Source organism: Leucoraja erinacea, chromosome 11 (assembly GCF_028641065.1).
Source record: "Leucoraja erinacea ecotype New England chromosome 11, Leri_hhj_1, whole genome shotgun sequence".
Lineage (NCBI taxonomy): Eukaryota > Metazoa > Chordata > Chondrichthyes > Rajiformes > Rajidae > Leucoraja > Leucoraja erinaceus.
In genome coordinates, this window is record NC_073387.1 from 42,415,976 (window position 1) to 42,488,064 (window position 72,089).

Below are 72,089 nucleotides of genomic sequence, written 5' to 3' on the forward strand. Positions count from 1 at the left end.
CTGCACCTGCGCACTGGGCCGCGTCCCCTCGACATGTCGCGAGACCGCGCAGACAATCGAACCGAATCACTCACCGGTAACGATCCGCCGCTCACTTCCTTTCCGGAGACGGAGAGTCCCCACACTAACCCCACACTAACCCCCTACACAACACTAACCCCCCAATAACCCCCTACAACCCCCTACACCACACTAACCCCCCAACTACATTCTCAACGCCTGCATCTTGATAATTAAAAAAAACTATCACAAACAATAACAAAACTCAGCCGCACAGATCAAACAAAAAAAAAGGGGAGAGGGAGGAGGGTGCGATTGAGGAAGTGGCTGCATTGAGCAGCAGGGGATAGACACGAAATGCTGGCGTAACTCAGCGGGACAGGCAGCATCTCTGGAGAGGTGTGGATTCGGGTTTACATCCAGCAGCATCTGCAGCCGCTTCGCTTCCCACACACCGGGTGGGTACCCGGGCAGGGGGTTTACTTTCTCTCCCCCCTCCTCCCTGCGACGGGCGGAGCGCTACACGGGGACTACTTTCGGTCGGCCGGTCCCTTCCATTTTCTCGGCTTCTCCGAGCGGACTCGGCGGCTTTTCCGGGTTCGCCTTCAACCCTGTTATTGTGTGTGTGAGAGAGGGGGAGAAACCCGCAGCCACCAGCCCTGAACCCCGCACACACCATAAACACACACCACAACATGGCTCTGAAAAGAATCCACAAGGTAAGCGGCGCCTGGCCCAGCCACGCCCGGCCTGCCTGCCTGCCTGCCTTGTCTTGCATGCCCGCTCGCTCGCTCGCTCTCGCCTTTTCTCTCTTGTTTCCTCTTTCTTTTCCCAAAGCGCCCCGGTCTTCCCGGCGTAATTGTCACTCGATCCGTCCGCCATGGGCGACATTTGCTGCTGGGAGTGGGATATAGGGCCTCGGGCCTGCCAGCCAGTCGGCTGGCCTTCACCTTCCCTCCCAACCTACTTCCTTCCCCCCCTCCCTCCCTCCTCCCCCCTCCCTCTCTCCTCCCCCCCCTCTCTCCCTCCTCCCTCCTCCTCTCCCTCCTCCCCTCTCCCTCTCTCTCCACCTCCCTCTCTCCCTCTCCCCCCCCTCCCTCCTCCCTCCTCCCTCCCTCTCTCCCCCCCCCCCTCTCTCTCCTCCTCCCCTCCTCCCTCATCCCCTCTCTTCTCCCTCCTCCTCCCTCTCGCCTCCCTCTCTCCCTCCTCCCTCCTTTCCCCATCCCTCCTTTCCCCCCCACCCTCCTTTCCCTCCTTCCACCCTTTCCTCCCTCCCTCCTTCACTCCCTTCATTCCCTTCATCTTTCCCTTCCTTCTCCCTCCCTCACCTCTCTCCCTTCCTTCCCTCTCCCTCCATTCCAACCCCCTTCTCCAGCCCAGTAGTGGGAATGCTTAGGGAGGGCAAGTAATTTTATTAACAATTAATACTAACCCCCTTTCCTCCACCTCGTTCAACATACCTCCACCCCACCCCATGGTCGGGTCTGCCAGCCCGCCTTCTTTGTCTCCCACTTCTCCAGCCCTACTGTGGTAGTGGAGTCAGGGAGGATGAGTGATTAAAAAAACAAACTAACTCCATTCCTCTTCATCCTCCTCATTCAGCAGATCCTTCACACCACCCCATGGTTGGCTGGTGGGTGGGTCGCAGTGGGGTAATGGGAACAGCTGTGCCTCTGCTCCTTGATGGGAGGAAGGAGGATGTCCCAGGCCCAGCACCATTGGCAAATGTCACGGTGCTGTCCGGAGCCGTTGACCTAGGCCTTGGTGCCTGTGGGAGATGACTGGGCCTTGGCGAATAGCTGCGAACCGGAGAGAGGGGACCTGTCCGTGCCCCTCTCGGACTCACGGTTGGTGTAACACTCATAGATACATAGAAAATAGGTGTAGGAGTAGGCTGTTCGGCCCTTCGAGCCAACACTGCCATTCAATGTGATCATGCCTTCTCCCCATATCCCTTGATTCCACTAGCCCTAAGAGCTCTAACTCTTTTGAATGTGTCTAGTGAATTGGCCAGAGAACACTCGCTGTGGGAGTTTCCATATGCGGGGATTGTTTCTCTCCAAATCTGTCAGTTTCAAACAAATTCAAAATCGATCTACATTCTTCCTGTCTCACTGGCGAGTGAGACCTGGAGAAAATGTGTCATCCTTTAAAGTTTTTTTTTAAATGCGACGTTGGATAATGATTCCTTCAATTGTTGATTTCGGTGGAGATCTAGACAACCGGCTTGAATTGCAAGTCAAATCCAGGCTTTAATGTTTGCGTTCTTATCATTGGAAGAATTGAAAAAACAGTGACCCATTTCATGTTGTAAGTTTATTTTTATTCTGCATTTTAACCAGCATGTTTCCATTGGAATATTGTCTGCCAGATAGTTCAGATGGTAACCATGGCCTGATAAAAGGCCTTGGATTGGATTGTGCTTGAACCTAACATTTGGAAATTACTTGAGGGTTTTTTTTTAATGTAATGGCAGAAATTTCAATTATTTTTGACAAAAGAAAGTACATGTATATTAAGATGGTAGAGAAAAATGCTGGAGAAACTCAGCAGGTGAGGCAGCATCTTTGGAGCGAAGGAAGGAAATGGGCGACGTTTAGGGTTGAGACCCTTCTTGAGACTAATTAAGATGATCTGTCTTGGTTTGAGTTATTAAGTTTGTTTCAAGCAACATTTTTTCATTATAACTTACTCCTGCCTCTTGATCTGCTTATCATTTGCTTGGACATTTTGTTTGATAATATTTGGGAATGACTTGCATTAATGTCGGAATGAAAATTTAAAATGCCTGTTTTATGTTACCTTTTTCCCCTACTGGTTAAATGCTTTGCCTGGGATTTTGAGTCTTGATTTTGTTCCCTTTTCAAGATGGATTAAAACTGGTTGATCCAGGCAAATTGATGAACTGTTGTTTTTGTCGTGATACTTGTCACTTGATAACCAAGATCCATTGAACTAATGCTTTTTTCCCCTTTCATCTAATCCTCCAATGGTTTGCCCTCCATGTTCTTTACTACTGCTTTTGCAATAACCAGATTTCTCTTAATCTCTTTTTCATCCTTCATTTGGTGGTTATTCTATCAGTTGACAAGGAACCCTGAAATTTCCTCCAGAGGTGCTCTACCTCTCCTCCTCAGAAAGCTTTTATTTCCACTGATTGCAAGGTCAAATATTAATATTTTTAGAACATTTAAAGTGTGAATTCCAGTCTTTCCTGGCTTGTTATTTGGCAAGAGCAGGCAAATTTGAACAGTCATGCAGAAGTCTTATACCTTCCTCACTTTAGAATAAACTGCACCAGCTAATTTGATGCAGTTGGAATTGTGTGTACAATTTCCATCACCCATGAGGAGGCAGACATAATTTTGAAAAGGTGTGGTGAAAGGCAGCGGGGATCCGTTTAGACATCCAGGTGTCCATGAAATATATACTTTAATACTTGATGTGAACTATTCACGGTGGTAAATATACGGATATCGCTGTCAACTGAGATAGTGGACTGTTTTTATACCAGTTGAATAAGTGTCAGAAAATGTAGGGGTTATCGTTCCCAACCACCAAACTAAACAAATCACTCTGGTCTTTTCTAATTCCAATCATTCTAGCTCTCTCAACTTAATTATTTTAGTGAGTACCCATAATTCAGAAAATGCAGGAATTATAAGTGCAGGTTTTAAAATGATGAAATGTCATTAATTTAGGTTTGCTGTCATATTTTGTTTCCCAGTTTTGTTTTGGACCTAAAATTCTCATCCTTTTTGATCTGCATTTTGTTGTATCCATAAGGTCATTTACACCTCCAAAACATCCTTGCTCTTTAAAAAAAAAACCCCAAAAACACCCTTAATGCCAGTGTATTGCAGAACTTGGCTGCACTAGGCTCCAAGTTTCGCAATATTGGTTCAATTATTTTCTGTTTCTGTGGAGGGTAGTAAATGTATGGAGTGGTCTACCAAGTAATGTCTTTCTTGCACTCTTACCATCTTCTCCTCTTTATTGATCAATTGGACTTCTTCCCTCAGTCAACTTTTGAATGGATGCGACTGATGTGTTTTGGGCGAAGGCTAACATGTTTATCAGTATTTCTCTGTAGCCTTTGGGATGTTGTTTTGAACAGATGCCGTATTTTTAATTGCTGCAGTATTAGATTAAATACCTTTGTATTGCAAATCAATCAAATAATTCATATTTTTTGCCGGACAATCATAGAGCAATATGAGTGCATATAGTTTTCAGAACATTCTGCAAAGTTGCCAATATTGCATCCTTGGATTGCTCCTTTCAACTTTTATGAACACTAAGATATGGTGCATATTCTACTCGATACTAATCTATGTCCTTGTAAGTGAATTATAGAACTTCTGACACGGAAGGAATCTCTGATGCAATATTTCAGTGGATTTGGTGTAGTTGACGTAGGAATGGATATTTCCTTGCCAAAAAAATTAATGAGCCTTGAATTTGAAAATGTATCTACTTTGAGGATCTTGTACCAGCTACGGTAGCAATGAAGTTGGCCATATATCTATCACAATTCAATTCATACTTTCCCCTTGCTTCCCCACTTGTGACAGACTTTCAAGTATATAGATTTTCAATTTGAGATGATCTCTTCATTCCAGCCAGTCTTGTCCTTTTGTAATGTTTGTGCTCAATTCTGACATAGTTTTTAATACAAAAAAACAAATCCTTTCTATCCACTATTAAGCCTCACGACCTGATTGGGTTTGGGTCTGTTGTACGCACTGATTAGAAAGATGAGTTTGGGTCAATACCTTCTGTGGTGGCCGAACTCAGCACCACAATAAGATCAGGACGATCTGCTTGGACGTCAGCTGCATCCTTGCATAATATTTTGTTAAAATATTTATTATCAAACAAAATTGATAACATTTCAGATGTATGGCAGTGGTCATGTGTGGGAAATTATATGTATTCAGGCTGGGTTTGGATCAGCCCTAGTTGGATTTTAATTTTCTTCCTAAGCAGACCACTATTGTGGAGTTGTGTACATTCCAAGGAATGTTTACAAATTCAAATTGTATCAAGCAAATGAGGCTTGTTAGTTTCTGCTGGAATGTGCTTATTGTCTATTGTAGAAAGATGACTTCAATTTAAGGGATTATTCCATGTATGTTTTTTAAATACATTTTTCAAACATAATTGTTTCGCTTTCACTCTATTGGTCTTTTAATATTTTGGATTTGGTCCTGAAAGAAGGGGAAAGTGATCAAGCTTTCTTTCAATGAATGGTAAACATCAAGAAGTGTGGAAATACTATTAGTCTTGGTGTAACCAAAATTAACAACTTTCAATGCTTCCTGCTCGGGGCTTGAGTATCATGCTGAAGGAGGCATCAGAGGGCAAAAGCCATTTGTGACACAGTAACCGAACCCAATTCATTGGGTAAGAGTTCATATTGACTTCTAATTTCTCCAATGATATTTAAGGTGATTTTGTTAACCAAAATGGTCAGGAGGAGAACATGGGGGTTGTCATAAATTTAATGATATTGGCCTGTCGTTCAGCTTTCAATTTCTATTGGGCATCAATCGTGGGCCACAGCCATCAAACAGGCTGTGCATCTTGAGGAATTTCCAGATAGACAACCAGGAAATATACCACTAAATCAGTGAAATACATATTACGTATATTTTTTTCCATTTTGAAAAAGCAGTTGAACTTGCGTTCTGTGTTTGGTTGGAAGGAATGTTCCACAAGGTTATCAGGACATGAGACAAGAACGTTTCACTGGAATAATTGTGTAAATTTACGGTTTTACAGTCTCACTTATATCCTGTGCTACCCGAGTCCATGTTGTGTCTTTGAATTGCCTCTTAAGTTAACTGTCCCCAACAGCAGTGTGGTTGAAGGGCTGGTGGAAAGGGGGTGGGGTCGTGGGTGGAGAAATATGGCAAAACAGTTTAAGATCACCTGCTGTCGCTTTGTCATGAGCATTGTGAATAATAACAAATGCCATACCTGTGTGTTCATAAAAAATTAGGTCAGACATAATGTGTAAATGGTGACCCACTACTGAAAATTGCAAGAATGGTCACCTGAGAGGGAGCAGGCAGTCACTGATGGCAGCCTCTGGACTTCATTGAACAACACAGTTCCAGGAGCTGATAGCGTCCATGCCATAGCCTAAAGAAAACAACATTCTACCCGCAGTTAAGATCATTTTAACAACCCGTTTCTTTTAACTTAGAGTGTGTTTAAACTCAAAATGAAGAACAAAAAGTTAAAAATAAAATTTAACTAAACACATCAATTAATAAGCATAATGCTGAGAATCACTGGACTCCATTGTCAAAGCAAACTGAAAGCATATCCTGCATTTCATTGCGCACACGTAAATCTCACATGGACTTCATTTTCTTCACGTGGACAAGGTGCTGGTAAATGTAGATGCTGGATTGTTTCATCTACACTGGGAATGGGTCATCTGCAGGGTTCATGCTCTTTGCCTGGAATCTTTCCTGTGAGCTATGGCTCAAAATTGACATCAAACACAGACTTGACTTGCATGAGTTCAACCCTTATTTGAGTAGTCTGAGATAACTTTTTTTGTTTGAGATGTACCAGGCACATGAATATTAACAGCTGGTAGGGAGGTTGTTGTGGCAGTAACGTTCAGTTTTCTTGAATTGCTGTACAATTGGGGCTTTAATTTTCCTCTTTGGAAGAAATGGATATTGTGGTTAATTGCCAACTATGTTTAGTTTTGAACTTCCAGTCAAATTGGTAATGGCAGCAAATGATGCCTGAAAAATGGTCTTTTGGCCAGAATTATTTAACTTGCCAATTTATCTTAAAATTGCCCATTCACCACTGATACATATCATGTCCAAAGTGAGCAGTCCCTATCCATAAGCCTCATTCCGATGTCCACTTTTTTAAAAGCAAAATACTTGCTTACTAACACTGGCAATTATTTTGTTTTAAATGAGAAACAAATTGTTCACATTTTGTTTTTATTAATTAGAGTTCAAGGTTCGCATACAAGATGTATGGCAGTATGACGATGTGGAATTTTTTAATACTTCATGGGATGAGTAAATCATGCATTTGCCTGATATCTGAAATGCTAGTAAATAGTAATTCTACCCATGTATAATTGTTACATACATACATTTGAGCTATTTAGTAATTTAGCTTTATAATTGTACTATTTCTAATAATCAACTTTGGCAATAGAAAACAAACATTTTAGATTCATTGTTTAAGAAAGAACTGCAGATGCTGGAAAAATCAAAGGTAGACAAAAATGCTGGAGAAACTCAGCAGGTGAGGCAGCATCGATGGAGCAAAGGAATAGGTGACGTTTCGGGTCGAGATCCTTCTTCAGACTGATGTGAGGGGGGGGGGGGACAGGAAGAAGAAAGGAAGAGGCAAAGGCTGTGGGAGAGCTGGGGAGGGGAAAGAGGGAGAAAGCAAGTACCTGAAATTGGAGAAGTCAGTGTTCATACCGCTGGGGTGTAAACTACCCAAGTGAAATATGAGGTGCTGCTCCTCCAATTTGCAGTGGGACTCGCTCTGGCCATGGAAGAGGCCCAGGACAGAAAGGTTGGATTCGGAATGGGAGACGGAGTTGAAGTTGGATCCATTGTTTAACTTTGTTACACAAGTATGTAGGGTTGCCATTAAATCCTGTAATATTTGCACCCTTGCTGAAAGTCTAATCCTCCATGGTCTGTACTAGAGTTTTAATACCACAGTACCAATGTGGCAGGAGATTGTGTCCAATAATTACTGCAATAAGACCATAAGTAATAGGAACCAGAACAGTTCCTTCAGACTCCCAAACTATCTGCCCATAAGTAGAATCGTGGCTTACTGTAATTCTTCAGAATCCTTAATCTGAAATGATATCATAGGGCATGTTTCTGCGCTGTATAACTTTGTCACAACTCATCCATACCAACCAAGATACCCATTTAATATAGTTTCACTTGCCCCTTTACTCGTGCCTTTAAAGCTTCGATTCTGGCCTCTCTCATAAGAAGTATCCCCTCAGCATTTAAATGCCAACTCTCTAAATCTTTTGTTCCAGGAAAAATTAAACATACTTCCAAACTTTAATGAATGGCGTCGGAACTTGTTTAACCTTGTGGGGCGATCCTTCCATATCTGAGGGCGTCCAAGTTAAATTTCATTGGAGACAGTGAAGATACCTTTCCATTAATAGGAAGATCACAGTTCGCGCTATTCTAGATGTGAGATCACTAGTTTCTTTACAGTTGCAGCAAGCATTTGCCGATTTTATACTTCTGCCCCCTTAAAATAATAGCAACGTTTCCTTGTTACCTGCAGTACGTGCACCTTTTTATGTGTTTCATGCACAAGAAGCCCAAAATCACTTGTGGAATGCAAATTTCTGAAATTTTTAATCTAAATAATATTTGATTCTTTTGTACTTCCAAAATGAACTTCATATTTTTCCACATTTTGCTTCATTGCTCCAATGTCACTCTGTAAAGTGTTTGTTTCAGGGCACCTTGGTGTGCCGCCCAATTTTCTGTCATCCTGTTCCCCAAAACTTTTTTCCCCGCCCTCATTGTTAAAAGCGGATGTTCACTTGGATCTCTGAAAGGAACGTATATTCCAATACAATACAATATTTATTGGCATTTGAGCCTCAGTGAGGCTCAAGCAAAATTCCGTTTCCACAGCCATACAAACAAAGACAATTTCCTACAGACATACACATAATTTAATTCACACAAACATCCATCACAGTGAACCCACTGTGATGGAAGGCAAAGTCTTTTCTCTCCCCTGTTCTCCATGTCCCTCCTGATGTCCAAGCCCCAGGCGGGCGATGATAAGTCCCACGGCCATTTTAAGCCATGCCAGGTGATTTACGGCTCCGCTCCCGGTCTAAAAGTCACAATGTTGGGGGCCCCGGCAGGTGCTGGAATGTCCCACGGCCATGAAGCAGCGCCGGGCAATGTACGGCCCCGCTCCGGGTCGTTCCAACCTCGCGACACGGGCTGGAGAAGTTGCGTTACGGGAGCTCCGGGAAGCGGTCTCCTCAACCGGACCCGCGAGCTCCCGATGTCCCGACAGTCCACCGGACCTGCGGCTGCGTTGCTGGAGCCTCTGAGCCCCAGTAGTCGAGTCGCAGCAGCGAATCACCACCGCTCCCCACGCTCCGAGGCCGGCCAGCCCCACGATGGTGAGTAGTCCTCAGCTCCGCAGTCTCCCGAGCCCCTGGGTCATTCAGGTTGGAGGCCGCTCCACGGTGCTAGGCCCCAACGACAACGGAGACCCGACAGGGAAAAGGTTGGGTCTCCCGGACAGGGAAGAGATTTTAAACGGTTTCCCCCTTTCCCCCGCCCCCCATATATACACATTTAAAACCAGTATTAAAAAACACCAACGCTACATTTAACTAGACACAAAATTAAAAAAAGACAGACAGGCTGTAGGGGTCGCTGCAACTTGTGAGTCGCGCCGTTTCTGTTTAAGAAGGAACTGCAGATGCTGGAAAATCGAAGGTAGACAAAAGTGCTGGAGAAACTCAGCGGGTGCAGCAGCATCTATGGAGCGATGGAAATGGGCAACGTTTCGGGCCGAAACCCTACTTCAGACCGATGTAGGGTGGGGAAAAGAAAGAAAAAAGGAAGAGGAGGAGCCCAAGGGCTGAGGGAGAGCTGAGAAGGGGAGGAGACGGCAAGGGCTACTGGAAATTGGAGAATTCAATGTTTGTGCCGCTAGGGTGCAGACTGCCCAAGCGGAATATGAGGTGCTGCTTCTCCAATATCCGGTGGTGCTCTCTCTGGCCATGGAGGAGGCCCAGGACAGAGAGGTCGGATTCGGAATGGGAGGGGGAGTTGAAGTGCTGAGCCACCGGGAGATCAGGTTGGTTAATGAGGACCGAGGCAAGGTGTTCGGCAAAACGAGTGCCAAGCCTGCGCTTGGTCTCACCGATGTAGATCAGCTGACATCTAGAGCAGCGGTTGCAATATATGAGGTTGGAGGAGATGCAGGTGAACCTCTGTCGCACCTGGAATGACTGCTTGGGTCCTTGAATGTAGTCGAGGGGGGAGGTAAAGCGACAAGTGTAGCATCTATTGTGGTTGCAAGGGATAGTGCCCGGGGAGGGGGTGGTGCGGGAGGGAAGGAAGAATTGACCAGGGAGTTACGGAGGGAGCGGTCTTTGCGGAAAGCAGACGGGGGAGATGTGAAGATGTGGCGAGTGGTGGGGTCACGTTGGAGATGGCGAAAATGACGGAGAACTATTTGTTGTATGTGACGGTTAGTGGGGTGAAAGGTAAGGACTAGGACTCTGCCCTTGTTACGAGTGGGGGGGATGGGGAGAGAGAGCAGCGTTACAGGGTATTGAAGAGACCCTGATGGGAGCCTCATCTATAGTAGGGGAGGGGAACCCCCGTTCCCTGAAGAATGAGGACATTTCCGATGCCCTGGTGTGAAACGCCTCATCCTGGGAGCAGATGCGGCGTAGACGGAGGAATTGGGAGTAGGGGATGGAGATCTTACAGGAAGCAGGGTGGGAAGAAGAGTAGTCAAGATATCCATGGGAGTCAGTGGGTTTATAGTGGATGTCGGTCAGAAGTCTATCACCTGCGATGGAGATAGTGAGGTCAAGAAATGGTAGGGAAGTGTCGGAAATGGTCCAGGTGTATTTGAGTGCCGGATGGAAGTTAGTGGTGAAGCGGATGAAGTCAGTCAGTTGTGTGTGGATGCAGGAGGTAGCACCAAAGTAATCGTCGATGTAGCGGAGGTAGAGGTCGGGGATGGGGTCCTGGTACGCCTCGAACAAGGATTGTTCGATGTACCCGACAGAGGCAGGCATAGCTGGGGCCCATGCGCGTGCCCATAGCTATGCCTTGTATTTGGAGGAAATGGGAAGAGTCAAGCGAGGTTATTGAGGGTAAGGACCAACTCCGCTAGAGTATCAGTGGACGGGTATAGGTTGCTTCTCCGGCCAAGGAAGAACCGGTGGGCTTTGAGACCATCCTGGTGGGGGGGATGGAGGTGTAGAGTGACTGGACGTCCATGGTGAAGATGAGGGGATGGGGGCCTAGAGAATGGAATGCCCGGAGACGGCGGAGAGTGTCTGAGGTGTCTTGAACATAGGTTAGGAGGGATTTAACCAGGGGGGATAGGATGGAGTCATGGTATGTGGAAATATGTTCGGTAGGGCACGAACAGGCAGAGACAGTGGGTCTACCAGGACAGTCGGGTTTGTGGATTTTGGGGAGAAGGTAAAATCGGGCCGTGCGGGGCTGGGGAACGATGAGTTTGGAGGCTCGGGGGGGGAGGGGGGAGGGGGGAGGAGGCCGGCAGGAGGCCGGGAGCCGGAGTGGATGAAGTCAGTGATGGTGCTAGAGATAGTGGCCTTCCTTTCTATTTTGCCGTTAGTTGATTTTCTTGATTTTCTTTTGCCCTTTGCGATACATTCAGAATCCAACAGTCTTCAGATCCACCAACAGCTCTGTCTCTTCCAACTTAAATATTCTTGAACTTCCTTGGTTCCATTGTTGATTCGTCCATCTCTTCGGAACCTTTCCACACTAGGATACGTTTTTGCTAAGTGCAATGAATTATCTCCTTAAATGTCTGCCACTGCTTACCTGACATTTTTTGTGCCAATCTTTTGATTCATTTCAAGTTCATCTATGATCACTGCTACGTAGGAGGTCCACTGATGTAATTTATTAAACCTCTCCTTCCCTATTACTTTGAAATTAGCTTGTTTTCTCGGTCTAGCCACAGGATATTGCTTTAAGAAGCTATCTGTAGAGCACTGAATTTGTTCTCATAGTTTCCCTTTCCAATGTAATTATCTAATCATGACGTTCAGTCTCATAATTATTGCACTGTTCTTGCATTTTTGTTGATTCTTGCATTTCCTACATTTCTTGGATGTCTACGCACTACTCTTACCAGGGCTGCATTTCCTTTACTGTTTTTAACTTCATCCAAGTGACGATTGTGTCTCTTGCAAATATATCTTTTTCTTTTAAGACTTACCTTGTTTCCCGTTCCTTAAAGTCAATATTAAGTTCCTAGTTTTAATCCCTTGTAACCATGTCTTAATTATTATCAGATCGTACCCATGCACTTCTATTTATGCTTCAGTCATCTACCTTATTGCAAATGCTTTGTGCATTAATTTCTATATTACCACATTGATCATCTAGTTGTCATCTTGGTGTTGTTTATGGGAGCTTTCTGTGTAAATTGGCTGTTTCCTACTGACATAATTACAGGCTTCAATTTTTGTTTTAAAAAAAAAGACTTGGATCATCTGAAGTTGTGAAGTGCCGTATAAATCAACTTTCCAATTTTGCTCTAATGACAGTGCAGCTAAGAATCTTTGTTTCTGACCCTGTGTCTCGAAATGTGGCCTCTATCTCAGTAATATTTAATGCTGTTGGTTTGGATCTCATTGACCTTTGGGATGTTAAATGATTTTTATGTAATATAGGTTACCAGCAATTTGACTAGTTTGGGTGACTAGTTCATGAATGTTCTTTGTTAAATGGCATATAGTATGTTCTTTTTAGGTGAGTGTTATATTAGGTGCAACTTTTACCATGAATCAGCACTTTGTTTGTGCTTTCCAAAATAGTCTGGGACCCTTCTAATTGTCATTTTAGTTGATCCTGCACATTTGTCTTGCTCTGGAACTAGCCAAGCTGAGCTGTTTCAAAACAGTTGCAATTATGTCATCAACATGACTATTAGCTATTTCTTGGGTATATTCTATCCACAAAAAGCAAGACATCTGGCAAATTACTGCCTAATCAGTCGATTGTTTTTTATCAAAAGATATGGAAGGTATTGTTGATAATTGTGTCTCGTGGCACTTGCATGTATCCCGTTTGGGAATACCAGGACTACGTGATTCCTGATCCCAAGCATGGAATGAAAAGCTGTTAAATTTATGAAATGAGAAACTGCTCTTGGCATTACGGAAACATTTGATTGAGTGTGGCACCAAGGAATCGTGAAGGATTTTAAGTCATACGTCAGGGAGAAATACATTCCAGTCAGTGGAATCAAAACTTGCACACATTGGGATTTGTTAATTACCCACCCTTGGGACATTATTGCAAGAAGTTCTTCTGAGCAATGTTTTGGGCCCAATCTGCTGTGTTAACGATGCCCAAGTTTCCTGCCATCACATGGTCAGAATGGGATATTTTCTGAATGTCAGTTTTTGATTTTGGTAACCCATCCATAGTAAATGTAGTTCATGCCTTCTTGACCCAGCAAGACCCAGAAAATCTGCAGGCACAGGTTATAAAGTGGCAATTGGTGTTTATTCAACCAACTTTCTTCCCTCCCCTAACCTGATCTCATAAGGGTGGCCCAATGGTGCAGTAGTTAGTGTGTGGTGCGACACACCATAGAAACACGTCTTTGAGTTTAGACGTTTTTTTTTATTATCAGTTTCCTCCAAATGCTCTTGTTTCCTCTTGCTGTTTGATAATTTGCCTATATATCTTCCTTGGGAAGGCAAGAGGGGAGTTGGGGGGAAATATTTGAATTGGGGAAGCAGACTGATGGAGTACTCTGAGATCCAGCCCAGACTTGATGGGCCAAATGGCTGCCTAGGTTGTTATTGCTCAGAGGTCAGTGCAGCCAGCCACTAATATTTGGTAACAGAAGCAGGATAGAAGTCAGGTGCACTTGGAGAAGTAGTGTGTTGGGATATGGTCATTGGATGAATGCAGCTACAGTTGCATTCAAGCCTTGAGACCATTCAAAGGAAAACAACCCATTGGATTAGTGCTTCATCCACTGCCCTAAACATATATTCTTTCTATATATCATTGGCAATGTGGTTGCAAAATGCAGTCCCTTGCCTGGCAACTCTGACAGCATCTCCTAAATCTTTGACCTCTATCATCAAGTAAGAGCAGCAGACACATGAGAGGAACACCACTGGCTGCAAATTGTCAAAGCTGCCTGCAATTATGAGTTGGAAAGGTAAAATTCCTTTGTTTTGTAGTCAGCAGAACACATTAAATTATGCAATTTCTGATCACTTTTTGTTTAAATGTTTGAGCGGCACTGTGACGCAGTGGTGGAGTTGCTGCCTTACCGCGTCAGAGACCTACGTCCAATCCTGACCTTGGATGCTGCCTGTATGCAGTTTGTACATTCTCACTGTGAACGTATGGGGTTTTCTCCGGGTGTTCAGGTTTCCTCCCACATTTCAAAGACATGCAGGTGTGTAGGTTAATTGGCTTCCTTAAATCAGTGTACGGGTGATCGCTGTTGACATTGATTAGATGGTTCTGGATCTGGTTCCATGCTGTATCTAAACTAAACCGGCTATTTTTTGCCTGTCATCCTTTTTTTTTCTCTCTTCGATTGCCCTGCCTGACTAGCCCACATAGGGGACAGGCAATACATGGACTGCCATGTCACCACCTCCTCAACTGCAATAAGTACCAATGATGCCAACATAGATGGAAATAAATACAATTTGTACAGTAGCTAATGTGGGATAATACAGGTTGGCAGGAGACCGGTATATAGAATTGACCAAGTCCAATTGTCCCACAAAGTTTGTGAATTAATTTACAGGAGGAGAACTTCAAAAGCTATTAAATAGTATATAATTTGTCACTTGTTTTTGATGTTTTGCAGTTAAGCAATTATAAATGATAGAATCTGAAATCTAATAGAACATTGAACAAGTGTTGTGTGCGTATATCACATACCGAGCTATTTGCAGTGCATGGTCAACAGAGATTGTGTCATCTGAACTCTAAAGTTTCTCAAAACCCTGCATGTACAACTGAAGTCCCTTGCGTTCAGTGTTTGATATCAGCTCTTTAATGTCTCGAGATTAAAGATTGCCTACAGAGGAACTCTTTCAACTGAAGGAGATCTTAAGGCATATGCAAAGCAGAGAGTGATTGTGCGAAATGAAGGGAAACAATCTGCAGAAAAGCTGCTCGCACGTGAAAGCCAGATGACAATCGTTACGAAAATATCTCGCTACTTCCTGACATGTTTGTTTTTAAATTGTAACTGCTGTGGAGGTAGAAGGAAGCTGTTCAGCTAACAAGTAGAACCCTTTTAAAATACTGCAAATTTCAGTAATTGCATTTTTGCTGAATTTCTTTAGAAAAATAAATGCCTCTGTCTTTAGAAAATGGGATGTGGGGATGAAATAGCTGTACGTCCAGACATAATTTACAGCAAATCCAACCAACTTGCAGTGTGGGAAGGAACTACAGATGCTGGTTTACACCGAAGATAGACACAAAATGTTGGAATAACTTACGAGGGACAGGCAACATCTCTGGAGAAAGGAATGGGTGACTTCTTCAGACTGAAGAAGGGTCTCGACCCAAAAGTCACCCATTCCTGCTCTCCAGAGATGCTGCCTGTCCTGCTGAGTTACTCTAGCATTTTGTGTCTTATCAACTTGCAGCGAATCTCTTAATCTAGCAAGCTCGAAACTTTAATGCTAGAACAGAGTAGAGAATGGTGGCATTCAAATAACTGCATACAACCAATGTTTTTATGAGTGGCAGCTTCTTCCAGCTTGCCCCTGGGTGTAGTTTCCTGAAAGCAACCAAGCCTTCATCAAATGATCTTAGACTGTCACTTAGTAGATACTCTCCTAAAAGACTTCGGCAGCAGGAGAGTCCCCACCCCCAGATTTGTCAGCTGTTAGATAAACTGTTTTTCAGATTGCAGCTGCTGTGCCGCACAACTCCTAATGGGGAAACTGAGTGTGGAATGGTTCAGTTCACTGTCCTGGACTTGGCATGAAGCTTCTCCAAACCCAGTAATACCAAGTGAACATTTCTCCTCCTTTGTGGCTTTAAATCAAAATGAAATTAAATAATTTTACCTACCTTTTTGGTAGTATGAAGGCTAACAGCTTCATAGAAATACCCAGGGGACTATTATTGTTGCAAAATGCTAGGTACAAATATCTTGGCATAAGTGTAATAAAATCCGGTTCATCGGTGACTAAGATGAAACTATTTGCTGTGATTATCACTAATATGACATGTCTTAAAAAAAATTCAGGTCAGTTTCATAAAACCTGTCGTTGGTGTTCACCCAACAATTTGTCCTTAAGTTGACTTTATCTAAATTCATCTCTAGGATGCGTGCAGCAAATAAATATTGTGCCTTCCATCATTTGGCTGTCCAAGTACACTAAACTATATCACCTCCTGTTTTCTTTATGACTAGAAAAGCCTATGACTATTATCATTTATGAAAGTAACAGACAGCCACAGGATATGGTTCCAAGGTATTTACCGATGTGTAGTCACCATGTTTGACAGGAGATATATATCTCTACTTTTAGCAAGTGGAAACTGTGTCACTGTTTGCCACTTGGAAGGTTTTGACCTTCGTTTATCTAACTTTTCAAACATTCTTGTCACACCTGAACTCTGGTTTTGAACATTTCCTATTTGTTTAGTGGAGCAAAAGAAAGACTGGCCTAAGATATAATGCTAATTAATTTTGAGCACAAACAGCAACTCTGAAATTTCATTATTCAAGCCATTTTAATTTTCAATTGTCTTTTGGGGCAAGAAAAAAACAAAATTAGAATTGTGCAAGTACTATGTATGGTATACCCATCTGTACTGTTTAAATGTGAACAGGTTGGGGCAGTCGTGGCCAGATTTAAAAGTGCAATGCAGGAACAAATAACTAAAATGGAATTTGCTGTTGAGAACTCAGTTCAAATCCATAGTTTCTCAAATAATTGTTCTCATAGCATGTGATAGAAATGCTGTGATTTTAATTGGGGGGAAATATGGCCTTATTTAATCATATGTAGAAAAGAAAACTTCACAAACAAAGATTAAGTGGAAGTGTAATAGAAATGTTCAAATTTTTAAACTTATCAAAATCCTTCAACGCAATTTGGATAGATTTGAGGTATTTTTCTGAACGAAGGAAGGGTTAAAAAATGTTAATCCTGCAAGTTTCTGCAATGCTAGTATCGGAGACAACTTGACATGTTCGTGATTATTGTTCTGTAAAGAAGATTGCAAAGGAGGTGGGTGAATCCTGCTCTTGAATACATTAAAATTAAAAACAATGATAAAACATTCAGCATAGCAGCCAATCTTTGATGAGAGATAGTTAATGTAAGGAGTTACTAACTGTTCATGTGCATTTTTTTCTAACTTCATATTTGAGTGTATCCAGGTAACGCGAGTTCTCGAATGCAAGTGTCCCCATTTCAACAGCATTGATCCCTCCCAGGCCGTGTACCAGCTAGATTGAGGAGACTGCCCTTTATTTCATCTAAATGTCAGCTGTTCTGCAGTTTTTTTTTCTTGTTATACAGGCGAATCCCATTTTGTTGTATTAAGGATGTTTGTGCTGTAGTGTTAATTAGTGGAGAGACCAAGTTTATTCGCATTACACATTTCACTATGCCAATTGGTGTATGTGACTAATAAAGAACCTTTGAACCTTTGACGTGGAATCATTGAGTTCAACTTCCTACTGATAGCCTGAGCCGTAGTTGATAAATGCCACTGACAGCATAGCCAAACTTGCAACCATGGTGTCAACAATACTGCATATAATATAATGTGTGAATCTGGCATACTTTGTTCAAAAGCTTTCTGGTTCAGTTTTGAACATGGAAACTGTTTAAATAGAAACATAGAAAATAGGTGCAGGAGTAGGCCATTCGGCCCTTTGAGCCTGCACCGCCATTCAATATGATCATAGCTGATCGTACAACTCGGTATCCTGTACCTGCCTTCTCTCCATACCCCCTGATCCCTTTAGCCACAAGCGCCACATCTAACTCCCTCTTAAATATAGCCAATGAACCGGCCTCAACTACCTTCTGTGGCAGAGAATTCCCCAGATTCACCACTCTCTGTGTGAAAAATGTTTTCCTCATCTCGGTCCTAAAAGATTTCCCCCTTATCCTTAAATTGTGACCCCGTGTTCTGGACTTCCCCAACATCGGTAACAATCTTCCTGCATCTAGCCTGTCCAACCCCTTAAGAATTTTGTAAGTTTCTATAAGAAACCCCCCTCGCTCTTCTAAATTCTAGCGAGTACAAACCGAGTCTATCCAGTCTTTCTTCATATGAAAGTCCTGACATCCCAGGAATCAGTCTGGTGAACCTTCTCTGTACTCCCTCTATGGCAAGAATGCCTTTCCTCAGATTATGAGACCAAAACTGTACGCAATACTCCAGGTGTGGTCTCACCAAGACCCTGTACAACTGCAGTAGAACCTCCCTGCTCCTTTACTCAAATCCTTTTGCTATGAATGCTAACATACCATTCGCCTTCACTGCCTGCTGCACCTGCATGCCTACTTTTAATGACTGGTGTACCATGACACTCAGGTCTCATTGCATTTCCCCCTTTCCTAATCGGCCACCATTCAGATAATAGTCTACTTTCATGTTTTTGCCACCAAAGTGTATAACCTCACATTTATCCACATTATACTGCATCTGCCATGCATTTGCCCACTCACCCAGCCTATCCAAGTCACCTTGCAGCCTCCTAGCATCCTCCACACAGCTAACACTGCCCCCCAGCTTCGTGTCATCCGCAAACTTGGAGATGTTGCATTCAATTCCCTCGTCCAAATCATTAATATATATCGTAAATAGCTGGGGTCCCAGCACTGAGCCTTGCGGTACCCCACTTGTCACTTCCTGCCATTGTAAAAAAGACCCGTTTACTCCTACTCTTTGCTTCCTGTCTGCCAGCCAGTTCTCTATCCACATCAATACTGAACCCCCAATACCGTGTGCTTTAAGTTTGTATATTAATCTCTTATGTGGGACCTTGGCGAAAGCCTTCTGAAAGTCCAGATATAACACAACCACTGGTTCTCCCTTATCCACTCTACTAGTTACATCCTCGAAAAATTCTATAAGATTCGTCAGACATGATTTACCTTTCATAAATCCATGCTGACTTTGTCCAATGATTTCACCACTTTCCAAATGTGCTGCTATCCCATCTTTAATAACTGATTCTAGCAGTTTCCCCACTACCGACGTTAGACTAACTGGTCTGTAATTCCCCATTTTCTCTCTCCCTCCCTTTTTAAAAAGTGGGGTTACATTAGCTACCCTCCAATCCTCAGGAACTACTCCAGAATCTAAAGAGTTTTGAAAAATTATCACTAATGCATCCACTATTTCTGGGGCTACTTCCTTAAGTACTCTGGGATGCAGCCTATCTGGCCCTGGGGATTTATCGGCCATTAATCTATTCAATTTACCTAACACCACTTCCCAGCTAACCTGGATTTCACTCAGTTCCTCCATCTCATTTGACCCCCGGTCCCCTGCTATTTCCGGCAGATTATTTATGTCTTCATTAGTGAAGACAGAACCAAAGTAGTTATTCAATTGGTCCGCCATGTCCTTGTTCCCCATGATCAATTCACCTGTTTCTGACTGCAAGGGACCTACATTTGTTTTAACTAATCTTATTCTCTTCACAACTATAAAAGCTTTTGCAGTCAGTTTTTATGTTCCCTGCCAGTTTTCTTTCATAATCCATTTTCCCTTTCCTAATAAAGCCCTTTGTCCTCCTCTGCTGGACTCTGAATGTCTCCCAGTCCTCTGGTAGGCTGCTTTTTCTGGCTAATTTGTACGCTTCATCTTTTGTTTTGATACTATCTCTGATTCCCCTTGTTATCCATGGATGCACTACCTTCCCTAATTTATTTTTTTGCCAAACTGGGATGAATAATTGTTGTAGTACATCCATGCGGTCTTTAAATGCCTTCCATTGCATATCCACCGTCAACCCATTAAGAATCAATTGCCAGTCTATCTTGGCCAATTCACGTCTCATACCCTCAAAGTTACCTTTCTTTAAGTTCAGGACCCTTGTTTCTGAATTAACAATGTCACTCTCCATCCTAATAAAGAACTCAACCGTATTATGGTCACTCTTGCCCAAGGGGCCACGCACAACAAGACTGCTAACTAACCCTTCCTCATTACTCAATACCCAGTCTGGAATAGCCTGCTCTCTTGTTGGTTCCTCTACATGTTGGTTTATAAAACTATCCCGCATACATTCCAAGAAATCCTCTTCCTCAGCACCCTTGCCAATTTGATTCACCCAAACTATATGTAGATTGAAGTCGCCCATTATAACTGTTTTACCTTTGTTGCATGCATTTCTAATTTCCTGTTTGATGCCATCCCCAACTCCGCTACTACTGTTAGGGGGCCTGTACACAACTCCCACTAGCGTTTTCTGCCCCTTAGTGTTTCGCAGCTCTACCCATATCGATTCCACATCCTCCAAGCTAATGTCCTTCCTTTCTATTGCGTTAATCTGCTCACTAACCAGCAACGCTACCCCACCTCCTTTCCCTTTCTGTCTATCCCTCCTGAATATTGAATATCCCTGGATGTTCAGCTCCCAGCCTTGGTCACCCTGGAGCCATGTCTCCGTGATCCCAACTATATCATAGTCATTAATAGCTATCTGCACATTCAACTCATCCACCTTATTATGAATACTCCTTGCATTGAGACACAAAGCCTTCAGGCTTGTTTTTACAACACTCTTACCCCTTATACAGTTATGGTGAAAAGTGCCCCTTTTTGATTTTTGCCTGCCACTTTTACTTTTCACTTTGCTACCTATTGCTTCTACCCTCATTTTACACCCCTCTGTCTCTACGCTCACACATTTAAGAAACCCTTTCCCTTTAACTCCATCCTCAACTATCCTATTCGACACCCCACACCCCTTATTCAGTTTCTTATTAAACCATCCATGTTGGGCACCTTTGTGTATTTTGATGTTTGATCCATGCTAGTTAGTTCTATGTCCTAAGATTATCAACAAAAAATATCAATTATACTGTTTATGATTTAACTGGTACAGAAATGTAGAAATATCCTATTGACTAATATTAATCGCAAACCGTTGTTGCACTTTAACAGCTGCATTGGGCTTATTTTATACAACTATCTATTCTCGTTCAGTGCAGTTTTTGCTTCTGATCAAATCAGCAAGGAAATGGAACATGCTCTCTAATCCTTTAGTCAGAAACTTGATCTAGATAACAAATTTATTGTTGACAATCTTCACGGCATCGGAATTTAATTGCATAAAATAGTTAAATAATGCTTGATTTGTCACATACGGTGCATTCAGAAAGTATTCAGACCCCTTCACTTTTTCCACTATTTGTTACTATACCCCCTCTTTATAAATGGATTAAATTCATTTTCTTAATCAACAACAGATGTTTAGAAATTTTAGCAAATAAATTAAAAATAAATTACTGAAATATTGCATTTACATAAGTATTCAGACCCTTTGCTATGGCACTCAAAATTAAGCTTATGTTCATCCTGTTTCCATTGATTACCCTTGAGATGTTTCCACAACTTGATTGGAATCCACCAGTGGTAAATTAAATTGATTGGACATGATTTGGAAAGGCACACACCTGTCTATATAAGGTCCCACAGTTGATAGTGCATGTCAGAGCAAAAACCAAGCCATGAAGATGAAGAGATTGTCCGTAGACCTCAGAGTCAGGATTGTGTCATGCCACAGATCTGGGGAAGGGTATAAAAACAATTTCTGCAGCATTGCAGGTCCTGAAGAGTACAGTGGCCTCCGTCATTCTTATATGTAAGAATTTTGGAACCACCAGGACTCTTCATAGAACTGGCCGCCCAGCCAAACTGAGCAATCGGGGAGAAGGACCTTGGTCAGGGAGGCGACCAAGAACCCGATGATCACTCTGACAGAGCTCCAGAGTTCCTCTGTGGAGATGGGAGAATCTTCCAGAAGAACAACTATATGTGCAGCACTCCACTAATCAGGCCTTTATGGTAGAGTGGCCGGCGGAAGCCAATCCTCAGTAAAAGGCCCAAGACAGCCTGCTTAGAGTTTGCCAAATGTCACCTAAGGGACTCTCAGACCATGAGAAACCAGATTCCCTGGTCTGATAAAACCTAGATTGAACTCTTTGGCCTGAATACCAAGTATCACGTCTGGAGGAAACCAGGCACTGCCCATCACGGTGAAGCATGGTGGTGGCAGCATCATGCTATGGGGATGTTTTTCAGCGACAGGAATTGGGAGACTAGTCAGGATCGAGGGAAAGATGAATGGAGCAAAGTACAGAGAGATCCTTGATGCAGATTGAGAAACCTGCTCCAGAGCGTTCTGGACCTCAGACTGGGGCAGAAATTCACCTTCCAACAGGACAACGACCCTAAGCACACAGCCAAGACAACGCAGGAATGGCTTCATGACAAGTCTGTGAATGTCCTTGAGTGGCCCTGCCAGAGCCCAGATTGAACCCGATCAAACATCTCTGGAGGGACCTGAAAATAGCTGTGCATCGACGCTCTCCATCCAACCTGACAGAGCTTGAGAGGATCTGCAGAAAAGAATGGGATAAATTACCCAAATACAGGTGTGCCACGCTTGTAGCGTCATAACCAAGAAGACCTGAGGTTGTAATCGCTGCTAAAGGTGCCTCAACAAAGTACTGAGTAAATGGTCTGAATACTTATGTAAATGTGATATTTCATTCATCTCTTTTTAATTTCTTTGCAAAAATTTCTAGACGCCTGTTTTCACTTTTTTATTATGTGGTACTGTGTGTAGATTGATTGTAATAAAAAAGAAAAGAATTTAATCAATTTTAGAATTGGGCTGTAACGTAACAATGTGCAAAAAGTGAAGGGGTCTGAAAACTTTCTGAATGCACTGTATGTAACTACGGTGAAATTATTTTTGCATATATTACGCATGCAGGCACTGGCTGCTATTTTGGCACCATTATTCAAAGCCCAGTCGGCCTGTCTGGCCATAATTGTGTCCCGGGGGTGCTTCCTGCAGCCGACCCTACAGGCGCTGGAGGCATTCTCTCAGTACACATTCCTACCAGCCTACACTTCTCGTATCCAACGTCTCCAGCTCCCTCCTTATCCGATGAGCCTTTGGGCGGGTTATTCAACAGCTCTGAGGCATAAAATGAATTTTTGTTGACTTTTTAAAGAGTGCCAAGTAAAAATTAAAATGCCAAGGGAGCAGCAAATAACTTTTAAAGCCTGTGGCTATTTCATACAAGAGATTTTAATTGAGAGAATTGTAATTGTGTTTTTAGGCTTGAGTAGTTTCCCTAGGACCAATTATGATGCACAATATTTTAATAATTAGAAGACCACAAAGTAATTTTACGGTGCTCAGCAGTAATACCTGACTAGTTTGAACTCCCATTCTTAATTTGTATTTGATTCTCACCATTTGGACTATGAAATGTCGCACATTGAAATCTGTGATCTGCTGAATCATTGACTGTGATTTGGGATTTCCCCTTTATAACTTCTGGATTCCCTTCCTGGAAGTGACATGAATTAATGACTCGGCACCAGTAATTTGGAATTCTGCATCACACCGATTCCTTTAATTTATCAAGATGCATCTATAAAATTTTGGAATTTACTCAGGGCCATTCTTATCCTTGCTTGTGTACTCTGCATGGAATTTTAGTGTGGCTCAGAAGTTAAGGTGATCAAATTTGTAGTTGCTAATCTAGGCCTCAATTGAAAACACACAATCACATACTTTTTTGCCAGTCGTTTGGGATTGCAGATGACTTCCTTCTTTTTGTCTGGGTGACTAATGTAACCAGTGTGGGCACCACTGACTTTTCCACAGATTCCACAGATGGGTACACATGCAACTTTGTATTAAAAGGTCCTGTGAATTAACTCCCTGGGTGTGTAATCTGTGTAAAATTTGTAATTAATTTCAAGCATACAAAGGAGTTTGTAATTTTAATTTTAACTTTAAACTTTCAAAACACGTTATACTTCGACAGATATGCATATTGTAATTTTGGAAAACTGAGTTGTATCCTCCTGAATACTTTGAGCACTTTTCTTACATAATCAAATTGTTCTTTCCTTCTATTTATGCCATAGAACAAAAGGACAACTTTCTCTTTTGTTTTAATTGATTATTTCAATCTTTAATTCTAACTAGACCAATGGCAGACCCGTTGGGTCTGCTCCCCCAACGCAGCCGTTCCCTACCCGTAGCCGTTCCCTACCCGCAGGCCCCACGGGAGACGTGGCCCTCGAACTGAAGCCGTTCTTGAAAGGCCGAATTAAATGGCGTCTCTTGAGGTTGAAATGCGGGCGGCAGCAGCCGTTATGGTCGCTGGCCAGCAGGAGGCGACAAAATGAGTGGGGGGGGGGGGGGGGGGGGGGGGGGGGGGAGAAGGATTTGATCAAAAACGTGTACTTAAAGGCGACGAAATGTAATAAGGAGTGGATACTTAGAAAGAAAAGCGAAATCTCCACCGAAATGGAAAAGACCTGGGAGATTGAGCGTCTGGATTCGGCGTGGCAGTGAATCAAAGGAAGAAAGTAAAAGGATCCATTCCGATTGGACATCTGCGAGCATCGACCGTTCCGATTGGACATCTGCGAGTATTGGGCACGAATCAAAAGGTAGAAAGGCAGCCAGTCGTCAGGCACAGAGTTTTATAGATATATAGATATCTATATTACTAAATGTCTGATCTTGACCACTTCCTGGTGTTCTGTACGTTGATTTTAGAGAGAGAAAAACGCCGCCACTTACGGCTGTGATTTTTGGCCATCTTACTCAGAGTCCCCTTCCGCTGCGCAGGACGAGGATTTTTCCCATTGATGAAAAATTAAAGAGTTATTCGTGTTTTAAAAATGTTGAGATCCTCTCTCCTGAAGGCCACGCTCCTTCTGGAAGGACTATAAAACCCGGAAGTGTTGATGCCTCAGTCAGTCTCTGCAAGATGGGGGAAGCGTGAGGGTCACGTCTCTCAGTCTGAGCTGTGAATAACACTGAACAGGTGTCTACTAAACTGCGGTTTTATTGACTTTGAATGCCCTTAATATGGTTTGAAAATGAAAATGTGATTGGTTTGAAAAAGCACAGCAAATAGTTGGTGGGGGTTGGTTTGAACTAAAGCACAGCAAATGGTTGGCGGTGGTTGGTTTGAACTAAAGCACAGCAAATGGTTGGCGGTGGTTGGTTTGAACTAAAGCACAGCAGATGGTTGGTTTGAACTAAAGTACAGCAAATATATAAGCATCTGGATAAACAGGGTCTGATTAGGAACAGTCAACATGGATTTGTGCCTGGAAGGTCATGTTTGACTAATCTTCTTGAATTTTTTGAAGAGGTTACTAGGGAAATTGACGAGGGTAAAGCAGTGGATGTTGTCTATATGGACTTTAGTAAGGCCTTTGACAAGGTCCCTCATGGAAGGTTGGTTAAGAAGGTTCAACTGTTGGGTATAAATGCAGGAATAGCAAGATGGATCCAACAGTGGCTGAATGGGAGAAGCCAGAGGGTAATGGTGGATGGCTGTTTATCGGGTTGGAGGCAGGTGACTAGTGGGGTGCCTCAGGGATCTGTGTTGGGTCCTTTGTTGTTTGTCATGTACATCAATGATCTGGATGAAGGTGTGGTAAATTGGATTAGTAAGTATGCAGATGATACCAAGATAGGGGGTGTTGTGGATAATGAAGAGGATTTCCAAAGTCTACAGAGTGATTTAGGCCATTTGGAAAAATGGGCTGAAAGATGGCAGATGGAGTTTAATGCTGATAAATGTGAGGTGCTACACCTTGGCAGGACAAATCAAAATAGGACGTACATGGTAAATGGTAGGGAATTGAAGAATACAGTTGAACAGAGGGATCTGGGTATAACCGTGCATAGTTCCTTGAAGGTGGAATCTCATATAGATAGGGTGGTAAAGAAAGCTTTTGGTAAGGTAGCCTTTATAAATCAGAGCATTGAGTATAGAAGCTGGGATGTAATGTTAAAATTGTACAAGGCATTGGTGAGACCAAATTTGGAGTATGGTGTACAATTTTGGTCACCCAATTATAGGAAGGATGTCAACAAAATAGAGAGAATACAGAGGAGATTTACTAGAATGTTGCCTGGGTTTCAACAACTAAGTTACAGAGATAGGTTGAATAAGTTAGGTCTTTATTCTCTGGAGCGCAGAAGATTAAGGGGGGACTTGATAGAGGTCTTTAAAATGATGAGAGGGATAGACAGAGTTGATGTGGACAAGCTTTTCCCTTTGAGAATAGGGAAGATTCAAACAAGAGGACATGACTTCAGAATTAAGGGACAGAAGTTTAGGGGTAATATGAGGGGGAACTTCTTTACTCAGAGAGTGGTAGCGGTGTGGAATGAGTTTACAGTGGAAGTGGTGGAGGCAGGTTCATTGGTATCATTTAAAAATAAATTGGATAGGCATATGGAAGAGAAGGGAATGGAGGGTTATGGTATGAGTGCAGGCAGGTGGGACTAAGGGGAAAAAAAAGTTGTTCGGCGCGGACTTGTAGGGCCGAGATGGCCTTTTTCCGTGCTGTAATTGTTATATGGTTAAATGGTTGGCGGTGGTTGGTTTGAACTAAAGCACAGCAAATGGTTGGCGGTGGTTGGTTTGAACTAAGGCAAATGATTAAAAGTCTAAACTTGACAACTTCCTGTTTGCACTGTGTATTGATTTTAGATAAAACGCTACCACTTATGGCTGTAATTTTTGGTTATTAGTGTTTAGAAAATGTTGAGAATCTCTCTCCTGTCGATCATGCCATGAAGGCCACACCCCTTCTGGTGGGAGGGGGGTGGGTTATAAAACCCGGAAATGTGGGTGTGGCTCAGTCTCTGCAAGATGGGGGAGGGAGAGGTCACGACTCTGCCTGAGCTGTGAATCAACTGAACACACTGAATGTCTACTGAACTGTGAGTGTGGTGTTTTGTGTGGTTTTATGGTGGGTTCACCCTGCTTGAAATGGCATGAAACTGTATTTGAATTTGGTGGCCTTGCACCCTGCTTGAAATGGTATGAAGCTGCACTTGAATTTGGTGGCCTTGTACCCTGCTTGAAGTGGTATGAAACTGCACTTGAATTTTGGTGGTCTTGCACCCTGCTTGAAGTGGTGAGGCTTGAATTTGGTGGCCTTGCACCCTGCTTGAAGTGGAATTTCAAGGAATAGCCGTGAGTCAACTGCCAGCCCACCAGCTGTGAGTGAGCTGCCAGCACATCAGGCTTGAGTGACTGACTGTCACCCTATGAATCCATTTGGCCCACAATCTCCATACTAGCCCTCTGGAAACCAGTCCCTTCAGCCCACAACACCCATACTAGTTCTCCAGAAAGCCCCCACCCCCCCCCCTCCCCCCACTAGCCACCAATATTGGAGTTGGTGGAGAGGTGGAATATTGCGTTGGGGGACCAGCCCTCTCAACGGGTCCCGTCTAGTCTATTATAAATCAGCAAGGATAGACAGAAGATGCTGGAGTAACTCAGCGGGACAGGCAGCATCTCTGGAGAGAAGGAATAGGTGATGTTTTTCGGTTCGGTGCCCTTCTGTCTGAAGAAACCATTTTGCATGGAAATGTAAAGTTCAGGAATCAACCCATGCTTATTTAGTTAGAGAATTTCAACGTTCATGCCATTCGGACGCACGCAACCCAGGCGGAATATGAGGTGCTGTTCCTCCAATTTCTGGTGTTGCTCACTCTGGCAATGGAGGAGACCCAGGACAGAGAGGTCGGATTGGGAATGGGAGGGGGAGTTGAAGTGCTGAGCCACCGGGAGTTCAGGTAGGTTATTGCGGACTGAGCGGAGGTGTTCGGCGAAACGATCGCCCAACCTCTGCTTAGTCTCCCCGATGTAAATCAGCTGACATCTAGAGCAGCGGATGCAGTAGTTGGAGGAGATACAGGTGAACCTTTGTCGCACCTGGAACGACTGCTTGGGTCCTTGAATGGAGTCGAGGGGAGAGGTGAAGGGACAGGTGTTGCATTTCTTGCGGTTGCAACGGAAAGTGCCCGGGGAGGGGGTGGTACGGGAGGGAAGGGAAGAATTGACAAGGGAGTTGCGGAGGGAGCGGTCTTTGCGGAAGGCAGACATAGGGGGAGATGGGAAGATGTGGCGAGTGGTGGGGTCACGTTGGAGATGGCGGAGGATTATTTGTTGTATTTGCCGGCTGGTGGGGTGGAACGCCCATACTAGTGGGTGTTTCCTTAACCCTCGAGCTGTCTCCTCCCATCCCCCCCGCCCTCGGGCTCCTCCTCCCTTTTTCCTTCCTTCTCCCCCCCACCCCCCATCAGTCTGAAGAAGGGTTTTGGCCCGAAACGTTGCCTATTTCCTTCACTCCATAGATGCTGCTGCACCCGCTGAGTTTCTCCAGCATTTTTGTGTATCTTCCATGCTTATTTAGTGTTGGAAGGAACTGCAGATGCTGGTGTAAACCAAAGACAGACTGAAGAAGGGTCTTACCCCGAAACATCACCTATTTTGTTCTCTCCAGAGACGTTGCCTGTCCTGAGTTACTCAAGCATTTTCTGTCGATCTTCGATTTAAACCAGCATCTGCAGTTCCTTCCTGCATTAAATAAGCATGGGTTGATTCCAGAACTTTACTTTTCCATGTGAAATGATTTTAAGTAGATTATCAGTCCATTGAGTTTTCCTTTTTGCTCTTGTTCCAGTATCTGTTGTATACATCTTCAGTTTTCTATGTTTATTTCATTAACAAAAACTTTTAAAACTGCATTGCTAGGCAATAATATCTGGACTATGAATATGCAGATTCAAGTTTCATCTCATTACTTGCAATGTTTAATGAGTTCAACTGAATAAGGTGGATTTGTAGCGGCACCAAACATGGTGAATAAACAGTTGCTTTATTCAGACATTACATGGTTGGTGTACATAGTTTGGTCCTCTAACATATTGTCATTGCTGCTGCCGCTGAGCGAGGGTGTTGTCTCGAGCTCAGCTACCTGCCGACCTCTGATCTCAAGGTGAGATCTGCTTATGTAGCAGGACACTCCCCTTAACCCATGACGTCACGTGATAGCCCTCGTAACCACTGACGAGGGTTCGACCGTAAGTGGTCTGACCATCAGCTGATGCCGCAGATTGCACATTACAAAAGTGGGTTATTTGAAAGTGAATAGACAATAGGTGCAGGAGTAGGCCATTCGGCCCTTCAAGCCAGCACCGCCATTCAATGTGATCATGGCTGATCATCCACAATCAGTACTCTGTTCCTGCCTTCTCCCCATAAACCCTGACTGCTATCTTTAAGAGCCCCATCTAGCTCTCTCTTGAAAGTATCCAGAGAACTGGCTTCCACCGCCCTCTGCTTCACAGAGCATTCCACAGACTCACAACTCTCTGTGAAAAAGTGTTTCCTCATCTCCATTCTAAATGGCTTACCCCTTATTTTTAAATAGTAATTACTAATTATAGTTGGATATCTTGATTACTCGGATGCCTCTACAATTACTTCTAAGGGGCTGCAAGGTTGATGAAATGCCCCTCTCCTCACCCCAAAATTTCCATTGAAAAATGAGCATAGGAATTATACTGTGCACTGTTTAGTAGGTGACCAAATAAACTTGTTATGCTGGTGCATTTAACTGTTGAAAATGTTTTTGATGGAATTTTGTGCATTAATCTTGACAAACACTCTCCTGCACTGACCCAGTCATTTCATTTCATATTCAAAATCTTTATCTGCTTTTGAAAACAATAAGTTGAGTTTTTAATTTAATTGTTCAGGAAGTTTTTATTGTGTCTGATAAAACACATTTAGAAAGAGAGGAAGGGGCTACAATTGCAATGCCTCCAGCATATGAAGAGCCATGGAACTAGCATGAGGTTGATGTTGGGGGGGAGAGAGATACAATCAGTCTCAAACTTAGTTGGTGTCAAGACTCGAGTGGACGTTGCACTTTATTCCTGTTGTCTAAGGGTTGGGTATTTAAAATTCAGTTTCATTCGTTCTGTAGATGCAGCAAGCCTCCATGCATGTCAATGCTTTCATAAAGCTATAACATCCTGTACTTTGAGAGGATCTGAACATCACCAATAAATCCAGTATTTATTGCCTTGAGTGTAGTGATGAGCCATTGGCTTGAATCGCTGCAGAGAGATCTCCTTGTGAATGTATTTACTGTTGGGTGCAAGTGTCAGGACTTGGAAAAAAGGATGGACTGTCACTATTTCCAAGTCATGAAGGTGTGTGTGTTGGAGGGGAATACACAGTTGGTAGTGTTCTTATGCACCTGCCGTCTTTCACCATTTGGGTGGTGAAGATTGGGGGTTCAGTAGGACCAGCTACTCGTGGTGGATGGAGTGCATGCTTTGAGTAATTGTGGGAGGACATAGGATGCTTTACCCTGAATAATGTCATACTTAAGCCAAACGTACATGGTCGGGCTTTGTGGGGGATGGTCATTGGCAGGCACTGGATGTCATTTAGCCCATATCTAAGTAATCTCTAGGAATTGTTTCTTCCCAGCTGTTGTCAGGCAACTGAATCATCCTACCACAACCAGAGCAGTGCTGAACTACTATCTACCTCTTTGGTGACCCTCGGACTATCCTTGATCAGACTTTGCTGGCTTTCCTTTGCACTAAGCGTTATTCCCCTATCATGTATCAATACACTTTAAATGGCTTGAGTGTAATCATGTATTGTCTTTCTGCTGACTGGATAGCACACAACAAAAGCTTTTCACTGTACCTCAGTACAAGTGACAATAAACAAAACTATAAACTGTTGTATTCATGCATGAGTTATTTCATGTGCTGAGTTATAACTTATGCAATCATCAGTAAATGTACAACTTATGGAACGATAGTCATTCCCGCTGAAATTATTTAGACCCAGGGGACTAGAAATGTTCTGGTGCTTGAATGTCGACCCTTCAACAACCACAGCCATTCTTTTGTCTGAAGTATGATTCTTCCAACTGGATATCCATTGACTTCAATTTTACCAATGGTGCACAGCATGGTGGCACAGCAGTAGGATTGTTGCCTTGCAGCGCCGGCGACCCAGGTTCGATCCTGACTACGGGTGCTGTCTGTACGGAGTTTGTACGTTCTCCCCATGACCTGCGTAGGTTTTCTCCGATATCTTCAGTTTCCTCCCACACTCCAAAGATGTACAGGTATGTAGGTAAATTGGCTTGGTAAATATAAAAATTGTCCCGAGCGTGTGCAGGATGGTATTAATATGCGGGAATCGCTGGTTGGTACAGACCTGGTGGGTCGAAGGGTCTGTTTCCGCGGTGTATTCTGAAACTATGCCCTTGGGTCCCATGTTAAGTCTAAGGCAGTGAAGCAGTCTGGAGCTGAGTGATCCTGGTGGTCCAAACTGGGCATTGGCGAGTAGGTTGTTAATGGTGTTGGTGTTTTGTCAATTGTTTTTTAATGGAGGATGGACAGTTGAGCAGTAATTAGCTGAATTGGATTTGCCTTATCTTTTTGTGAGCAGGATTTTTTTGGCGCAGTTCTTCTTGTTAAGTGGATGCTAGTGTTGTAATTCCACTTGTTCCAATTCCTAGAGATTACTTAGACAACAGCTGGAATGTTGTCTGGTCCATAGCCTGTGCTATGGATAGTGCTCCTTGATATCACACAGAATCGTGTCACAGAGTTAATCGTTACGTTACACAGTCTACTTTGCACTGAATACCACTACTTTTCAAATAGAAACACTGAATTGTTTTTCAAATTTGGTCTTTAGGAATTGAATGATTTGGCCCGTGATCCGCCAGCACAGTGTTCAGCAGGTCCGGTTGGAGATGACAGTAAGTACATTTTGTAAGTTGATCATTAAAATCTTTAAATGTATCTTGATTTGTTTTTTGCAGCAACACTAATATATGACTTAAGATTTTTTTTTTTTTTTTTTTGCAGTGTTCCATTGGCAAGCCACAATAATGGGGCCGGTAAGTTTTAAAAGAATCACTACCCTCAAACTTGAAGAATGAAACAAACTTGGATAATATATTGTTCTAATTAAAACTTTTTCTTTTAACAGAATGACAGTCCCTATCAGGGTGGTGTATTTTTCTTGACAATTCACTTTCCCACAGATTATCCCTTCAAACCGCCCAAGGCAAGTATTGATTAATTTACGTCTTTTTTTTTCATTTAATTTTGACTTTTGAATTGAGATTAACTACCATATATATCTTTCTAGGTTGCATTTACAACAAGAATCTATCATCCAAATATTAACAGTAATGGCAGCATCTGTCTTGATATTTTACGGTCACAATGGTCCCCAGCATTAACTATTTCAAAAGGTATTTGGATCTTTTTGATGAATTATAATGCATGACCTTCGAATGAACACCTCAGTCACAAATTAACCAGTCATAAGTAACAGTTCAGCATTAATGTGAATAAATCATGTTTCTAGCTCAAAATATGATAAATCAAGTTTTCTGCAGTGTTGGGTCCTTAATACATTGCTTATGAAAGCAGATGTAAAGTTGTTCACCTACAAATATGTCATCTATTCTGCATGGGTAACATTCTAGACAAACTATTTGGAGTTTTGCTATGCTGTATATATTAAGAGTTGTAGTCCCAGATTAACACAGTCAAATACTACTTTTAATTGCATGTATTATAATATTAAAAACTACATTACTTGGAAGCACTGAAACAATTGTAACAAAGTTAAAAGGAAAATGTTTTGCGTTGCTACCTGCATCTGTTATTTTTAGTTTTATTGTGGGCGCTGCAAGGCGTGTATAAAAAGCCGTCAATCCTTCCCTTGTTGCTTAATCAAATTTCCCAATAGTCAGCAATTACTTAACTTCCAGCTAATTGTATGTTTTTAACAACACTCGAGAAATTTACATTAAGAATGCTTATAGAGCGAATTGTACTACTGTTGAACTAATGTGCAACTGCCACACATCTTTAACAATATGGTTTCTAAACAACACTGAATAGGACTTGTATGTTCTTTATGTGACCCCATGTGTTTTCTCCAGGTGCTCTGGCTAAATCCAAAAAATAGGCTGGAATGTTGAATGGCTGCAATAATGTTGCTCCTGATGTTGACGCATAGTGGTAGAATCAGAGGGGAGAGATGGGCAAAATTAATTTTGGAAACAATTAAAGAGAATAGGGCTGATGGAAATGATCTAAGGACTGATGGAAATTATCTGTGCTGATGCCAATGCTCTAAGAGTTGACATTGACTTCTGTAGTTTAAAATGTATGCAATGAGGGCAGGTGAAATGTTCAAATCTGCTCCTTATTGTCAATCTTATCTGTCATAAATTCATTAAATATAATAACAAGGAACTCCAGATGCTGGTTTATACCAAAGATACAGACACTGCTGGAGTAACTCAACAGGTCAGGGAGCATCTCTTGAGAAAATGGATAGCTGACCTTTTGGGTCGGGACCCATTTTCGGACTGGAATCATTAAATCTTTGTTTGCATTAATTTTAATAGTGTGGTTCATTACTGACGGATATCTTTAAAATGTTTTGTTCAAATTTTGAACAAGCATACCCCATAGTGAGCAATATTTTGATGTTGTCAAATAGGTAATACAAACGCTCCACAACTCCTACCACAAGCTACTCTAATTTTAGTTCCTGAATTTAACCTGCTGTTAGATTTTGAATGAAATTATATTCCAGTTTCACTTGCAGTATATTACTACCACTAATCCAAATGTAAGCTGATTTGGTAGTCAGTGTTGCATTGTTTTTAGAATTATTTTTAGACTTGGATAGGGAATTTCATAGAATTTAAGACTGCTATGTTTGTCAATTTGTTCATTTCTGTAATGCGTCAAATGTTACTGAGTTGGAAGTCTAATTTCAGAATGTAAAATCACAAACTCACATTCTCTGTAGTGCTGGGCTCCAAGGTGTCATCTTTCTGATGAGAGATCAACAATCTTCATTTTTCTCTATAAATAGTATGCATTATGTTTGAGCTTTGAGCAAAAATAAATTGCTGGGTAATTTGGTGGTCAGGCAAAATCTCTGGACAAATAGTTGGTCAACCTTTTGGGTCAGTGCTCTTCATCTGAACTGAAGGATCTTGACGAAACATTGTCTGTTTCCTCCACAGATGCTGACTGACCTGAGTTCCACACCAGTTTATTATTTGCTCTAGATTCCAGCATCTGCAGCATATATGGTCTTGGGGCTGTCTAAAAAGTGAACAACGTATTTCTTCTTAAATAGATTGAACTTGGTTGGTTTGGGAGAGGAAATTATATTACTTTCTAGACCAAGTGCAGACCCGTTGGGTCTGTTCCCCCAACGTGTGGTTGTGGGGGGGTAGGCGGCATGCAGCGTCATACACTAACTACCACCCCCCCCTGCACTCACGCTAATGGAGGGGAGGAGGGGGGGGGGGGGGGGGAGGGGGAGGGGGGGGGGGGGGGGGGGGGGGGGGGGAGGGAGGGGGGGGGGGGGGGGGGGGGGGGGGGGAGGGGGGGGGGGGGGGAGAGAGAGGGGGGGGGGAGAGAGGGAGGGAGGGGGGCAGAGGGGGGGGGGGAGAGAGAGGGGCTGGATTTGAGGGTGGGGAGCGAGAGAGGCGTGGGGGGGGGAGAGAGGAGGGGGGGGAGAGAGAGAGGGGGGGGGGGGAGGAGGGGGGGGAGGCCCTTTTTACTTCAACCCAAACCCAAACAACTATTTGCAGGCAGTGCTTTTTTACCTCTAACCATATTTTCATTTTCAAACCAAATTGAGGGTACTGAGTGCTGTAGACATTTGTCAGTGTCATTCAAAGCTCTGATTGAGGCACACCACTTGAGGCACACCACTTGCAGAGACTGATTGAGGCACACCACTTCCTGGTTTTATAGTCGCTCCCCCTCCCTCCAGCAGGGGCAGCAGAGAGAATGGGGAATGTTGTAAAAATATTAATATCTCTGTCAATTTTCATCGACGGGAAAAATCCTCGGCACACACGCGGCGGAGGGGGGCTCTGAGCGAGGTGGCCAAAAATGACAGCCGTAGGTGGCGGCGTACTCTCGGAAACCGCAGCACAGAAAGCCGAAACCGGTCAAGAACAGAGTTTTAGTAATATATATATAATATATAAGATTATTGCAGAGCATTTGGTTTGAAAGAAAAGCTGCACAGTTAAAGTATATTTTTCCTTTCCGCAACCATAAGCACGCACAGACTTTTGGACGCATTAATAATATAATTCCAAAAAAGTCCTTTTAAAATACTAGTTGAGCTTTTACTCCCAGGTTATTTACAACAACAAATTTAATCTTAGTTCCTGGATATTCCAGGATAAAAACTGGAGCACTGGCCATCATGGTGAGATTTTATTTACTCCTTTCAGCTCAAAAGTAGTGTACAACTTGCAGCAATACTGTTTTTAAGATGCACATTTTGCCCAGGAAATGTAAATAATAATCTTGAAAATTAAAGATCAGCAAAACTAAAACCTAAAATGTTTCGGCCACAAGATCTATTTTAAGCCATAACAATAGATTATAATTATACAAAGCTCACTCTCATATTCAATTTATTATATTCTATTTATGGGGTCATTATATTTTTCCAATAGTGTGTCACTCTCCATGCTCACTGAAATCCTACAATGCATTTTCCCTTTTTAAGTTACAAAATGCTACTTGCCAAGATGTTTTCCAAGAACGGAGTCATTTTGGGAATACAAGAATATTTTATATAAACTTGCATCTTTAGCAAATTAATTTGCAATAAAGACTTGCAGAGCTAGAACTACTCTGGTCTGCCGTCATCTATTACAAAGAAAGGTAATTCTTCCGGTGGATAATCTATACAGGAACACATTTATAAGCAAGCAGAAAGCTTAAAAAATGAAAACAAATGACCCGAGTGTGGTCAGCTAATTAAACAACAATAAAGGCAAATTGAACAAGCAACGAGGCACTAATGAGTAGAGAGAGGTTGTTAATTGGAATACTGCAGAACCAATGCCAGCACCTGGTCTGTGTTTATAAGAAACGACTAAGATCTAAAGTTTCTGAATTCCATAGTGATTATGAGATAGGTGGTTGTTCCATCTCATGGTTGCAATACAGTGGTTTCAGGTGACACTGAGGGTGCAGACTTTTTTTAAAGTAATGAAGTGATGTTTTATATTAGCAAATTGTAAATTTTCTCCCCATCTGTCATAAATTCTTGTAAATTGATTGCAGTTGTATCTGTATGCAGATAGTACGCTGACTACCACATCATTGAGCAAAAGTAAAATGCTGAAGGAACCCAGCGCGGTCCTCAGCATCTGTGGAGGGAATGGACAGATTACATTTTGAGCCAGAATCCTTCAAGTTGATCAGTCAGTTGTCTCTCCATAGCCCCCATAAATGTTGCCTGACCAGCTGAGCTTCTCTAGAACTTTGCTTTTTGCTCAGGATTCTGTACACTTTATTGTGCCACAAATCATTGAATTGATCTTGCATTCCAACAATGAACTAACAGATCTCTCATATTCTGTGACACTTCCATTGTGCTAAATGCCATACATTCTAAAAAGATTTCACAACACAGCTGTACCTCAGATGCACGGAAGGACTTCTGCTGCAGATGTTCTGATGCAGATTGGGCAAATATGCTGTGTTTCTATGTACCTGAAACATGCCTTTAGAATGCTATGCAGAATTGTCTTACACTTAATTAATATTATTAACCTTAGTCTTAAACAAAAGTAACTGATGGTTTGTGATGGACTGGGCTACATCCACAACTCTGTGCAGTCTTGTAGGGAGCTGTAGCCAAATCAAGTTGTGATGCATCCCGATATGATGCTTTCTGCAGTGCATCTGTAAAAGTTGGTAGGAGTCATAGCAGTCTTGCCAAACTTCCTTGGCTTAATCTTCTGAGGAAGGAGATGCCTTGATAACACACAGATAGAAATGAACTGTTCTGTGGTTCTATACCTCTTATTAATTAATGCCTATTTAGCTGCAATTAGACATCATGAATGGCGCCATTTGTAGGTTAGCCATAGATGATGGAGTTGTGAACATTTTAACTGTTTGAACTCTCTCTTTCAGTTCTTTTGTCCATCTGTTCACTGTTATGTGATCCAAATCCAGATGATCCCCTAGTGCCTGAGATTGCACGTATCTACAAAACAGATAGAGAAAAGTGAGTACATGTATTAAATATTTAAGCTCCAAAGTGCCACCAATGCAAAGTAGTTTATATGGTCCTAAATTTGAAATGCTGTTTTTACATTCTAAGTGAGGTGGTAAACACAAAATGCTGGAGTAACTCAGCGGGACAGGCATCATCTCTGGAGAAAAGGAATGGGTGACATTTGTGTCTACCTTCGATTTAAACCAGCATCTGCAGTTCTTTCCTACACATTCTAAATGGGGTATATCTTGTAAGCCTTTTGAAATTAAACATTGCTTGCAAAATTGCATTTGAATCTAATTGGCAAAGTTTCTTTATCGATGTTGGCAATTTGTTTTAGTTATTTCGATCCTTTGAGCTTTGGGACAAAACACAAATTTGGGTAAATGCGGAATGATTGTTTGCATCTTGATACACTTATGGCACTGAAACAGTCAATTCAGCCTACCACATCCAGGCTGATCAGTGGGTACCCATCCCTATTGTGCTTTTCTATTTTCCTGCCTTAGAAAAGTAGAAAATAGGTGCAGGAGTATGCCATTTGGCCCTTCGAGCCAGTATGATCATGGCTGATCATCCAAAATCAGTACCCCATTCCTGCTTTTTCCTCATATCCCTTGATTCCGTTAGCCCTGAGAGCTTTATCTAACTCTCTTGAAAACATCCAGTGAATTGGCCTCCACTGCCTTCTGTGGCAGAGAATTCCACAAATTCACAACTCTCTGGGTGAAGTTTTTCCTCATCTCAGTCCTAAATGGCCTACCCTTATTCTTAAACTGTGACCCCACCTGGTTCTTGACTCCCCCACATCGGTACATTTTACCTGCTTCTAGCCTGTCCAATCCCTTAAGAATGATATGTTTCTATAAGATCCCCTCTCATTCTTCTAAATTCCAGTGAATACAAGCCCAGTCGACCCATTCTTTCATTACATGTCAGTCCTGCCATCCCGGGAATTAACCCAGTGAACCTACGCTGAACTCCCTCAACAGCAAGAATGCCCTTCCTCAAATTAGACCAAAACTGCACATAATATTCCAGGTGTGGTCTCACCAGGGCCCTGTGCAACTGTAATAGGACCTCCTTGCTCCTATACTCAAATCCTCTTGTTATGAAGGCAAACATGCCATTTACTTTCTTCACTGCCTGCTGTACCTGCATGCTTGCTTGCATGCCATCAAATTGGCAACTAAAGTATATTTGAGGTTTGATCCTTTTTATTCTCTCCTACTTTAGTGAACCAGAATCTCACTTAAATGTGAATGCAGAAACTTTATGGTATCGCCATTTATAATGTGTCGGCATTTCTAGGTTACGCTAAGTGCTTATTCTGCTTTTAAATAGTAACTTCTAAAACATATTGTATCGTTAAATTGAATTATTTAATGCTCTTTTGACAAATTGACATAGTGAGCAAAATGTCTACTCCGTGTGCTGCAATCTCTGACTAAACGTTGAACAAGATAATGTTTTTTTTTACTTTTATAGTCTTTTCTCTTACTTCTAGGTACAACAGAATAGCTCGGGAATGGACTCAGAAGTATGCAATGTGATTACATTAAAATGTTGACGAACCTCTTAAAATACAGCTGGGGGAACTTGCAAAACAATTTTTTTTGGTTTCCATTTGACTGCTTTCTTTGAGCCCACGCCTCTCCCCTGTGCACATGTTCACCTGATCCAGCAGTGCTGCGTTGTTTTGTGTACATATTTGGAACAGCTGATAGAAATGCCCCTCTCATTTGTTTGAAATTCTGACTACTTACAAAGCAAATGTTAATGTCCAGTTCTTCAATCATAACATTGTTTGTGAGACTAAAAGCATTCCTAGTCATTGTAACAAGATTGTTAAAAATTCAGGGTTTAAGTGCTTCCGGGGATGCGAACTTTCCCTTTTATAAATGTATGTTGGAATTCTTTTAAACTCATAATGGTTATGAATAATAGAAGGAAGAACTTTAATTTGTTTAATGTTTTGCAGTTTTTATGCTGAAGGATGCAAATCTACATTCTAGTTAAACGTTGGGATGGAAAGTTGGAAGTCTACACGTGTCCTATGAAATTTCAATTGTCTCCCTCAACAGTTAAATGGATTGGAGTTATTAGTTAGCCAATCATTCAATTTTCTGTTACCATTTTGGTTTATATTTGGCTTGCAGTGAATGACTTGCTAATAACTCTAATTTTCTTTTTTGTTTTTGTTAACTAATCTTAGCCTCACCAGGATGTAAGGATAAAAATTCATGACTGAACTTGTGTATATTTAATGACCCAAAGGCTCTCCTGGAGCTTGTATGTTCAAAATGATTAATCTGTGTAATAAACTGATTACTAAAGTCATTAAGTATTTCTCTGACAGGGTACAAGACAAATTGAACATTACCATGTTGTGAACCTGCTAGCAAGTCTGAGTGTTTCTTTAAAAAAATTAGCATCTGGCAACTGAGACTGTGTCTGCATTTGTATTTTAAGATTCTGTTTGCATTATCCAGATTGCTAGGAACCATCTACATGTAGTTTGATAATACATAATCAAGATTTGTACCTCAACAGTTAAAAGTTGGTATCTAAAACATAGTTTATTCTGAGAGCCTATTAAATTTGACACTGGATCTATTCCACCATATAATGTCATCTTTCTTGGACAATTGCATAGCAGATGGTATTAGGTATTACTGCGTGACACTTGCATCGCAAAACTTCGAAAGGAAGTAGGTGTGTAATTGCACCAATTTTGCAGCTACACATGAAGCTCTTATGAAATAATTTAGTTTGATGTTAAACTGATCTGCATTAGAAATTGACTTTGCCCAAATGTACCCTGCATGTTCACGTATTATTTGTTAGATATTCTTCAGCTGTCGTGCACTGAACTTGCTGTCCTTCAGATAAAGCTTCAATCTGAATTCTTCAGCTATTTGCTTTGTTTTATTCTTGAATGGTGGGCTATTGAGAGAAGCATATACTAAATTGCTTCGTTTTTTGAAGGTTGAGAAATGTGTGATTTTCATTCAGCACGTGTAGGCTTGTTGAACAAGCTACTAATTAATATTCTCGTCCTGCAAACTTTGTTTTTGATGTATTTTCCCCCATTTCCTTGGATTTGGTATATTTTTAATACCTTTCGGTGGTGCTTGCTAGATCATAACTCAACCTATTTTAAACTCCTGCTTCTGGTGCTTTTACAATTTAGTCTCTTGTCGTCAATTGCCATTGGAATTACTTTTCTTCAGTAACGATTACAAATCTTCATAAATTTTGAGATTTCACTCTAATCTATGACTGTCCATCCCATTGGCCACCTTGAGGCTTGTGCTTATAACCTAAAGTTTGCATCCCTGTTCTATTTCTGCTAAATATTTCTGTACTCCTTGTCTTGACAATGTTACTGGTGTGGTGCACAAGTTTGAACACTCTTTCCAGTTGGCACCTAACCTATAATTCAGACCTAGATACAGCTTTTGAACTCGTGACTCTTGGTTTTGTCTTTTAAACCACGGTAGAAATCTAATAATCCAGTACTCTTAGGAATTTTGGTGTCAGACCCACAGTTTTACCAGGCTATCAGATGTGTGTATAAAAAAAATACAGGTTTATTTTAATGTAACTTGTGGGTAAAGCTAAGTAACATTTACATACACTGACTTTTTTGATAATATCAAAAGCAACTGGTGCATTTATTATCATATGTGTCCAAACACGAGTGTAGACCTGAACAATAGGCTGGGGTGTGCTTAAAATGAATTCACTTTCAATTACTTGTAAGTTAATTGATTCTAGTATCCAACAATTCTACCAACCTGTTGCAAAAGCATGAGCACTCATTGATGAGATTCGACTGGCAGAAATAGACTGGCATTTTTAACTGTTAAAGTACTCTTAATGTGCTTAAAGTTAACTGATTAACAACACACAAGATTTAAGTCTCTTAACGTTAGTTTACTTTTAATTTGTCTTCTTGGTAGAAAAGCAAATCGCCTAGCAGTCTTTATTGGCAGTTTGTGGAATTTTATCGTGCTGTTAAAGGTTCATAAATTCTACATGTGCTTGTCGCATGAAATTTCACTCAAGCCAAATTTTTTCTTAAGTTTGATCTTGAACTGGTATTTTATGTCACCACAGACAGTCAATACTGTCATTTTGAAGTCACCCGTGCATACAGCATGACAACAGGTCCTTTAACTCAAATTATCCATGCTGTGAATAGTCCAATTTGCCTGCATTTAGCACGTATTCCTCTAAAGCATGTTCCTGCCCAAATGTCTTTTTTTTAATGTAACTGTACCTGCTGCTACAGTTTCCTCTGGCAGCTTGTTCCATATACCAGCCATCGTGTGCGTGTGAGTTGGCACTTGGATCCTTTTTAAAAGCTTTCAGTGTTTACTGTAAAACAATGCTTTCTAGTTTTTGACTCTGCGCACCCGGGGGAAAAAGACTGACCTTATTTATGCACCTCATGATTTAGTATGACTTTGTAGATGCTGAATATTGTCTAATGCAAAGTTTCACCTGTCTTTGGTCAAACTGAGATTTAATATCGGGCTGGGAGTAGTAAACCTGTTAAATGGGTTAGTATTGACTTTGAGGTGGTCCTGATTGAAACCTGTACCACCTTCTGATATATTGTTAATGCACTAATCACTAGGTCAGATTATTCTTGAAGTAATGTTGACTAACTTGCCATTAACTGATATGTACCTTGCATGCTATTTGGAAGCTCTGGAATGGAATTGTTAAACATTTGCATTTGCTGAGATTTTCTCCTCCGTTTGTTGCTTGCCACTGACTTTTTAATAAGACATGTACAGATATTTAGTGACCTGGATTTTGCTTCTTAATGGCCAACTATCATTTAGACTGAATGTAAAAACAAGGAACTGCATATGCTGGTATATATCAAAGATAGACACAACGTGCTGGGGTAACTGCATCTCTGGAGAAAATGGATGGATGGCTTATTGGGTTGGAACCCTTTTTCAGACTGAAAGTAGGAGGTGTGATTGTGTGAAGAGTTGGAGGTGAGAAAGGACCAGTCAGGGCTGGCCACAAATGACCTCGGGTAATGTGGTGCCTGGTAATTACTCCTGGTATAAGATGCCTCGGTCCACCTAGGCCTACAAGATCTCCTAGTTGCCAACCATTTCAACTCTCATTCCCATACTGTCCACAGAAGATAGACACAAAATGCTGGAATAACTCAGCAGGACAGGCCGCATCTCTGGGGAAAAAAGGAATAGGTAACATTTATGGTTGAGACCCTTCTTTAGTCTCCCACAGTGACCTTTCTGCCCTGGGTCGCCTCCATTGCCAGAGTGAGGCCACATGCAAATTAGAGGAACAACACCTGAAAGGCCTGTTCCACTTAGGCGAGTGCTGGAGACTCTGTGCTTGCCTTATGGTCGCCGCATGTTCTCTGGTGAGTCTCCTTCATGGTCAAGAGGGGAACTGGTCGCAGCAAATTTTTCAACATGTTGAAAAATTGTCTCCGACCAAAATTTGGACGCCATGGAGAAAATCGATACTTTTGTAGTCGTAGGTGCAGTGGTAGTGGGATTGCCATTTTGTTGTAGGTAGTCGAGGCAGCCGTAGGTAGTTTTAGTTAATCTCCTTTGCTGACCGGGCATTTTCATAGGCTCATTGGGGAAAAAAACGTAAGCACGGGTTTTCAGACCAAGGAAAACTGACCGATAATGTTAAATGCCCGCCAAACTTCACAGCTGTGTATCTCTGGCTTATTAAAAGTTGCCTGGCTTCTTAAAAGTGTGTCCACTCCTTCTCTCTCTTTCCCCCCCCCCCCCCCCCCCTCCCCCCCTTTTTTCCCCTCCCCGTTCTTTTAAAGGATTTACCGTGCTGTGCTAGCCATCTTTAACCTTCCTTTTCATATGTCTGTATCACCTTGGCTTTGCACCGTGTGAATTTCAGACAGCGCTACCTCGCTTTCCCTGGCCCCCATCTTAGCGAAGTGTTTGTGTGTGTGTGTTCTGCTCTGATGGTCGCCGTTCCAGTTCGCGGTTTTTCAGGCGAGTGCCTCGCGCTTGGAGGTCGCAGGCAGTCCGCTGAAAAGTCGCCAAAGTGGAACAGGCCCTTTATATTTTGCTTAAAACCCAGCAGAACTTACATTGAATTTTCTAATTTTAAGTAACTTCTACTTGCACTTCCCTCCCCTTTGCTCCCTTCCTCCACACTAGTCGTTTTACCAGCTCAACAGTTCTCAACATTGCTTTCCTCTTGAGACCTCACCTTCCCCGCAACAATGGTCCTTCCAGGCATTAGCCTTCTCGAGATCATTTGTGGCCAACCGTGATTGGTCCTGGTCTTTTCTCACACCAGCTCTTCACACACCCCTCCCCCACCCTCTACTTTCAGTCTGAAGAAGGGTCCTGACCTGAAACATCACCCATCCTTTTTCTACAGAGATGCTGCTGAACCACTGAGTTACTCCAGTAATTTCTCTCTCATTTAGACTGTAATTAATCACTCAGTTTGTGCATATTTAAAATATATATATTTATGATAAAAGCACAAATAGCATGGAAGCTAAAATGTTTTAATATACAGAATTCAGAGCTTTGAAAGAGGACAGAAGACTAGAGCAGTTCAAGAAGGTGAATCTCTACCAACTATTTGATGACAATTGTAAATGGCTAATAACATTTCCTTTGATTCCCACATCTCATGAAGGAACAAATATTTTACAAGCATTCTACTCCATACAAGGTCTTCCAAAATCTGAGGACTGAGTGATCTCTACACTTTTGATGTTTTCCAATTTGTTTAGGTGTTTTCGGATTTCAAAACGGAAAATTATGTTATCTTTGCATTCATGAAGTTCATAGAGGTGAGTAAGAAAGTGTTAATTTTGCTTAGTACACTAATATTCAGGCACGCGCAAGTGGATCAAGTGAACGTGCCAACATGCCAGACATCGGCTGGGTACAATAGTCAGAGCATTAGGCAATGTATAATAGAATTGTTTGTATTTCATTTGCCCTGAAGCTGCCTGTTTTGCAAGTAGTTTTGTGTTAATTGGGATCTTAAAACTTCCAAAGAATCAAAAACACTGCTTGAATTGTCTTAAGTTCATGGAGCTATTATTCAAAGGCAATTTGTGACTCTTGCATAGAACCATTCATGCAATTTACTGAGAAACACAGCCGTGTGCAACTTGAACCAAGCATTGCAAGGTAGCCTTGGAGGCTTCATTTTACTTTCACTTGCATCTAGATGGAACTCTTTCAGCATAGCGAGGAATAATAGTCTTCCATGCATGCTTCGTGCGCTCCAACCATTAAATTTGAGTCCTTGTGGTCTAGCTGCCCCAAACAATTTCTATTTTGTAAGCACTCCTATTTCACTGGTGATGGTATTTTTGCTGACTCATTCTCTACCTCATTTACTAAATGGCAGGTTGTATTGTGATGAATGGTTAAACATGCTAGGCCTGTACCTGTGGAGTTTAATCGGAGTGGGACGCGATGAAGATTCTGAGGGATGGATCTGAAGAGAATGGTTCATCTTGTGCAGAATTCAAAAATCGGGTAACTTTTTATTAAAGATCGCTTCAATTTATTTTCTTGTCAGAGGATAGTAACTCTTTGGATCCCTTTCTTCAAAGCGAGAGTTGATAAGGGGATTGAAAATCATCGTTGGAATGGACTGTTTGAGTTTACAATAGGCCTACTGATCTGAAGAATCTGCTCCAAAAGGCAATCTCAGAATCTGAGGTTCTTTGTTACAGATACTAACCCTTGGAGAGGGGGGGGGTTCCCTGGCATGAAATGTGTTGGAAAGTGGTTTTGATGGTAAATAAATGTAGAGAATATGCTCCTCGAGTTATAGTAAAGAATTTTACCCTGCAAATTTATATTGGCATCCAAAGACTGCACCAGAATTATTTCCCTTAAACTTGACTTGCTTCTACACTTAGACTTGTTTCCTTGTTTTATATAAAAAGAAACAAATTGAGGGGTGATCCTAAAAAGCAGATGGAGAATGCAAAAGGTTTTTTAAAAAGCATGATAAATAGGCAGACGCAAAAATTAATGCTGGCTTAATTCTAACTCAAATCTATAAGGCAAGCAATAAAAGCATCCAGCTGAAATGATGGCAAAAACCTACGATGCAATGAGGAAAATCATTTGTGTCTGGTTAGATCATTTTAGGTAGGCTAATTAATTTTTTCATCTTGTGATCATAGTCCTAATCAGCTTGTCTGAGATTGACAAATAGCTGCTGCTGAGTGTGTTTGCTGTTTTGGGAGATCAGCTGCCATCACTGCTCCTGGCTGGCTGGCACTGGCACGTGTCATTACCAGCTCGTTCAGACAGCAGTGAGAATTTACTCACTGTCAACATTGAGGCTGCATGAAGATATGTGCTGACGACCATTGTTAATAATAGAAGCTCCACTTCTATTTTTAGCATTTGAATGATGAAAGTTGGGTGGAAAGGGTGGGATTGTTCAGGAATCAGAAGGAGACCTTGAAAGAAGAGGCCGTGGTTGAAACACCAAACGATTGCTTTGAACTTGCCTGCGCCGTGGAAAGATTTGCTTTTGATGCAGCAGATAAAATGAATGGAAAGCTTTAATTTAGACGGGAATTTAATTTCAGTGCCCATATGTGAAAATTTGTTATTTAAAAAAAAAATAAGGAACTTCTGAAAGATCTGGCTCCAATCTTTTAGGTAAGGGAGTAATGGAAGCTGCAGTTATCACTGTTCTACTGGGGGGTTTCCCCTTGCTTGATAATGGAGAACCCATTCATTTTGATTTGGATTCTGGCCATAGATTGAGGCAAAGTTTATGCCAAGCTTTCAATTTGTTTTGCCCTAACATTGTTTACTTCAAGTATTTTAATATGGTTTTCAATCACAATGTGTATTTTTGTCCCAATTTTAATAGCTTTTGTAGTTATAAATTTAACTGCGGTTATGAATACACAACCTTGAAGGATGGTGGAAGCTAATGCAATATCAACATGAATTATTTAAAATAATCAAATTGGGGTAAAAAGATCTTTCTGGGGAGAGAAGCTCAATGTATTTAATTGGATTCCTAAAGTGATGACATGTCCAATGTGTCAGATCTTATGCGTTTCATTCGTGCATCCCTTTCCGATTGAAAACAATTGGTGATTGTGAACAAAAGTGATTAGAGAGACATCATTGCTTTTAAATAGACGTGTGGATAAAAATATGCATTTCCTCCACGATGCTGGTTACTCAAGTAATTGTGTATTTAAATATGAGCAGATTCAGATTCAGATTCAATTTTAATTGTCATTGTCAGTGTACAGCAACCAGCATCATCGGCATTTAACAAAGTTGTGTTCTTTTGAATTTGGTGTATATTGAACTGACTTTGTACAGTTGTTCAGTGCATTCAGAAAGTATTCAGACTCCTTCACTTTTTCCACATTTTGTTACATTACAGCCTTATTCTAAAATGGTTTAAATTCATTTTTTAAATGATCAATCTGCACAATACTGCATAATAAAAAAGCAAAAACAGCTGTTTGGAAAATTTTGCAAAGTAATTAAAAAGAAATAACTGAAATATCACATTTACATAAGTATTCAGACCCTTTACTCAGTACTTTGTTGAAGCACCTTTGGCAGCAATTACAACCTCAAGTCTTCTTGGGTATGATGCTACAAGCTTGGCACACCTATATTTTGGTAATTTCTCCCATTCTACTCTTCAGATCCTCTCAAGCTCTGTCAGGTTGGATGGGAAATGTCAATACACAGCTATTTTCAGGCCCCTCCAGAGATGTTCGATCGGGTTCAAGTCCGGGCTCTAGCTGGGCCACTCAAGGACATGCACAGACTTGTCACAAAGCCACTCCTGCGTTCTTGGCTGTATGCTTAGGGTCATTGTCCTGTTGGGAGGTGAACCTCCACCCCATTCTGAGGTCCAGAACGCTCTGGAGCAGGTTTTCATCAAGGATCTCTCTCTGTACTTTGCTCCGTTCATCTTTCCCTCGATCCTGACTGGCCTCCCAGTTCCTGCCGCTGAAAAACATCCCCACAGCATGATGCTGCCACCACCATGCTTCACCGTATGTATGGTATTAGCCAGGTGATGGAGCGGTGCCTGCTTACCTCCAGACGTGACGCTTGGCATTCAGGCCAAAGAGTTCAATCAGAATCAGAGAATCTGATTTCTCATGTCTTTTGGCAAACTTCAAGCGAGCTATCATGTGCCTTTTAATGAGGAGTGACTTCTGTCTGGCCACTCTACCATAAAAGCCTGATTGGTGGAGTGCTGCACATATAGTTGTCCTTCTGGAAGGTTCTCCCATCTCCACAGAGGGACCATCAGGTTCTTGGTCACCTCTCTGACCAAGACCCTTCTCCCCCAATTGCTCAGTTTGGCCAGGTGGCCAGTTCTATGAAGAGTCCTGGTGGTTCCAAAGTTCTTCCACTTAAGAATGACGGAGGCCACTGTGCTGTTCGGGACCTGCAATGCTGCATAAATTGTTTTATACCCTTCCCCAGATCTGTGTCTCAACACAATCCTGTCTTGGAGGTCTATGGACAATTTCTTCGTCATCTTGTCTTGATTTTTGCTCTGACATGCACTGTCAACTGTGGGACCTTGAATTAGAAAGTAGAGTGACTTTCCAAATCGTGTCCAATTAATTTAATTTACCACTGGTGGACTCCAAGTTGTAGAAACATCTCAAGGATAATCAATGGAAACAGGATGCACCTAAGCTCAATGTTGAGTGTCATAGCTAAGGGTCTGAATACTTATGTAAATGTGGTATTACAGTTATTTTTAATTACTTTGTAAAAATTTCTCAACACCTGTTTTCACTTCATCATTCTGGGGTATTGTGTGTAGATTGATGATTAAAAAATGAATTTAATCCATTTTAAAATAGGCTGTAACGTAACAAAATGTTGAAAATGTGAAGGAGTCTGAATGCACTGTATATAATCAATTTTGAACGTAATTGGTGAAGCAAATCAGTTGACTGCTGCCTTTGTGTTGTATGTAGTAAGTAAACTATGCCATTCAATATTCTGCTTTGCATTATAGTCCTGATTTTTAACTCTGGCCTCTTTTTTTTCCTTCAGGTTTGAAGTTTGAATTCCATCTATATTCAATTTTGTGAGGTTTCTGAGATTCAGATCCCTGACCTTTTTCCTCTGTCTTTCATCTTCCCTTCCATTCCATTCATTAAATCATACTAACTTTTCTCTTTTATTACTCATGCAATTACAATTCTCCATTATATCTAGCTATTCTTTTAAGGATGCCAGATTTAAGTGCCCACTTAGCAAGGATTAGCTGTGGGATTTCCCATGTGTGGCACTTCTAATTAAGACACGTATTGCTGTTTTGGTGGAAGTTGCACTTCCAACTTCATCATTCTTTTGTGCCAATCAACCCACCCAAATAGCTGTTAGGATATTGTCCTGATACCATTCAATCTGATCGCCATGAGGTTTGCCACCCCTCACAGTTTTGCTGTTACATTAAAAATGTTCGCCACAACTGTAGATTCTGAACTGAAACACAAGATGGAGCTAATATGACTTGAGTTTTCTGTTGTTTGAGTTTTAATGCACTGTGGCTTTATGCTTAGTTGATATCTGCAATTTATATCTTTTGGCTTTGATAGTGAATTGAATTGTCTATTTGCCAGAAATATATTCCTTCTCCGTGACTAGTTTGAAAGGGATGATAGTGTCGAACACTGAGCTGTAGTTGATGAACAACAGCCTGCCATGTGTGTTTTCATTGTCTGTGTGGTCCAGTGCAGAGTGGAGTGCCAGCAAGATTATATCCCCATTGATCTATTGTGCTGGTGAGTGAATTGTAGTGGGTCCAAGTTCTTGCTAAGGTAGGAGCTGATATGAGCCATAACCAACACTCTCAAAGCACTTCATCACAATGGTTGGTAGGTATCACTGGTCGGTAATGATTGAGGCATGCCACCTTGCTCCTCTAGGGGAGCAGTATTATTACAGGTAGACACAAAATGCTGGAGTAACTCAACGGGTGAGGCAGCATCTCTGGAGAGAAGAAATGGGCAATGTTTTGGGTCGAGTCCCTTCTTCAGACTGATGTCAGAGGAGGGTGGGTCAAAGGTAGAATGTAGTATCAATGTAGAGGGTGGGTCAAAGAGACAGTAAGACTAGTGGGAGAAGGGGATGGGGAGAGAAAACAAGGGCTCTCTTAAATTTGAGGTCAATGTTCATACTGCTGGGGTGTAAAGTACCCAAGTGAAATATGAAGTGCTGTTCCTCACTCTGACAATGGAGGAGGCCCAGGACAGAAAGGTCAGATTGGAAATGGGAGGTGGAGTTGAAGTGCTGAGCCACCGCGAGATCAGATAGGTTAAGACTGACTGAGTGGAGGTGTTCAGTGAAACGATCACCTGCGCTTGGTCTCGCCGATGTAGAGAAGTTGACACCTGGCACAGCAGATACAGTAGATGATGTTGGAGGAGGTGCAATTGAACCAGTGTTATTATTAATATATTTTGAAAGCAGATGGGAAGCTCAGACCTTAGTGATAAGAGGGTGACGATATCTGCAAAAACTAGCCAGTTGGTCACAGGTTTTAAAAACACAGGTACACCATCAGGTCCAGACATGTTCTGAGGGTTCACTCTCATGAAGGATCTGACGTTGGCCTCAGAGACTCGGATTACAATGCCATCAGGGGCTATTGGGGCCATCACAGAAGGCACATTGGTGTTCTCCCTCAAGTGTTTGTAGAATGCATTGAGTTCTGGGATTAATGACTCTTGGTGCTGAACTGTCATTTGGTCTGTCTTTTAGGAAGAAACAGTGTGCAAGCCCTGTCAGCTGCCCTCACACTCGTGCTCCAATTTAGAACGGAAGTCCCTCTTTAGCCTTTTTGATGGTCTCATCGACGTCGTACTTGGGACGACTTGTATGAATCTGCATCGCCAAACTTGAATGTTCATGCTCTGGCCCTCCGAAGACTGTGCAGCTCTTGGTTCATCCAAGGCTTCTTTTGGGGAACACTTTTGTGGGAACACATACGACCACACAACTTACGAAGTCAGTAACAACTCTGGCTCGTTTGTTCAAGTCCGTTTTAGAGTCCTTGAATGTTGCTCAGTCTTTTGGCCCCAAGCAATCCTGGAGTCGTTGCTCTGCCTCCCCTAAAGAGGGATGCCCAGTCCTCAATGCAGGGGGCACGCTCTTCAGTCGATGCCTATATATGTAGGAATGAGGAGCACAGTCGAATGGTCGGATTTCCAAAACTGAGGGCAAAGGATGGAGCAATGGGTATCTTTGGTGGGATAGCAGTGGTCGAGGGTATGATCTGGCGCTGCAGAGCATGTGTTGATGGTAGTTTGGAATTTACTTCAAACTGGCCTTGTTACAAGTCCTTGGCTATTATAAGAAAGGAGGCGGGGTACCCTGTCTGGTGTTTGTTATCCATGGCTTGCAGCTTCTTCAGAGCTAGGCTAATGTCTGCCTGGGCTGCGACATAGACGTATGATGATGGAGGTGAATTCCCTTGAGAGGTAGAAGGTAGATAATATGCTCTTAAAGATTGAACTTCAAAGTAGGGGCTATGAAATGCTATTCAGGACTTCAAGCCTCTTTGGCTATCAATATGATCCCAACTGGTTATCCATCTCAATGCACTATTTCCACTTTCTGCTGATACTCAGTAATGTTTTTTGTCGATGGAATTCAAGATACCATCTCTAAACGTATTCCGTGACTTGTCTCCGTTGTCTTCTCTGGTTGTTTCACCATCCTCTAACTGCTTAATATTAATGGCATTGGAAATCTTACAGGTCCATCATCCATGACAGTTCTGCAACTCGAGTATAGAGAACTAGGTGGGAGGCTGAAAAGCGGGACTTCTAAGGTGTTATCTCTGGGTTGCTTCCAGTACCTCATGCTAGTGAGGGTAGGAACAGGGAGGTAGGGGATCTGAATGTGTGGCTGAGAAGTTGGTGCAGCGTACAGGGATTTAGATTCTTAGACTAGATGACTTGAATCTCTTCTGGGGCAGGGGTGACCTGTACAAAAGGGACGGGTTGCACCTTAATTGGAAGGAGACCAACATTCTGGCAGGCAGGTTTGCTAGTGCTACATGGGTGGCTTTAAACTAAAAATGGGGGGGTGGAGTCAACAACGTGGACACGTATCCATGCAGCTAACGGGGGAGTGTAAGAAAGGTCATGTTTAAACTAATTAAACGGGGGTAGGACCCAATGCAAGGAAACGGGGCCATAAAAGGAGGACAGAAGCAAAAGTTAGATGAGAAAAACTAACCAAAAAGCTTTGTGCCTTAGTGCGAGGAGCATTTGAAATAAGGTGGATGAATTGAATGTGCAGTTAGTAGTTAAGGGATATAGAAAAATAGAAAATAGGTGCAGGAGTAGGCCATTCGGCCCTTCGAGCTTGCACCACCATTCAATATGATCATGGCTGATCATCCAACTCAGTATCCTGTACCTGCCTTCTCTCCATAACCCCTGATCCCTTTAGCCACAAGGGCCACATCTAACTCACTCTTAAATATAGCCAATGAACTGCCCTCAACTACCTTCTGTGGCAGAGAATTCCACAGATTCACCACTCTCTGTGTGAAAAATGTTTTCCTCATCTCGGTCCTAATAGATTTCCCCCTTATCCTTAAACTGTGACCCCTTGTTCTGGACTTCCCCAACATCGGGAACAATCTTCCTGCATCTAGCCTGTCCAACCCCTTAAGAATTTTGTAAGTTTCTATAAGATCCCCCCTCAATCTTCTAAATTCTAGCGAGTACAAGCCGAGTCTATCCAGTCTTATGAAAGTCCTGCCATCCCAGGAATCAGTCTGATGAACCTTCTCTGTATTCCCTCTATGGCAAGAATGTCTTTCCTCAGATTAGGAGACCAAAACTGTACGCAATACTCCAGGTGTGGTCTCGCCAAGACCCTGTACAACTGCAGTAGAACCTCCCTGCTCCTATACTCAAATCCTTTTGCTATGAATGCTAACATACCATTCGCTTTCTTCACTGCCTGCTGCACCTGCATGCCTACTTTTAATGACTGGTGTACCATGACACCCAGGTCTCGTTGCATCTCCCCATTTCCTAATCGGCCACCATTCAGATAATCGTCTACTTTCCTGTTTTTGCCACCAAAGTGGATAACCTCACATTTATCCACATTATACTGCATCTGCCATGCATTTGTCCACTCACCCAGCCTATCCAAGTCACCTTGCAGCCTCCTAGCATCCTCCTCACAGCTAACACTGCCGCCCAGCTTCGTGTCATCCGCAAACTTGGAGATGTTGCATTCAATTACCTCGTCCAAATCATTAATATATACTAGACTAAGTGGGACCCGTTGGGTCCCATGTTCACAGGGGAGGGCTGGTCCCCCAACGCAATATTCCACCTCTCCACAAATTCCAATATTGGTGGCCAGTGGGGGGGCTTTCTGGAGTGCTGGTATGGGTTCTTGAGGTGGCAGCTCAGTCCCTCAAGCCTGATCTGCTGGCAGCTCACTCACGGCCGGTGGGCTGGCAGTTGACCCATGACTATTCCTTGAAATTCCATTTCAAGCAGGGTGCAAGGCAATCAAATTCAAATCCATGTTCCTACCATTTCAAGCAGGGTGCAAGGCCACCAAATTCAAGTGCAGTTTCTTACCACCATGAGCAGGGTGCAAGGCCACCGAATTCAAGTGCAGTCTCATACCACTTCAAGCCGGATCAAAGGCCACCAAATTCAAGTGCAGTTTCATACCACTTTCAGCAGGGTGCAAGGCCACCAAATTCAGTGCAGTTTCATACCACTTCAAGCAGGATGCAAGCGCGCCAAATTCAAGTGCAGTTTCATTCCATTTCAAGCGGGGTCCAAGGCCACCACATTCAAATGCAGCTTCATACCATTTCATGCAGGGTGAAACCACCATAAAACACCAAACTCAGTTCAGTAGACTTTCAGTGTGTTCAGTTGATTCACAGCTCAGACAGTCATGACCTCTCCCTCCACCATCATGCAGAGACTGAGCCACACCCGCACTTCCGGGTTTTATAACCCCTCCCCCTGGAAAAGGTGTGGCTTTCAGGGAGTGATTGACAGGAGAGAGATTCTCAACATTCTTTAAACACTAATAACACTTTTCTTTTTCATTGATGGGAAGAATTCTCTGCACCTGCTCAGTGGAGGGGGGACTGAGTAAGATGGCCAAAAATCACAGCCATAAGTGGTAGCGTTTTATCTAAAATCAATATACAGTGCTAACAGGAAGTAAGTGCATTTGCAGTAGTGCCTTTTAACTTCAAGCCAAATCGCCCAAGCCACCATTTGCAGTAAGTAGTGCCTTTCAACTTCATGCCACCATTTGCAGTAAGTAGTGCCTTTCAACTTGAAGCAAAAGCACCCAAGTCACCATTTGCAGTAATTTTCAACTTCAAGCCAAAGAACCCAAGCCACCATTTGCCTTTCAACTTCAAGCCAAAGCACCCAAGCCACCATGTGCTGTAAGTAGGGGCTTTCAACTTCGAGCCAAAGTAAGCACCCAAACGACCATTTGCAGGCTGTACCTTTTTTACTTCAAACAAACCATATTTTCATTTTCAAACCACATTAAGGGTACTCACAATTGTGTTGACATTTGTTCAGTGTTATTCAGAGCTCATAGAGACGTGACCCTTGGCTTAATCCACCTTGCAGAGACAGTGAGGCACACCACTTCCTGGTTTTATAGTCCCTCCCTCCAGCAGTTGCAACAGAGAGAATGGTGATTTTTTTTTTAAACTTCAAGCCAAATCTCCCAAGCCACCATTTGCAGTAAGTAGTGCCTTTCAACTTTAAACAAAAGCTCCCAAGCCACCATTTGCAGTAAATAGTGCAATTCAACTTCAAGCCAAAGCACCCAAGCCACCATTTGCAGTAAGAGGTGCCTTTCAACCTCAAGTCAAATCACCCAAGCCATCATTTGCAGTTAGTGCCTTTCAACTTCATGCCACCATTTGCAGTAAGTAGTGCTTTTCAACTTCAAGCCAAAGCACCCAAACGACCATTTGCAGGCTGTGCCTTTTTACTTCAAACAAACCATATTTTCATTTTCAAACCAGATTAAGGGTACTCACAATTGTGTTGACATTTGTTCAGTGTTATTCAGAGCTCAGAGACGTGACCCTCGGCTTAATCCACCTTGCAGAGATAGTGAGGCACACCACTTCCTGTTTTTTATAGTCCCTCCCTCCAGCAGTTGCAGTAGAGAGAATGGTGATTTTTTTTTTAAACTTCAAGCCAAATCTCCCAAAAATATCCTGCACACATTTTACAAACTCCAAACCATCCAGCCCATTTAAAGAATGTGTTTCCCAGACTTTGTGTGGAAAAGTTGAAATCTCCCACAATCACTACCTTGTGCTTACTACTAATATCTGCTATCTCATTACATATTTGCTCTTCCAATTCTCGATCCCCATTTGGCGGTCTATAATACACCCCTATAAGTGTTGCTACACCTTTCCCACTTCTCAGTTCCACCCAAATAGCCTCCCTAGATGAGCCCTCCAATCTATCCTGCCAAAGCACTGCTGTAATATCTTCCCTGACAAGCAATGCAACACCTCCACCTCTTGCCCCTCCAATTCTATCACACCTGAAGCAATGAAATCCTCGAATATTTAGTTTCCAATCACAGCCCTCCTGCAACCATGTTTCACTGATCGCCACAACATCATACTTCCAGGTGTCTATCTAGACTCTAAGCTCATCCACCTTTCTTACAATGCTCCTAGCATTAAAATATGCACATTTAAGAAACCCCACACCTCTTATTCTCTGTTTATTTCCTTTTTCTTCTTTCTCCTCTTGTATCCAAGTGCTTCCCTTTACTGCTTCCTGCCTCCCATTCTGTCTACTAGCTTTCTCTATTTGAGTCCCTCGCCCCAACCATTCTAGTTTAAAGTCTCCCCAGTAGCCTTTGCAAATTTCCCCGCCAGGATATTGGTCCCTCTCAGGTTCAAGTGCAACCCATCCTTTCTGTACAGGTCCCACCTTCCCCAAAAAAAGTCCCAATGATCCAGAAACTTGAATCTCTGCCCTCTGCACCAGTCTTTCAGCCACGCATTTATCCTCCACCTTGCTCCATTCCTACTCTCACTGTCACGTGGCACAGGCAGTAATCCTGAGATTGTTACCTTTTTGGTCCTTTTCCTTAACTCTCCTCCCAACTCCCTAAATCCTCCCTTCAGGACCTCTTCCCTTTTTTTACCTATGTAATTGGTACCTATATGTACCACGACCCCAGGCTCCTCTCCCTCTGATTTCAGGATATCTTGGATGCTTTGAGACACGTCCAAGACACATCCGCCTTCCCAGACATTGTGACATTCCATTAAGGTCTGCCATCATCCTCCTCCGCCTGTTCCACCGTTGAGGTCTTGGTTGGATTGCATTTTGTCAGGAACCTCCCCCTCGACTTTACTGCCATGGTTGGCCCTCCCTGGAGCATAGCTCCAGACTGCATCGCTCTCAGGATCTCAGGTCCACACAAGCTTCTTCACCACGACAAGGTGACAATCCATGGAGAAGTGCAAGGGGGTTGGAGTTTAAGAATAAGGAGGTTTTGCTACAGTTGTGCAGGGTTTTAGTGGGGCCATACCTCAATTGTGTTTATTTTTGTATTCCTTACCTAAGAAAGTCGTATTGGAGGTAGTCCAAAGGCGATTTGCCAGGCTAATTTCTGGAATGAGAGGGTTGTCCAATCATGACAGGTTAGATGAATTTGATTTTTGCGTTTCAGCATATGGAAGAACAAGAAATGAGCTTATTCACATATACAAGATCCTATTGGATTTTGACAGGGTGGATTTTGAGGTGTTTCCACCAGTGAGTGTCACAAACATGGAGACATAGCTACAAAATAAGGGGCAAGTCATTTAAAATTGAGATGTGTGGAAACTAACTTCTCTCGGCAGGTAGTGAACCTTTGAAATACTCTGACCTTGAAGGAGGCGAAAACCAGATCATTAGATTCATTAACAGCCAAGATAAATGTTTGAAAGATGAAAAATTAAGATGTTATACGAGAATGTTGCCCGAACCGCCTGTGACCCATAGGGCTGTTGCCATAGCGTTTAAAGCCCATAACGCTAGTGCTATATTTAGAAACCATGACACTGCAGCCGACAACGCTCTGTTGTAACCAAAGATACTAGAGGAGCTATCTTTGGTTTAAACCTTTTAAACCTAGTATGTAGCGCCGTGTATTGCTTTACACGCCAGTCTGCGGCTGATAGCGCGTTGTTCCCGTAGAGGGGAGGAAGGCTTGTTTCAATGCAGTCTTAATAAATGTCGAGCTCTAATCACCATAGCAGGCCTGACTTGATAAATGTTTGCAGTACAGTACTTTTTAATTTCAGACTTGCACCAATTGCTGTATCATGCATTGGTGGTTAAAATTTGATACAAGTATTTCCATTGTACGCTTTGATGGTTATACCAATAAAAATATCAAAGTCGATCACACTAAAAAGATCATAAATAATAATGTGAGTAGCCGCTAAAGTTAGAGGTACAGTACTATAAAATCCAGAGGGTGGATCAATGACCTTTCATCCTAGAGCAGTAAAATTAGTAGGTTCAGTCATAAACTCAGAAGCCTACATGATGAGTTGAGTCATCGGATAAACTTCCCCTTGAAATTTAAGCAAGTGCAGTGTTTGCTGGTATGGTAGTCATTTTATCTTTCCATGCTATATTATGTGGAAGTGCAATCATGATTTTCAAAGATGTATAGGATTTGGGAATTAATTTTAAATGTCTAGTATTCACCAAGGAAGATGAGGTAGCTAGGCAACTAAAACGTGTATTTGACTTGTATAGGAAGGAACTGCAGATACTGGTTTACACCGAAGATAGACAGAAAATGCTGGAGCAACTCTGGGTCAGGCAGCATCTATGGAGAAAGGGAATAGGTGAAGTTTCGGGTTGAGAGACCCTTCTTCAGACTGAGAGTCACGAATGAGGGAAACTAGAGGTGGAAGAGAGTAGGGAAGAAAAGGCAAAGTACGATAATATTTTGCAAGAGATAGAAGTGCACAAGACAACGACCAACAGTTATACATTATCCTTTCTTGTGTATTCCTTGTACCTAATCATTCTTCAACATCTATCCTTTACTGCCCAATTGGCATTTCAGTTGCAGCTGATCTTACATTTTGGCCTCACCCACCTACGATTTTTACTCGTCTACCAGCCTCTCACTCCTGCAATATTTCTTAAATCGGTCTCTTGATTTCCTGGCATGATCGCGCTCCACTTACACAATCAGCGTTTGTTTTGGTTCGAGTCCAAGTTCGTGTAGTTCCTGATATAGCCTTGCATGTTATAATAAAGATTTTGAAAGCGAAATAGCCAAGAAGAAATGAACGGATTGCACAACTTTTCCATCTGCCTATGGTAATTCGAATTTCACTGTACCTTAAATTCGTACACGTGACAATAAAAACTGGCCTTGCAACCTAAAACAATATTCCACCTATTTCTGTTGTAAAACAAAAAAATGCTTGTACAGAGGGGTCATAAAGTGGGCAATGGCTGGGCCAGTACTGTGTAGATGGCGAGTTGACATGGGGACAGAGTGGCTGCAGGAACACAGAGCGGAACTAACGGTGCCACCGGGGCGCATTCCGGGCTCTTTAGTCGCCGAACAGCGGCCATGGCTGAACCGAGAGGTAAGGGTTGCGGTTGGTCCTGTCCGAGAGGAAGGGCGGGTCTGTCGGGGTCAGGTCCGTTTGACGCTCCGCCCTCATGTTAAATTCCGCACGGGTCGGCGGAGAGAAGGCGCCGGCCTTCGGCTAAGCGTGGGTGGAGGTGTCTGCCGTCGCGCCGCCGCGGGACGAGGGTGTCCCTGTCCCTCTGGGCTCTCGTCCCTTTACTGCTGCAAAATATGACACTATCCTCAACCTTGAACAGCCCCCCTTCCAATGCAGTAAACACAATTATCTCATGTTTTCTTCTGAGATCATGAATGCACAAATTACGACGTTTTGTTAGCAGTGAATTTGATATGCATAATTACAATGATTCTGATTTTGCTTGGAGGAAAAATAAATGCACGTTTTGTTTTCATTTCCTTCAAAAATGGCTCAGAGCGGGGCATTAAATTGGAAGAAACAAATAGTGGGGATCTACTTGATATAATGCATAAGGCAGCAAATAATGCAAGGCAAAGCATTTTAGAGAAGCTTTGCCATTACTAAACCTGATTAAACTCACTGGATAACGATAGGTTATAATTCAGATGATAAACAAGAAAATTAAACTAAACTTCATAGATACTTGAAATAGGAAATATTGGCCAAGTGTTTTAAGAAAATACAATTTGCAATATACTGATATTAATGTTCAAAATCATTTCATACACTGCACCATGAATTTATGATGCTTAGCATCTGATTTCGTTCAAATCACAGTTGAAAACAACACACTGGCCTTTTTTTGGTTTCAAAATGATCAAATATAAGGTGTATTTTGGTTTTGAGTATATTTTGCTGCATTATCTAGTAATGGATTTGTTTTAAAAATAACAAATGTTTGACATTTGAAGGGATGATCTCACTTAAAATATGAAATACTAATATTTTTGGCATTTCTTCAGTAAGCTGGCAAATGAAAGAAAATGGACAACTTCTTTACTGGAAAACTATGTTTAATTACCAAAGGGCAATCTGAACTGTTATATTTAAGTTCCCTTAAATTGCTATTTTCCAATTATAGCTCGCTGGATAGTGATTCCATTTGGACTAGGTATTGGAGTGATGGTTAGTGGCTATTATCTGTATCATCTGACCAGACATAGATTATTGAGGAACAGAAGAGTAAACCCAGCAATCGACAAATACGTTGCTGAGGTAGTTCACAACTTGGATGTAGAAGATCTGAGTGATACAACGAGTTTCTGTAGGTGTTGGAGATCAGACAAGGTTAGTGATTTTTGTCATTTCAGATCCAATAGAAGTACAAGGGGTAAGTGAAGATGTATGATGGAGTAGCGTGCAGTGTTGACAGCTTTGCCTTAATCTGGCAGAGATGCTTTTGTAGGCAATCTAACAAGACGAGCTGCACGGTTTGGTCTGTTGTTGGTTATCAAGCAGGCGGCACTACAGATTATTATGAATATTATCTTGGCACTTTCTACTAATTTTACAAGAACTAATATAGGGAGTTTATGCCTTGCATATTTTGTTTGGTTTCTTATTTTTGAGAAGTTTTTTTTATGTGTGGATCTATTGTCCCTAAAATACAAGCAGTAGTTTAGAGGTCATTTAAGCCTATAAATGCAAGGCTTTGTATTTCTTTTATACAAACTTGATAGTCAAGAGTGTTTTATTGTCATATGCCCCAGATAGAACAATGAAATTCTTACTTGCTGCAGCACAACAGAATATGTAAACATAGTACACTGTAAATATTTGGATAAACGAGAGAGAGAAAAAAAAGCTCAGTGTGTACATATACACCTCACAAGCACACACACACACTCAAAAAATAAAGGAGATGTGCACATGGATCACGGTGCTGTAAATTTACCCTTTCCAACAGTGGTCACACTAGAGCAAAAAGTCTTTCATGACCAATTAAAAGATTACTTTTTTAAACCTTTACTGCAACTGAACCAACTTTTCAATTTGTGAAAATGGAGAAAAGGTGCAGCATTTAGAAAATTCCAGGTTAGCCCACAATGGTTTCAGATCCTTTAAAATAGATTTTTATGAAGTTCAATGTATTATTTGATATTTATTTGCTCCTTTAACAATATTGAGCAAACATTTTACGACTATATTTTACGACTAACAAGTATGTGTGGAATGTGTAGGAAGGAACTGCAGATGCTGGTTTAAACCGAAGATAGACACAAAGCTGGAGTAACTCAGTGGGTCAGGTAGCATCGATGGAAAGAAGGAATGTGTGACGTTTCGGGTCAAGACCCTCGTCAGACTGAAAGTCACGGCAAAGGGAAATGAAAGATAAAACCAATGAAGTTTGGCTGAGATTTACAGATTGATTTTTTTTTCTCCCTCTACATTTTGAGTTTTGCCTGAACCCATTTGGGTTCACAAGTTTTTCTGGTCTGGGTAAAATATATCTGAATCATGCTGAATAATAAAATAATTGTTCTTTTAACCACCCATATAAATACAGGTTTAATACAACTCATCCACCAGGTCTTAAAGGTCTAACTGAAGTAGAACAAAATTTTCCCAATGCAGCAATCAGTCTTTTCCTTTACTTCCAATATCGGAATACTACCTCTTCCCATGATAAAGTGGATCCTGGCCTGCGGTTACTGTTATGGTACAATTCCAGGAGTCAGATTCCCAATCCAAATCCACATGCTGGTGTAGCACACTACATTATTATATTATAAGCCAAGTCAAGAGAGTTTATTGTCATATGTCCTAGATAGGACAATGTAATTCTTGCTTGCTGCAGCACGACAGAATATTTTAGGCATAAATACAGATCAGATCAGATCAGTGTGACCATATACCATAGAATATATATATATATATATATATACACACACATAAATACACAGATAAAGTGAAATAGGCTGTTGTTGATCATAGTTTGTTTGAAGTTGTGTTTAATAGTCTGATGGCTGTGGGGAATAAGCTGTTCCTGAACCTGGATGTTGCAGATTTCAAGCTCCTGTACCTTCTACCTGATGGCATTGGAGGGGTGAGTGTGTGGCCAGGATGGTGTGGGTCCTTGATGATGCTTGCAGCCTTTTTGAGGCAGTGCCTCAAAATTATATTCTTATTATAAGAATAAAGAAACACCTCTGTAGTTTGAATGTATTCTGTCAAATCCAGGACTGTTCATGTTATCCCATCCCAGTTGCTCATATCAACAGGTTATTCCCTTTTATGATATCCAGAAACACACGCTGTCACACTGTTGACTTGTGCCTTTTTAGATGGTAGAGAGGCTTTAAGGCATCAGAGCTGTTCTTGTGATAATATGTATGACTGGACCAGTTGAGTTTATGGCGACTCCCAGACTGTTGTTAGTAAGGAAATCAGTGATTTGTGTCACTTGTTACTTATTAGCTCATGCTTGAATTTGTATAAACATATACTTCAGGCTTTTCTTTTATATTTTAGCTTGTTGAAAAGTTTAGCACTCACACTAGGGGGTTCACACTTTTGCTCGGAAAGTTTTTGGTCTTTTTTGATTCATCATGAGTTAATCCTTTTTTGTTGTTCAATGTATCAGGCTGCAAATGTTGCTGGTATATAAACTAACAGGACCATATCACCTTCCTTTGCTGGAAGAAAAAATTCTAACCTTACCAAAACATTGATTAAAAACTTATTTGTCCTTGAGATCTGCTATCTTTAAAGCAAATTGTCTTGCTGCAGCATTCATTACCGCAATAGTATTGCTACACTTTTACAAATGTATATGGTCCAGGATCTCAAATTATTATTTCAGCGTTCTGACCCACCTGTATTGAGCCACACAATGTGGGCCTGGTTGTTTCAATGATGGCGCTATTGCCTTTGCTCTATAATGTTGATCCCCGTTCCTGAATATTTTGAATTTACCTTAAATGTCTGAGTTTCTTTTTGACATGTGGTTTGTGTATATCAAAAGATGATCTTTGCTCTTTCTAATGATGTATTTGTGGCTATATATTTACTACCAAATAATTTTAATTGTGCTGCAGTCTCTGCTCATTCTCTTAATTCTCAATATACTATTTACTTACCTCCATGATAAACAAAATCATACCATATCTGTTATGCTGCCAATTATTTATCTTTCTATTCCTCTTTTAGATTATACTGTCATAATTTAAGTAAGCAACATTCCTTTTACAGTTTAATGCCTCACTGACTTCTTTATCTTCTAATCCCTTTGTGATGTTCAAAATGTTGTTTATTTCTATTGTTCATGTAGCTACTTGTAAGTGTAATCACCAGTTGCTGCCTCTTAGTTTTTAAACACAACACTTCATATTTTGTTTCTTGATATCCTTGGTCACTTTAGTTGTTCTCAAACCAAGTAGAACTCTCGTGATTTTGGCTTTTACTGCTTTAAATTGATTTATTTATTTGAACCAAACAATTATTTTTATCCGTCAACAATTTGTTACTATCGATAAATCTAAAATGCATCCATAACTTAAATATAAATTCTACCTGGAACAAACATCTTCCTGTATTTCTAATGCACTCTTGAACAGGTTGCAAGAAACATTTCTTTGTCTGCAATGCAGTAACTTGATCTTATTTCTCTTCACCTGTGCCCTCCGGTGTTTATCTTCAATGCCTCACTCAATTTGTACGTTAGTTTAGTTTAAAGATACAGTGCGGAAACAGGCCTTTCGGCTCAGAGTCCGCGCCGACCAGCGATCCCCGTACACAGGCACTAAACTGCTCACTAGGGACAATTTACAATCTTTACGGACACCAATTAACCTACAAATCTGTACGTATTCGGATTATGGGAGGAAACCGGAACACCCGGGGAAAACCCATGCAGTCACAGGGAGAACATACCAACGCTATACAGACCGGTCAGGATCGAATCTAGGTGTCTGCGCCTGTACGGCAACAACTCTACCGCTGCATCACCCCTACTGCTATGAATTGCATCCTTTCACGTGTAATTGAGCATAAACTGGTTGAAAACTTGCGTCATTGTAATAGCATATCATTGATGTATGTAATATTTAAGGTAAAGAAATACGAGGGAATTACAGCAGGTATGACGTGCTATCTCTTAATATCATAATTTATTGGGACTGTTGGATTTTGCCAGAGATCTTTGCACAAAAATGTTGAACAGCTCATTATCACAACCATGTCCATTAGAAATTGAGTTTATGAAATGAACAATCCTATGGTCACCAAAGCCACTTAAAACATTACTCTAGGGCACAAGAATTACACTATTCACTTTCTCAGTATGCCTGAGGGCAACTGCTGACTTGTAGAAACTTCACTGAAATCTTATACCTCTTAAATAACAGACAGATTGTAATGAGAAACCTGAAAATTTCTACCTGACTACTAATATTAATAATTCTGCTTATGCACACAGATTGTAGCCAGTGATGAAATATGGCTGGTAATCAAATACAAGTTCTGGACTGGGTGATGCGGGCAAAGGTCATAAAAAGTCGTATGGTTCCAGATTTTGCTACACTTAAATGGCATTTCCAGTAAATACCAAGTACATTTCAGGAGACCGCACGAGTTAAATGTCACTCTCGACACTAATGTGTTTTTAAGATATCCATCCATGGACCGAATTGTTGGTGTTTTGGAGATGGAATCCACAGAGAGATCATAGTAGATTTGAAATGTGGTCATTTAATCACTAATATTGTATTAAATACTGCTGACGAGCTTGAGCCATGTTTTATCAGGAGTAACAGAACTTTTATTGGTGCAGTAAGTCGCAATTAGTACTGGTGCTGGTAAATTAGGTTTATAAATGTGAAGGTAGGGGCCTTTTGAACAAGTCAATGCTACAAATTTCTTTACAATGGAAAATTAAAAAATACCTTAAAAATATTTTTATCTTTCATTAGAATCATTTTACAATACTAGTCTATATTTCCTTTAAGTGGTTTTATTTTCCTCCTTTCTTTTACTTTGTATTTAACACTCACTTTTTTTCATTATTTTACTTAAATATGTTGTGGCTGTAAAGGCCAGATAGAAACTGGATATGTTTCAGTGACTGACTCACGACCCGACTCCCAAAAGCCTTTTGGCCTGCAAGGCATGTCAGCAATCAGCTGAAATATTTTTCCACTTTTTCGTAGCTCCATTAAAATTCAAGATTCAGTCATCCAAGAATTCTCGTACGCCAGATTAAATCCACAATCCATCCACCATTATGGATGGGGCGCGTACTGTGAATAAGATGTACTGGTCGTAAATTGCCAGGAATTCTTTAGTAGCTTTTCCCAACCTACAAGCTCTACTGATTAGAAAAATACGTGCAGAAATTGCAAAGGCAGCACCAAACCAAACGCTATCTGGACTTTGAAATGCAGCTTTCAGCCTTCATCCTCACTGCTACTATTCTGGAACTCCATGGAGACAACATGACTGCAAGAACAGGAGCAGTTGAGGAATGGAAATCTCCTGTCTCCATTTATTAGGACAATTAGGGATAGCAACACTCTGCAGTTTGATATTAAGTTGATAAACAAAATATCAGAATTAATTTACTCACTCAATGTGATTGACAGAGTAATATTGTACAGCTGCATTATTAAACAAGCTATGGTCCTGAAAACCATACCACTGGATATCTATCCATGATCTAGTCAACTTATGACATTTGTCTTCTTGTAACCGTGCCAAAATATTAGTTTAGGGAACATTGTTTCCTGAAGTTATTTTTATAATGACATCTGAAATAGTTTACGTTGAGTGCACAAAACAGTTATAAATGCACGGTAGACAAAAATGCTGGAGAAACTCAGCAGGTGAGGCAGCATCTATGCAGCGAAGGAAATAGGCAACGTTTTGGGCCAAAACCCTTCTTCAGACCGAAACGTTGCCTATTTCCTTCGCTCCATAGATGTTGCCTCACCCGCTGAGTTTCTCCAGCACTTTTGTCTACCTTCGATTTTCCATCATCTGCAGTTCCTTCTTAAACAGTTATAAATGCACAGTTGTTTCCAAGCCATTTTCAAAACAAGCAGCTGTGTCATTTATTAATAGGAACAATCTTTACTAATGAATAACACAATGCATTTGTGATGCAATGTGAATGATGACTTTTCTTGAGTGTACTGATCCAGTGAGTTGTAACTAAAGTAGGTACAGATTGAAATTAAAACCTTCCCACAAGGAGATGACCAGTAGGAGGGTATCATGTCATATTTGTTCTTCTGATGGTTGATTATAAAGTATTTGCACAAGGTTGGTAAATTGGGTTGCGATGATGGAGAGAATGAAGCAAAAAAAGATACATAGATGTATCTTCATAGATGTACAACACTCAAAACATTAAGCTTGACGTTTGTTGGCACTGGGCCTGTACTTGCTGGAGTTTAGAAGATTAAGGGGGGACCTCATTGAAACATAGAACAGTGAAAGGGTTGGATAGAGTGGATGTGGATAGGATATTTCCACTAGTGGGAGAGTCTAGGACTTGAGGTCATAGCCTCAGAATTAAAGGATGTTCTTTTAGGAAGGAGAAGAGGAGAAATTTATTTAGTCAGAGGGTGGTTAATCTGTCGAATTCTTTGCCACAGAAGGCTGTGGAGGCCAAGTCAGTGGATATTTTTAAGACAGAGATAATACTTTAGATTCTTGATTAATACGGGTATCAGAGGTTATGGGGAGAAGACAAGAGAATGGGGTTAGGCGTGAGAGATAGATCAGCCATGATTGAAGGGTGGAGTAGACATGATGGGCCGAATGGCCTAATTCTACTCCTATTCCTTATGACCTTATGAGCTCTATAAAGATGACTAGTTTTAACAGGGAGAAAATTTATTCATGGGTTAATCTTCACTAACGATCTGTGATTTATATTTTGCAGTTCCCTTACTGTGACGGTTCTCATAAGAAACATAATGCAATAGCCAGAGATAACGTTGGACCTTTGATCATAACAAAAAAGTCATAGTGTCTGTTTCAACAACAATAAAGTGGAAAATATTTGTTTCTGGTTCAAAACACATGAATTTTCATGCTTGCCAACGAATGTAGTGTGCTTTTTGTCATTTGTAATTTAAATGGTTTTGAAAATAAACGTTTTGTTTAATAATCCATCTGCTAACTTAGCTGCTTCATTTTTTTGTTAATGCCTCTCTGATTTTAAATAGATTCTCTGCCAATTTTGCACTGTTAAAGAATATTTTACCGTCTACCTTTGCATATTGTTTTTTCTTTACTGAAGTGTGAAGAAGTTTTTAAAGTCAGAAATTTTCACCATTATCTTTTTTGGCAAACATACCCAATCATGGATGTTAAAAATATTTTACAAATGAGCTACTAAAATATGGAGGTTGTTATGCAGGCAAATGTGATTATTTTATGTCCTTCTGAACAAATGAATAATGACTTTCAATCAACTTGCAGATTTTTAATTATACTGTTTTTATTTGAATGGAAGGAGAACTTCCACAAATAACACTCTTGTCTAATAATGAATCAATATGATAAACAAGCAAGTCTGCAAAGCAGAATATACCAAATCATTGTTAATTTTAGAGCTACTGTTTGGTAGATTTTTTTTCTTTGGCTATAAAAATACGGACTTAAAAACAGACCTTTTATCAGAATAGATCCCTGTTGCACAGATAAATATTTGTAATAGGAGAACAGGTACATGCGATGTTGGCTTTTCAAGCCTTCTGGTCATTGGTGATCTCCAAATCATTTGTGGTTGGACAGCTGATGAAGGTGCCGTTATTGGTTGACAGGAGGTGGTTGGGACTTTGGATTTGAGCAATATGAAACATTTTAGTGGGAATGATTGCAACTGTTCAATCAGTGCCTAGTACTGACGTCAGCTGTTTCTACAGAGGATTTGTGAATGGAATCAGTGACTGGAATAGTCAACAAAGAATTATGAAATACATTGATTGTAATTGTAATTGATTTTATTAGACAAGTATGATTCACAAAACAAGTATGTAATTCATACGAGGAATTTGATTTGCCATACAGTCATACCAAAAAAGCAACAAAACACGCAACCACATAAAAATTTAACATAAACATCCATCACAGCGGCTTCTCCGCATTCCTCACTGTGATGGAAGACAATAAAGCCTTGTCTTCTTTCCTCCTTTTTCTCCCACGGTCAGGGGAGTCGAACCATACACATTTGGGGCGATTGAAGTTCATGCAGCCGGCAATCGACGCTCCCATGATTGGGGCGGTTGAAGCTCCTGCGGCTTGGAGCTCCCGAAGCCGGTCCCTAACTAAAGCCGATCGTGAGCTTCATGATGTTAAAGTCACTAGACTCCCGGGGTTGGAGCTTCAGAGGTCGATCCCTGGCAAAGGGATTGACAGCTCCGAGATGTTAGCTCCCAAGTTCGATCCCCAGCAAGAGGGCGCCAGCTCCTCGATGTTAAGCAGCAATACAGAGGGAGATACGATAAGAAAAAGTTGTATCTCCGTCGAGGAAAGAGATAAAAAAAGTTGCCCCCAACCCCCTCCACCCCCTAATACAAAACTAAAGATACACTAAAATATAATTTAATTACAGACTAAAAAAACAACAGAGAGAAAACGCACGAGCAGGAAAGCTGCTTAAAACGTTTGTGCTGAAAGCTTGTCTCTGAGAAATGCAAAGATAGTTATCCTTCGACACCCACTTCCTTTGTGTCAGATGTGACCTAAGGCACTGGCCAATTTTCCCATTGATCTCTTTTTTTTGTTGGACTCCATGGCACATTCATTGTTCAAAGTTAGTCATTTGCCTTCTGGCATTCATCTCTTGTGATGTCTCTTGATTAGGACTGTGATATGATCTGGAGCCAAGTGAATTGAAAGTGAATACATCGCCTGCCCATGTCCTCCAGAGATGTTGCCTGACCCGCTGAGTTACAGCAGGACTTGCACAAGATTTCTGCACAAGATTCCAGCATTTGCAGTGACCTGTCAGCAAATTGGAGTATGTTTAGTCTGGTGGCAATGATGATAACCCTGCATCACTAAACTAAGTTGAGAGATTATTGATGAGATAGTTAAGCGTCAGTTAAGATTTACCCTGATTTGCTTTTATTGCATGAATGTGTATGGGCAGTTTTTCACATTTTATATCTGTGTGCCTTAACTCTCTTTAAACTGTCTCAAAAAGGGTTCTGACCCCAAATGTCATCTTTCCATTATCCCTCCACAGTTACTACTTGACTCACTGAGTTCAGACTCAAATGCAATAGATTTTAATGCATTCATGTTATAGTAACTTCAGGTAAAGTTTTACCCTTTTCCAGGATTGCAACAGCTCTTCCCCATAAAGTTAAAAGCAAGGACAAGGCGGCAGTAAAGGAATGAGTCATATTCGTGGTTAAGTCACCAATATACATTGGCACAAGGACACAACTATTTAAGGGTAGTGATGGAAGCGAAAACTTATGCTCTCAATTATAGAAAGATTTAATATAACTCCCACTTTGGATCAATGAGAAGTTTTTAGAGCAGTCAATAAGTTGAAATTCAGACCTACTTTTTCTTGTAGATTTTAACTCATAAAACTTCAGTATAAACTATCTTCCAGGAAATATATGACAGGCATGAGGAAAGTGTGTTTTACAATATATTTTTGTTAGGAGGTACAAGATTATCGTAATTTATATTATTAGAAAATCACATCCTAAATATTGGAAGTATATAAAAAATAGTTAACAATTGTGTATCAAAAGCCGGTGACAAATAAAATACTATGTGGTTACAGCATTAACCTGTTCTTGGAAGTTCAGTTTGATCCTGCGGGTCTGCTGTAGCGAATCCCTGATGTTGTCTTGGTCAGTTTCCTCGTCACTGCATCATGTTTTTGTCAATATTACAAGTTAATTGCAGTCACTGGTACTTTTTTAGACAACAGCTCTAGCTATTTGGTTAATGAAAATATATTTCTGAACAATGCGTGTACATCTAATCCTTTCTATTAGGATATAATTTAGAAACATTGAACAGCCTATTCTCAGCAGTTTTCAGTACCTGATCATCCTTTCAACCTTATTTCACAACAATCTTTAGACACCTGCATTACAGTTCAATTGTTAATGCATGGACTTGACAGTACAGAGCTGTTAACAAGGAATTGCAGCATGGATTTAAGTAAAAAATATCACTTAAGCAACATGAATACTCATCATATTCCCATGTTGTACATTTGATTCTTTCGAACAAAAAGCAAAAACATCTATTCATCAGAGAGCTGTGGATGCTGGGTCATTATGCAAATTCAAAGCTGAGAAAATACTTTAAATTACAAATGAAACGAGGGAAACTATAAGGGATTTAGTACGAAAATGGAGGTGAGGCTAAAGATCACAGCACCCATAATTTTATTGAATGATGGATGAAGTAAGAGTGTCCATCTGCATATGCCTTCTCATAATTCTTAATATTTATTCAAATGTGAATTAAGGATTTGGGGGCTTTAACAGATGTGAGATATACACATGTCCAATCATCTCTAATATTCTCCAAAACATAAGTATTTCAGCAAGTTTCTTAAGTTCCAAATTATAATTGTCTTCTTGATATAGTAATATGCAGGTTCCGATTGATGATGCAATTAAGATATTAGTCTTTTAACTTATTGACTGCTCCAAAAACATCTCATTGATCCAAAGAGGGAGTTATATTAAATCTTTCTATAATTCAAAGTATAAAATGTTGCTTCCATCATCCCTCACCCCAGTGTCCTTGTACCAATGTGCAATGCCAACCTACCTGACTGGACGACCACAGTATGTCAGGCTACAGAATTGTGTCTCGAATATGATAGTGAGCAACATAGGGGCCCCATAGGGGACGGTCCTCTCTCCCTTCCTGTTCACCATCTACACCTTGGACTTGAACTACAACTCAGACTCCTGCCACCTGCAGAGGTTTTCAAATGACTGCAATTATGGGCTGCAACAGTGAGTGGAGAGAAGCTGAATACAGAGGTGTAGTCAACGACTTTGTTGAGTGGTGTGGGTTAAATCACCTGTAGCCCAACAAGACTAAAGAGTTAGTAGTGGACTTTGGGAGTAGAGGAACACCCCTGTCCCCTGTGTCAATCAAGGGTGTAGATGTGCAGTTTATCAAGGAGTACAAGTACCATGGAGTTCACCTGGACAGTAAACTGGACTGGGTTGTGTTTGATGACTGTTGGCAGACCAATTTCCCTGCTGGGATAAATAAAGTAATTGTGACCCAGCTATTTATATGGTTCATTCCTTTGCTGCTTCCCTTTCTTTGTTCCTGGGTCTCTGAGATTGCTCTTTGTATTATCAGAGACGTGCCAAACCCTCTTGTCCATTTCACTACACCGCCACTTCACAGTGTATTCTATTGGTGCTCCCACTACATAGGCATCCATTTCTTTTTTTTTATCATGAAGTGTTTTGAAATGTAATATACATGCTGGGAAATAAAATCAGGTTGAATTTTTTGTTGGTCATGTGATAATTAAAAAAGGATTATATCAGATCTGGTTGTTAGCACGATGGTTTATATTATAGATATAGATATTTATATCTCCGTTTTCTTTTTGTTGGAAAGTGATTAAAGGCAACCTTCGCAGAAGAAAATTGAATTTAAGTCCGAAACTTTGTCCAACTCTGCCATGGTCATTTTATTATCGGCAATGTAAACAATTACCATGGAAGAAGATAAATGAGATAATTCTTGTTTGTTTACATGTGGTAATATTAGTGTGGTTCATCTAATCCAGCAAAATATATTTAAGTGAGTACTCTCAAATTTTAGCTTTATGATTCATCGTGTATATTGAGCAAAACAAACTTTTTCATCAACCCACTAGAATTTTGAAATGGATTCATCAATGTAACAAATTAACTATTTTAATCTTGTTGAAAAAAATCAAATTATAACAAAATATCAAAGTGCAATAACACATGGTGAAAATAAAGGAACCTAAACTCTGTATGATGACATTTGTGTCCCAATAACTACACTTAAACTGATTCTTATGCTGTGAGATGATCAAAGCCATTGTGCATTTTATCCTGGATGTTAGTGGACTGTATATAAATGATAAATTGTACACTGATGGTGGTTGAGGACAAGTTTTTCCTTATTTTGCATACACAATTCCTATTCCTGCCATAGTTCACTTGGCACAATGTTGAAATAATTAACAGAAGAGGAAGCAGTGTCAGTGAAATATAGTGTAGAAAGGATCTGCAGACAGATCCAAAAAGCTGGAGTAACTCAGCAAGACATGCAGCATCTCTGGGGAGAAGGAATGGGTGGAGTTTCGGGTCGAGACCCTCCAGAACTGCAGATGGTAGTTTATACTGAAGATAGGCACAAAGTGCTGGAGTAACTCAGCAAGTCAGGCAGCTTCTCCAGAGAAAAACGATGGGTGACGTTTCCGGTAAAGACTGAAGAAGGGTCCCGACCCGAAATGTCACCCATCTATTTTTTACCCAAGAGATACTACCTGACCTGCTGAGTTACACCAGCACTTTGTGTCCACCTTCAGTGAAATATAGTGTTGTTGTCCAGAAAAGCTTTGAATAATAACTCGCACTCCAAAGTTACAGTTTGCTGCAGGAGTATAAAGTTTCTTTAATATCATTTGTTTAGTTTGTTGTCCTGAGGGGCAAACGAGAAAACGGGTTATTATTGAATTGTGCATTGAACATACATAAAAATTAAAGATAGACACAAAAAGCTGGAGTAACTCAGTGGGACAGGCAGCATCTCTGGAGAGAAAGAATGGGTGACGTTTCAGGTTGAGGCCCTTCTTCAGACTGGTTAGGGATAAGGGAAACATGAGATATAGACGATGATATGGAGTGATGAAGAACAATGAATAAAAGATATGCAAAAAAGTGACAATGATGAAGGGAAACAAGAGACAGACGATGATGTGGGATGATGAAAAACAATGAATAAAAGAAATGCAAAAAAGTAACAATGATGAAGAACCACTAGCTTCTCGCTTTCACCCTACAAACAGTTAACAATGGCCTGTTTCCTTTATTATTACTTTTTTGCATATCTTTTAATCATTGTTCTTCATTGTTCATCGTCCATATCTCTTGTAATTTCACTGTTTAGTTTAGCTAATTGTGCTGTTGGTGGCTTTATGGGCTTAGAATGTAATCCCATCTGACTGCCAAATCTCACAGAAACGTATGGACACTTTTCAGTTGGCAGTAGGTCACATTTAACATTCTGCCAATGTCTCCCACCTCCCGATGCTAGTCTCTGGGCCTTTGGGGACATGAGATGAAGGAGAAGCTTATTGTCACTTTTTAGAACTTGAGCACAGAGTCCAGCCCACACTTCTCTGATTATTCCCTATATCCTGTAGAGCTTTTGCACTGTTCCAAGTGGGCCCTCTGATACAGCTGTAATCATCTTCATTCTCACCTGAGGTGCAAAGGAACACAGTATAGTATATACATTTATACTGAACTGG

The 72,089-nt window shown here is 41.4% G+C and overlaps 1 protein-coding gene across 1 annotated transcript; it reads left to right on the forward strand.

Annotated features, from left to right (window-relative positions):
- The first annotated feature begins 521 nt into the window (after positions 1–521).
- Positions 522–39,301, forward strand: ube2d2 (ubiquitin-conjugating enzyme E2D 2 (UBC4/5 homolog, yeast)). Its single transcript, XM_055643091.1, has 7 exons — positions 522–719; positions 31,577–31,640; positions 31,750–31,781; positions 31,874–31,951; positions 32,036–32,141; positions 36,877–36,970; positions 38,469–39,301. The coding sequence occupies exons 1-7, from the start codon at positions 696–698 to the stop codon at positions 38,512–38,514; spliced, it is 444 nt and encodes a 147-aa protein (XP_055499066.1). The 5' UTR covers positions 522–695; the 3' UTR covers positions 38,515–39,301.
- The last annotated feature ends 32,788 nt before the right edge of the window (positions 39,302–72,089 follow it).

What these genes read in the sequence shown, in the direction of transcription:
- ube2d2 (XM_055643091.1), top strand. Translation starts at nt 696, where the DNA reads ATGGCTCTGAAAAGAATCCACAAG. An exon ending in CTCTGAAAAGAATCCACAAG is followed by an intron (nt 720 to 31,576) that starts GTAAGCGGCGCC and finishes TTTGGTCTTTAG; the next exon opens with GAATTGAATGATTTGGCCCG. An exon ending in AGGTCCGGTTGGAGATGACA is followed by an intron (nt 31,641 to 31,749) that starts GTAAGTACATTT and finishes TTTTTTTTGCAG; the next exon opens with TGTTCCATTGGCAAGCCACA.